A 72089-nucleotide genomic window follows, 5' to 3' on the forward strand; every position below is an offset into this window, starting at 1 on the left:
TCGGATGCAAGCATCTCTGCCAAACGTGCCCGTTGTGCAAGTTTTATCCTGATTAAACTTTTATGATCGATTCACACTAATTTGGCAGAAAATTTGCATCAGAAGAGGAGAAAACGCACAGTAAAGTTGGAAAGTGTAAGATTTGTCGACTTTACTGCCCGTTTTCTCCTCTTGGGATGCAAATCAGGGTTCGGAAAAACCCAGGGTTTTAATCCAAAATTATAAAACCCATGGGTTTTAATGGGTTTTACCATGTTAATTGGGTTTTATTTGGGTTTTAATGGGTTTTATTGGGTTTTATTGGGTTTTATTAGGTGTCAATTTAAGAGGGTGTCAATTAATAAATAAATAATTAATTAATAATAATAATTTGAATAATTAATTAATAATTAATAATTTGAATAATTAATTAATAATTAATAATCAATAAGTGTAATAATAAAGTCTAAAGCATAAAGTCTAATAATTAACTAATTACAAGCGTGCCTTAATTTCTGTCCCGCTATAATAAATAGAGTTTATTTGCATGTTTACATCCTCAACCCGCCTATCAACAACACCAATGTTCGCCAAAAAAATTTGCAATATCCACTACAATATCAGCAAACCGGAAGTCAAAGCCGTCAGAACAAGGCCTCAGCAGCCGCATTTGTATTTTTACATTTTTATCCGTGGGTTGAGCAAAATTATATTTTTGTACTGCAATTTGTACGAGAGAAGATGTCAATTAATTAATAAGTAGATAAGCACGTATCTAAATATATGTGTATGCTGCTAACAATTAATGACAATTAGGATGCCTTAATTAATTATTGTCCCATTAATATAGTTTATTTACAAGTTTACTTACAACCTGCCTTATCTTAATTATTTTATTTACACGATAAGGTTAAGGTACCACAAGAGGTTGAATATTTCAATTTTTTCTGCAACATGATTTTTTAGAGAAAATGAGTCAAGACATGAAGTACGGCTCCGCATAACAACAAGGGCATTGGGGCATTTTTAAGAGCTCCCCGAGATGGAGGGGATGGACTTTAAGGTCATAATGGTTGTTATTTGGAATCATTATATATTTCTGCAGGGTGTATAATCGGTTTGTGGGCTCATTTGTGTCTGGTAAAGAGATGTGAACCATTTTTGACCTCAGAAACATAAAATAATATGGAGGGGCAAGTATAGAAATGCTATTTCGAAAAGTATGGAAGACAATATGGAAATGAGACCCATTATGCTCCCCAAGTAAAACTATTTCGCACGATGTGGGAGTCGTCCCACGTTTGTGCTCCGTATGGTTTTGACGCTAGGACGTTTTAAAAAAAATTCATCATGGTCGACTATTTTGGATATAAATACGTAAGTATAAGTAACAGCAGAAGGGGACATTTACCAAAATTTAGAGTAGTAATTTTTTTACAAAATTTGTATTTGAACCAAATTTCTACCTACTATAATTTCTGAGAAAATTACAATCAAACTGAGTGGTATAATTCCTTGCCAACTCTCTTGTGGTACCTTAACTTTCGTCAGTAAAATAACAATTTCCGCGTCGCAACCGGAAGTCAAAGCCGTCCGAACAACGGCTGAGTGAGACGCCAAATTTATAGGAAATTTTTACCGATGGGCGACTCGGTTAAACAAAATTACGTTCAACGTTCAAGAATATGTCAATTAATTAACTAATTAATATCAGAAGTATGTATGTACGCTGCAAATAATTAATTAATTAATTAGCAAGCCTGCCTTAATTAAGGATTGTCACATTAATTACTCCTACTTAGAGTTCCTACGATACCAAAAGTGCGGAAATCATGCCAATAGCAAAAGCGGCGCCAAATAACTCGCGATTTTTGCACATTTACACGATTTTTTGTCACACCCCCTTTTTCTCCACCCCCGATCAAATTACCGAATTACTAAGCTCTCCAGGATCCTCTTTGGCCTCCAACCGTGCACAACGTGTCTCTCTCTCGCTCTGCAACTGGATTCTCGCTCTTCCATCTGGGTCGCGGGTGTGCCAGGGCAAGTCAAGTGTGTCCCAGCCTTTTCGCCATGTGAGCCTCGTCCACTCACACCCCCCACCTGCGTGCCTGGTGACACCCCCTGCCACACCCGTCCCAGCAACGACAAGCTGAGCCATCAGGCGAAGATGGATTCGCCGGACCCAGTGCACGGGAGGATCTACGCCATGGAGGACTCCCCCAGGTAGGTCATTGTTTGGTATGTCGGGGTGGTGACCGTGGGGGGTGGTTGGTGGAAGAGTGAGGACGGGGTCGTGCATGGCGGTGGGCAGCGTAGTCGGGCCTACGGGGGTCCCATGACCTGGTTGTGCTGTGAGGGGTGAAGGGGCAAGTGGGTAGTGTCGCTCGGCCCTGGTCACACTGTGTGACCGTGAAGGGGACACGTAGCCCGTGCCCGTGAGGGCGCTAAGGTAGTTCGTGGTCCGTGGACGCCCCGCCCAACAACCTTCACTCATCTTACTTCCGCCGTCACGGCGCCGTCCTCGTTTGGATATCACCACTATCTCATGGGATCTACCTATGATCTCTATCATTCATTGGCATATCTGGTGTCCAGGTAGTCAGAGCCGAATGGACCTCTGGGCCACATTCCCAGAGGTGATGGAGGTTTTCCCAACTCTCCACCATAGTTGGGTTTTTCCTCCATTCCTCTGGCTACCTATTTGGTTATCTATACATTTGCACATATGTACAACTCTGTAACCTTATAATGATGAGGGCCTCGGCCATATCTAATGAGAAATAAATCTTCTATCTATCTATCTATCTACTAAGCTCTCCAACGCCACGAGGAATCCGTGGCACCAAAAAATTGCACTCAGGACAAACCCACTTTCTCTCGGGCTTCGCACATCATTTTTCGTCTCACTCACCAACCACACCCACTTTTTGGACCTAAATTCTCACCTTCAAAATGCCTCAATCTTCTCCATGTCTCAAGATCGTCGTCCTCAAACCAAAAATCCTTGCTCGTTATATTGTACCACATTGTCAGAGGGGGTCCGGTGGATGGCCATTCTTTTGATTGTAAATCATTTCTCAAACAGTGTTTCGTTTCTTGCGGTTAAGAAGTAATGCAAGAAATGCGAGGTGCAAGAAACTGGGAGAAAGTGCAAGAAATATGCGCCATCCAGCCACGCGCCGTGTGAAGTATAGCGGCGGGGCGTACATAGTTTCTTGCGCTGTGCATTTCTTGCAGGTCAAAATAGCTGCAAACAACTACTTTCTTGCAGTTATTTCTTCCACGTGGTTACTTTCACTCAAACCACGTGGTCAAGTAGTCACTACTTTCACCCATGTATTGAGCATAGGGTGAAAAATAAAATGAGTGAAAAATATTTTCATTCACAGTCACTCATCCGAAATGACGGAGTCTTTCAGTCATTTTCATTCAAATCACAGGACATTCATTTTTATTCACCATCATTCAGTATTCAAATCAGTCAAATGAATGACAGTGAACAGGTATAGTTGCAAGTGGTTTCTCGCACCCTAACCAACACTATAAATCCCCCAATCCCCGCCCCATTCCCCGAACTAGACAAATTTCATATTTCACTTTTACTCATACCTGTTCACTTTCATTCATGTGACTGATTATGAATGAAAACTATCACTCCTTTAATTTTTCGCCCAATGCGTAATACATGGGGCGAAGTATGAAATGAAGTGAGATGAAGTGAAATGAAATGACTTGAACTTTGAATGAAAAAAGATTTTTTGAACAGGTATGCTTTTACTTGCAGGTGTCTTCTTTCATCGCGGGAATTTTCTACGCTTTGGCCGCCGCAAATCTTTTCCATCCGCCCGGGCCGTGGGACAAGGTGGAACGAGAATCTCTCAAGATATATTGCGCTCTGGAGCTGTGTGCTTGCCTCGTCACGATCGCGACCGCCATTCTCCTCCTCGTCGGAGCGAATAAGGTCAGTTTGCAAATATCGATTATTGGAATGGGGTATCAACGGTTTATGATGGATTGCCGTGAAAAAATAGGGAATTTTATGACCGCTTTTGACCGTTTTGGACGATTTTCTGATCGATTTGACGATTTTGTGACCGGTTTTAGATGGATTTAATGACCGTATTTTATCCGATTTTATAACCGGTTTGGACGATTTTGTGACCGATTGGGGCGATTTTGTGACCGGATTTAGGTGGATTTTATGACTGATTTGGCCCATTTTATGATCGATTTTAATCGATTTTGTCACCGTTTTGATCAATTTTACGACCTTTTTATTTGTTTTTTTTCTATTTCCTCAATATTTTTGCTCGATTTTTAGAAAAATTCATTGATGTTTGATAGGAATGAAAAATCGACCATTATTAATCAATTTTATTACTGCTTTTTGTCCATTGTCGACTTATTTGGTCGAATTTTTGCCCAATTTGACTCTAATTTTGGTGGTTGCTTTAAAATCTTAATGACCATTTATTATTTTAAATTCTAGCGAGTCATTGGACCCTGCCAGGCGTGGATGGTTGTCCACGTGCTCATAAGCGCGGCCCATTACGGCTTCCTCATCCAACAAATTCTGGAATTTGGCAAGTATTTCGCGATAACTTTGGTCCTCAGCGGGGTCCTCTGGGCGTGCTACACGTTCTACGTCGTGCACTGCTTCGCACTGGAAATTTGGGTGTATGAAAACGCACATGGGGGCGAAAATGTGGGGGGGATGATGCCCCCTGCGCCCCCGCAACAATCCGCCTACTATCAACCCGCCCAACCCAACGTGAATTACTCAAACGTCAAGGTGGTCACCCATCCACGACAATCGGCACAACAACAACATTCGCAACAGTTTAAGAAACCGGAAGTCAAAACGGGAACGACGCCTTCAAAAACGGGATGGAAAAAGATTCAATCTAAATCGCAAATTTAATAAATGTAAATAGGACTCGTCACCAAAATCGGAAAAATTAGCACATTTTTAACAATTTCTCCCCTCTGGGAACTTATTTCAAAATTCTGTACGACAAATTTGCCGTCAGTGAGTTGATTGATGGAATGCCGAAGAGTTTTTTGAACCAGTTTCGACGAGTTCCAATTTTTCTGAAGGCTTCTTAAACTTGAGATCTCCTCCGTTAAAAAGTGTCAAAATTTGGCGTGTATATTTTCAAAAGCTTGAGAACTCCCTGCTCTACAAATTTGTGGTTCAGAATTTTAAAATAAATTCCCATAGCGGAGAAATGATTAAAAATGTGCTGATTTTTACGATGAGTCATCCACTTCTACCTTAACAATTCCCAGTCCAAAAGACGCATGCCGCCAAGATGTCAAATTTCTAATAATTTTATTTATTTATCAATTGCATGAAATGTACGAAAGATGATGTCAATTAATTAATAAAGAAGTATCGGACGTATGTACAAATGTTGCTAATAATTATGTAATTGCAAATTTAAATCGGTCTAAAAAAGGAATTTTTATTCCTTTTAATATACCCCCTCCCCCCCAGGGCATTTAGTGCCCTCATCAAGGGCTCTATTCCAATCATAGCGTACCGTTCCTATGATACTAAAAGCCATGCAATTGTATTTATCCCCAAGAAAAAAAAATGCGGCACGGAAGAAATTCCAGCGCCTTAAAAAACAAGCTCACTTCCACTAATTTACACGATTTTTTGTCACACCCCTTGTTTCTCCACTTCCGGTTATGTAAATTACTAAAATCTCTGACGTCGCGCCACGAGGAATCCGTGACACCGAAAAATAGGACTCGCTACAAACCCACCTTTCCAGTTTCCGTACCATTTTTCGCCTCACCCACACCCACTTTTTGGCCAAAATTCCCACCCTTGAAAAATGTACCAACCTTTATCTCCATCTCCCCCGGAAACGAGGAATCCTTGTTTGTGCTGCTGTCGCAAGTTATCCCACGCTGTCAAATGTATCGCCATTCTGGACATGGTAAGCTACACATCATATGTACCTGTTCAAAAAAACTTTTTTCATTCAAAGTTCGGCCATCGCGATTTCTGAGTGAAGATTTTCATTCACATTCATGTGTCATTTACTTTCAAACTCATGTCATTTCACTTCATCTGACTTCATTTCTTCCTTCGCCCCATGTATTAAGGATAGGGTGAAAAATGAAATGAGTGAAAAATCCTTCATTCACAGTCATTCATCTGAAATGATGGAATCTTTCAATCATTTTCACTCAAATCGCAAGAAATTCATTTTAATTGTCTATCAGTCACCATCAAAATCACTTAAATGAATGAAGGTGAACAGGTAGCTTGAAAAAGGTTCCATTTTACTTTTATTTGCAGATATCCTCTTTTATCGCTGGCCTTATATACGCTTTGACAGCCGCAGATCTTCTCTCTCCGCTCCCATCGTGGCGAGAAGGTGTGGATTCCGGTGATCTGAGGTTATATTGTGGGCTGGAGGCGTTTGCTTGCTTCGTCACGCTGATGGTCGCAATCGTCCTCCTCTCCGGAGCGAATAAGGTCAGCTTGAAAATATTATTGGAATGATGTATCTTTAGTTGGTGGTCGATTATCGTGAAAAAATAGTCGATTTTCAATCAATTTGGTCGATCGTATGACCGTTTTTGGTCGATTTTCATCTAATTTAGTCTATATTACGACCGTTTTTGGTCGATTTTCATCGAATTTAGTCGATATTATGACCGTTTTCGAACGATTTTTGGACAAATTGATGGATGGTCGACTGACGTGAAAAAAATCGATTTTCAACCGATTTGGTAGATTTTTTTACAGTTTTTGAGCAATTTTTGAAAAAAATGGTCGACTTCTGGGAAAGGATACTCGATTTTATGACCTTTTTGGTCCACTATCGACCAATTTGCTCGATTTTGTGACCGTTTTCGAGCAATTTTTGGATGAATTAATAGATGATCAATTGCTATGAAAAAAATCGATTTCCAACCGATTTGGTCGATTTTATGACCCTTTTACCTCCATTGTTGACCTATTTGGTCAATTTTTTTATCAATCCGTCTCTTCTTTTAGCAAAAAATGCTTGCAAAAAAACATGTACATATTCAATTCGTTAATTGCAACAAATTATAATTATAAATTCGAAATTCTAGCGAATCCTTGGAGCCTGCCAGCTATGGATGATTGTTCACGTGATCATAAACGCGGTAAATTTTGCTTTCTCCATGCAACAAATGTTGAGCCACGACAACTTTGGTCCGGCAACCTTGGTTCTCAGCGGGGTCCTTTGGGCGTGCTACACGTTCTACGTCGTGCACTGCTTCGCCCTAGAAATTTGGCTGTATGAAAACGCACATGGGGGTGAAAATTTGGGGGGGATGATGCCCCCGCCCCCACAACAATCGGCCTACTATCAACCCGCCCAACCCAACGTGAACTACTCGCAAGCCAATGTGGTCAGCCATGCACAACAATCGGCACAAAAACAATATTCGCAACATTATCAGAAACCGGAAGTCGGAACGGGAACGACACCTTCAAAAACGAAAGGGATTCAATCAAAATCTCGAATTTATTAAGCGTTTTATGCACGTAAAGAAGACTCAAGATCGTCAAAATTGAATAGCACCTTTTTTAATTATTTCTCGTTTCTGGGATCTTATTTTAAAATTCTGGACGACCAATTTGTAGTCGGTGAGTTGATTGATGGAACAGCGTTGAGTTTTTGAGGCCAGTTTCGACGAGTTCCAATTTTTCTGAAGGTTTCTTAAACTTGAGATCTCCTCCGCCAAAAAGGGTCAAAATTTGGGGTGTATATTTTTAAAAAGTTGGGAACGACTTGCCCTACAAATTTGCTCGTGCAGAATTTTAAAATAAATTCCCAGAGCGGAGAAGTGATTTAAAAGTGCTGAGTTTGATCAGTCTTACGCTAACTATTAACAATTTCCGGAACATTTCCAGAATAGACCAAAGAAACTCCAAAACACCTGCAACCGCTTAGATGCCAAATTGACAATATTATTTTCATAAAATTACATTTTTGTATGTATTGTATGAAATATCATGTCAAATAACAAATAAATGAGTATCAGACGTATGTATATGTATGTATATGTTGCTACTAATAAAGGAATTGCAAAGTCCCATCGATTTTAAAAAGCGGAACGAGTGCAAAATTGGCACGGCAAATTTTTTGCTCGGATCATCCACTCCCACATGACTCTCACGCCGAAATGTCTGTACATTTTAAATTTGGTGCTGTTTGATCACATCCTGAACGCCTCACCTAAACAAAATATGGGCAAGTACGAATCCCTGAAATAATTAGCACCCTTAAGGGTCCCATTAAAATCCAAGCGTTCCTACGATACCAAAAGTTAAGCAATCGAACGTCCAGAAAAAATACGGGGTCAAAAACAACTCTCTTAAATTTACACCATTTTTGCCACATCACGACCACACCCGCTTTTTTATCCACACCTGGCTGGCTAAATTACGAAACTAGTAAAAGGTCCGACGCCACCGTGAATCCGTGACACCGAAAAATTGTACTTTAAATTGTACTAGAGTGAATTATAAAGAAAAGAAAGTACTACACAGTTTGGGTAAGATAATTGTACTTAAAACCCACTTTTCTCTCGGGGGCATTTCCAGTTTCCGCACCATTTTTCGTCCAACCACACCCACTTTTTCGCCTAAATTCCCACCTTCAAAATGTACCTAACCAACAAACATAAAGCAAGGTAAAGATCATTCATCATAACAAGGATTAAAATCTCGAGCATCTTTTCTTTTTAATTTCAGAGGGTGACCAATCGCAGTGCAGAAATATTTACTTAATTTTAATTAATTAATTATTATTTAATTTTTTATAATTTAACTGTGACTAAGTAACATTTACTGACAATTAATTCCCATTTTTCACTTGTCAAAGGAATGTATGGTTTAGATTTGTATCCGATATCTTTGTATTCTTGCCTGATGAAAATGACAGTAGTTCATTGAAAGCTAGCAATTTTCAACAATAAAATCAAGAAATAATCCCCGAAAACCGCAGAAATGAGTGATCAGAAATATTTAGCTGAACAAAATTTGGAAACATTAAGTGAGCCGGATTCCTACCCCGTTTTTTGTCTGGGAGCGACCACGCCCCCTTTTTATCCACTTCTGGCTGGTTAAATTACGAGACTACTAAAACATCCGACGCCACTGGGAATCCGGGACACCAAAAAAATTACAAACCCAACTTTTTCTCGGGGGCATTTCCGGTTTTTCGTGTCACCCACCCACTTTTTGTGCTAAATTCCCACCTTTAAAATGTCTTAATCTACCGCACCTCAAGCTTCTCCCTCTCAGGCTCGTCCCCCTGTAGCTCCTCCCCCTCCTGAAACCACGAATCCCTGCTTGTGCTGTTATAACCATTTACAATGTGCGGTCAGATGTATCGCCCTTTCCGAAATTGTGAGTCATTTACTTCCCAATTTTCATTGTTTTATTCAGGTGCAAGAAATAACGGGAAATAAAGAGAAAGCAGTTTTTTAGCTATTTTTTTTAACCTGCAAAAAATCCAAGGCGCAAGAAACTACGCCCCGCCGCTATAATTACTTCATACCGCGCGTGCGCGCGCCCGCGCGCGTGGCTAGATGGCGCATATTTCTTGCACTTCGCATTTCTGGCGTTGCTTCCTTTGCACTGCAAGACCTCGTTTTTTCCCTGAATTTTCACTGTTTTTACCCGGGTTTCGGGTGCAAATGACCATATCCAAGATAAAACGGGAAGAGACCGGTTTCTTTCAGGTATTTTGACCTGCATGAAATGCACGGCACGAGATACTCCTTCCCGCCACGATAGTTCCTACGGCGCGGCGCATATTTCTCGCAATTTTTTGCATTTTGCCGTGCAAAAATTCTAACTGGATCTGGATGAAACGAAACATTGCCAATTTTGCCACGCCCGAATTATTTTCGTTTCTTAATTTCTTGCAGCTGCTCTGTCTCATTACGTGTCTCGTATTAATTTTGGACGCCACACGACCCAATACGCCACCCTTTCTGCGAACGGCGGAGAAAAAGGATATTTATGCGTATCGTGCGGGCATGGGGGCCGCTTCCGCCGTCGTGCTCGTCTTCTCCGTCCTCCTCTTCGTCGGGGCGCATGAGGTGAGTTGACACATATGTTTGGAATGGGACACAAATTATTTAGTGGATGGGAGATTAGGGTAACAAAAATAGTCGAATTTTAGATCAATTTGGGGGGATTTTGTGACCAATTTGGTCAATATTATGACCGTTTTTGGCCGATTTTGTGACTTTATTTGGTCGATTTTATGATCGTTTTGGGGAGAGTTTGTGACCTGGTTTGGTCGATTTTGTGACCGTTTTATAGTCGATTTTATTACCGTGTCGGAGGGATTTTGTGATCCCTTTGATCCATTTTGTGACCGTTTTATGGTCGATTTTATGACGGCTTTGGTCAATTTTGTGACGGCTTTTTGACCGATTTTATGACCGTTTTTGGTCAAGAAATAATCCCCGAAAACCGCAGAAATGAGTGATCATAATATTCTCGGAGGATAGAAAAAGTTCTACGAAATCCTTAGAAAGCTTCGCGGTGAAGCAAGTGAAGAAGTTATCCGCAATATAAAGAAATTGGAGTCATCATATAAACAAGATATTCATTTGACTAATCACATCATATTCCTGAGACGCTGTAAGAAACACGATGTAATGCCAAGAGGACTACAACTCAAGGAATTTCCCAGAAGATTTGGATCGCATGACAAAATGAATAAGATGCAACAACACACTGAATCAAGATTACTAAATTGCATGATAAATATCAACTATACGAAATCAAATCATGTTCAAACTGATATTGCAAAACTAAGATCAACTATTCGTTCATCAATCCCGTCTCTGTGGAATTGGCTCTGTAATTTAATGAACACAATGAGGAATATCGTCCACTTAAAAATAAGCCAAACTCAGAAGGAGAAATTCAAGAACTTAATGGAGAAAAATGTGGATCAATATTTGAACAAAGTTTATCAGACCAATAAAGACTTACTATGCAAACCTACCATCAACAACATGTCATCTCGTCCTCTCACAAAATTTGAAGAACAACTGCTCAACTTGGGACTAAACTTTTCACTGCCAGTAAAAAATGTTGGTTACACAATGTGCGACACTGCTGCCACGATAGAACTTCGCATGATGGATATAGAACTGACAGATCATCAGAAAATAAAATCAGGACTGGGGTAGCAAAAATAATGTCTCAAAACATTCAAAAAGAAAAAACAAAACAACGCTGGGAAGCCTGGATAAGAAATTCAATCAAATCACTATTAGAGGATGATACAATTTGCATTACAAAAGCTGACAAAGGAAATTCTGTTGTCATAATGGACAGAAACAAATACATGGAAAAAATGTCATCCATGATTGTAACAGGTCCATATACAATTTTAAATCATGATCCAACTCCACTATATGCCAAATTAGTAGCTGAAAAGTGCCACAAACTGACGGAACTCAAACTTCTCCCAGAACATCTATTGGAAAAAACCCCAAGGTCACCAATCATCTATGGAGCCCCAAAGGTTCACAAGAAAGACATCCCTTTACGTCCAGTTGTTGATTACCGAAACTCTCCAACCTACAAATTGTCTAAATACCTAGCAAACATTCTAACAAAAGTCGCTTCCAAACATGAGTTCTCCATAAAAAACTCGACAGAATTTGTTGAAGAACTAAAGAAAACGAGATCTCGACCTGGAGATAAGAAAGTATCTTTCGATGTCACTTCACTGTTTACAATGGTTCCAATTCCAGAGACTCTTGAATACATCAAACAGAGATTAGAAGAATATCCAGATCTAAAAAAATTGACCTCATTACCCATCAATGATATCATGTCTCTCCTAGAATTATGCACAACCTCTTCATATTTCCAGTTCCAAAACCAATACTACAAGCAGAACTATGGTACTGCGATGGGATCACCACTATCTCCAATAATAGCAGAATTTTTTCTACAAAAACTGGAGTTAACCAAAATTAAGAATAACCGGTTTATCTACTTTTGGAGACGCTACGTGGATGACGTACTGTGCATAGCCAGAGGAAGAAATCAAGATAAAATACTAAGAGATATTAATAGTTTTCATCCTTCTATTCAATTCACAGTAGAAGAAGAAATTGACGGAAAAATACCCCAACAACAAAAAAGATGAAGAAATCAAAAAAAGAATTATTCTTCCCTGGGCTGGAGACGTAACATCTAAAATCGCTTCATATTTAGGAAACAAAATGGATGTAGATATTGGCTACTTTCCTGGTCCGAAAATTGGATCAATTGTTTGTAACGCCAAACAGAAATTGCAAAAGCCAAGAGCAGGAGTTTACAGTATACAATGCAATTCGTGTCCTGCTGTTTATATCGGTGAAACAGAACGAGATTTCATGGTCAGAATTGCCGAACATCAGAATGACATCAGAAGAGAAAGTACAACCTCGCCTGTAGCAGCTCATATGATAGAAAACGACCACCAACTGGACCCAAATTCCTTTAAACTCGTTGTCCCAGAAAACAGAAAATTCTTCAGAAAGTTTAAAGAAGCCCTGCACATTAAAAAGTTAACGAGCAAAATTAACATATCCAGCGGAGTCAACATCAACCCAATCTGGTCCTCAACACTACTGAATTTTTTATAATTTAACTGTGACTAAGTAACATTTACTGACAATTAATTCCCATTTTTCACTTGTCAAAGGAATGTATGGTTTAGATTTGTATCCGATATCTTTGTATTCTTGCCTGATGAAAATGACAGTAGTTCATTGAAAGCTAGCAATTTTCAACAATAAAATCAAGAAATAATCCCCGAAAACCGCAGAAATGAGTGATCAGAAATATTTAGCTGAACAAAATTTGGAAACATTAAGTGAGCCGGATTCCTACCCCGTTTTTTGTCTGGGAGCGACCACGCCCCCTTTTTATCCACTTCTGGCTGGTTAAATTACGAGACTACTAAAACATCCGACGCCACTGGGAATCCGGGACACCAAAAAAATTACAAACCCAACTTTTTCTCGGGGGCATTTCCGGTTTTTCGTGTCACCCACCCACTTTTTGTGCTAAATTCCCACCTTTAAAATGTCTTAATCTACCGCACCTCAAGCTTCTCCCTCTCAGGCTCGTCCCCCTGTAGCTCCTCCCCCTCCTGAAACCACGAATCCCTGCTTGTGCTGTTATAACCATTTACAATGTGCGGTCAGATGTATCGCCCTTTCCGAAATTGTGAGTCATTTACTTCCCAATTTTCATTGTTTTATTCAGGTGCAAGAAATAACGGGAAATAAAGAGAAAGCAGTTTTTTAGCTATTTTTTTAACCTGCAAAAAATCCAAGGCGCAAGAAACTACGCCCCGCCGCTATAATTACTTCATACCGCGCGTGCGCGCGCCCGCGCGCGTGGCTAGATGGCGCATATTTCTTGCACTTCGCATTTCTGGCGTTGCTTCCTTTGCACTGCAAGACCTCGTTTTTTCCCTGAATTTTCACTGTTTTTACCCGGGTTTCGGGTGCAAATGACCATATCCAAGATAAAACGGGAAGAGACCGGTTTCTTTCAGGTATTTTGACCTGCATGAAATGCACGGCACGAGATACTCCTTCCCGCCACGATAGTTCCTACGGCGCGGCGCATATTTCTCGCAATTTTTTGCATTTTGCCGTGCAAAAATTCTAACTGGATCTGGATGAAACGAAACATTGCCAATTTTGCCACGCCCGAATTATTTTCGTTTCTTAATTTCTTGCAGCTGCTCTGTCTCATTACGTGTCTCGTATTAATTTTGGACGCCACACGACCCAATACGCCACCCTTTCTGCGAACGGCGGAGAAAAAGGATATTTATGCGTATCGTGCGGGCATGGGGGCCGCTTCCGCCGTCGTGCTCGTCTTCTCCGTCCTCCTCTTCGTCGGGGCGCATGAGGTGAGTTGACACATATGTTTGGAATGGGACACAAATTATTTAGTGGATGGGAGATTAGGGTAACAAAAATAGTCGAATTTTAGATCAATTTGGGGGGATTTTGTGACCAATTTGGTCAATATTATGACCGTTTTTGGCCGATTTTGTGACTTTATTTGGTCGATTTTATGATCGTTTTGGGGAGAGTTTGTGACCTGGTTTGGTCGATTTTGTGACCGTTTTATAGTCGATTTTATTACCGTGTCGGAGGGATTTTGTGATCCCTTTGATCCATTTTGTGACCGTTTTATGGTCGATTTTATGACGGCTTTGGTCAATTTTGTGACGGCTTTTTGACCGATTTTATGACCGTTTTTGGTCGACTGTCCACCTATGTAGTTTATTTTATGAAGCTTTTTGGTCCATTCCATTTTAAGACCGTTTTTGTCTCTGATTTGACCAATTTTATTCCCTTTTTTTGGTCCAAGTTTTCCCCAAAATGATCATCGATCTTTTAACCTCTAATTATTCGTAATTAAAATTGAAATTGAATTGAAAATTCCTAATTAAAAATTCTAGCGGAACCTTGGCTGCTGCCGGCTATGGTTCGCGTCATCTTGAACCTGGGATACGCTGCCTTCGCTGTTCAACAATTAGTCTCTTTTAACAGCTATTCTCAATCTATTTTCATGCTGGTGATCGGGATCCCGATTTCCTTCTACTATTTGTACGTCGTCCACTGATTCATGCTCGAAATCTGGCTGTACGAGAAGACCGCGGAGAGCAGAGGGATGACCCCACAACCCGCTTATTATCAAGCCGACCCACAAGCCAACCATCCACAACAGCAACATTCGCAACAGTTTCAGAAACCGGAAGTCAAACCGCAAGGGATTCAATCTAAATCGAGAGATTATTCATAAAAATAACGTAAATTTTATGGCCACCTGAAAGTGCGGAGGAAATTGAAATTACGAAAATTGTATGGGTAAAATTAATTAAAACATTGATAAAAAGTATGTGAAATATTGAGCTTTTTCATAAGTAAGTACCATGCATGAGTCAATTTTGAAAAATAAACTATTTATGTATACTTTATTAAAAAATATTGAAATTCGAGGATTCATCGGCACCAAAATCGGCACATTTTTAAATATTCTGGGATCTGCAACAGTAGCCGAGATGCCAAGTTTTATCCACAACAATCGGCACAACAGCAACATTCGCAACAGTTTCAGAAATCGGAAGTCAAACCGCAAGGGATTCAATCTAAATCCAGAGATTATTCATAAAAAATATATGTAACGTTTGTAAATAGGACTCATCGGAAAAATTAGGACTTCTTTAAGAATTTCTGGCCTCTGGGAATTTATTTTGAAATTCTGAACGACAAATTTGCTGTCGGTGAGTGGATTGATGGAATGGCGTCGAGTTTTTTGACCCAGTTTCGACGAGATCCAATTTTTCTGAAGGCTTCTTAAACTTTAGATCTCCTCCGGCAAAAAGGGTCAAAAACTGGAGTGTGTATTTCTGTAAAAAAAATAGCAACGACCAGAGTTCTGACGTCCAGAATTTTAAAATAAATTTCCAGAGCTGAAAACTGATTAAAAACAGAGAGACTTTGAATCTTTTGGGGTCATAATTTATTAAATATTATTTTTTGCAGTTGCTCTCTCTCATTGGAATGGTAGCATTAATTTTGCAAGGCTTTCAAGTTATCTGGATCCCACCAAAACCGAATCCAGCGGAACTCACGGCGTACTTCGTGATCATGGCGCTCACTTGCTTCATCGTGCTCGCCGTCTCGATCATCCTCCTCAAGGGGGCGAATAAAGTGAGTTTGCAAATATTTTACAGTGATCCATCATTCATAGTCGTTTCATTCATAGAGAATGATGGTAAATTAAAACGAATTTCCTGTCATTTGAATGAAAATGACAGGCAAAAATTCCGTCATTTCAGATGAATGACTGTGAATGAAAGGATTTCTCACTCATTTCATTTTTCACCCTATGCTTAATACATGGGGCGCAGTAAGAAATGAAGTCAGATGAAGTGAAATGAAATGAATTTGAAAGAAAATGACTGAATGTGAATGAGAAAATCTTCAGTCAGAAATCGGGATGACTGAAGCTTGAATGAAAAAAGTTTTTTGAACAGTTATGTTTAAAGACCGTTTTTGGTCGATTTTTTGGCTGTTTTTTGGTCCATTTTACGACTTTTGGTAAATTTTAAGACCGCTTTTGGTCCATTTTACGGCCTTTCTTGTCACTTGTCCGATTTTATGACCGTTAAGAGTCATTTTTTTGACCACTTCGTCTCTCTATTTAAGGGAATAATGGAAAAAAATCCGATCCTCACTAACAGTCACATGACCACTAATTATTACTATTAACACTTGCTTATTCTGCATTCCAGCGGGACATGGCATCCTGCCGGTTGTGGTTTGTAGTTCGCATATTCTTAGACGTCGTATTCGTTGTCTTTGCTGTCCAACAAATCGTGGAAAGCCGCAATTATCCTCAAGCCGTTTACATCCTGGTGCTCCGGATCCCGCTGTCGCTCTACTATTTGTACGTCGTCCAGTGCTTCATGCTCGAAATCTGGCTGTACGAGAACGCCCGCAAGATGAGTGGGGAGATGACGCCGGCTTATCAATCTCCAAATGTTAACTACTCATCCGCCAAGGTTATCAACAAGGAACAATCTGCGCGAAAAAAGAGTCAGCAACCGGAAGTGGTAAAAGCAACTGCACCAAGCGCCGCGGTGATGCCAAGTTCGCAGTAAATTGTCAACAAATTTCTGTGGTTGAAGAAAAATTACATTTTTATATGCAATTTATGTACCAAAGAAGATGCCAATTAATTAATAAATAGTCATAGCAGATGTAAATATGCTTATGTTGTTAACAATTAATTAATAATTAGTTAATTAATTAATTAATCCTTAATTGCTACTGTAATGGATTTAAACAATTTGCATCCGGATCCCGCTGTCGCTCTACTATTTGTACGTCGTCCAGTGCTTCATGCTCGAAATCTGGTTGTACGAAAATGCTCGCAAGATAAGTGGGGGGATAACGCCGGCTTGTCAACCTCCAAATGCTAATTACTCATCCGCCAAGGTTATCAACCAGCAAGAACAATCTGCGCGAAGAAAGAGTCAGAAACCGGAAGTCGAAAAAGCAACGGGAACACCAGCAAGCGCCGCGGTGATGCCAAGTTCACAGTAAATTTACAACCTATTTTTATATAAGAGTAGAATATAAAAAACTGTATTTTTGCATTACAATTTATGTACGAAAGAAGGTGTCAATTAATAAATTAAAGCTGCTGATAATTAATTAATTAAAAGAGTGCCTTAATTGCTGTTCATGAGGATCGCTCTACTATTTGTACGTGGCCAGTGCTTCATGCTCGAAATCTGGTTGTACGAAAACGCTCGCAAGATGAGTGGGGAGAGGACGCCGGCGTATCAATCTCCAAATGCTAATTATTCATCCTCCAAGGTTATCAATCATCAACAACAATCAGCAAGAAGAAAGAGTCAGAAACTAGAAGTCGAAAAGGGAACTGGAACACCACCAAGCGCCGCGGTGATGCCAAGTTCACAGTAAATTGTCAATAAGTTTCTATGTGGTTGAAGAAAAGTTACATTTTTATATGCAATGTACATATGTACGAAAGAGGATGTCAATTAATAAATTAAAAGATTATAACAGATGTACGTACGCTGTTAGTTAATTTAGTTAATTAATTACAAGAATGCCTTAAGCAATCAAGTTTGTAGCAAGCAAGTTTAAAGAAATATACACCCCAGATTTTGACACCTTTTGAAGGAGGAGATCTCAAGTTTAGGAAACCTTCAGAAAAATTGGAACTCGTCGAAACTGGCTCAAAAAACTCAACGCCATTCCATCAATCAACTCACCGACTACAAATTTGTCGTCCAGAGGTTTAAAATAAATTCCCAGAGCGGAGAAACGATTAAAAATGTGCTGATTTTGACAATTTTGGTGAAGGCGTATCGAGACCCACGTTCAACGTTAGGGTTTCTATTAAGCATGTTTATATGTGTGCATGTACATATGTATAAACGTGTACGTTATTACATTTGTAATTAATTACAAAGCTGCCTTAATTGCCATACTAATGGAGTTTAGGTATATAATTGGTTCGTAGTTTAAGCCTGGCCTGAGCTATTGTACCATGCTTAATTATAATTAGTTAGAAATAACGATGCATGTATGTATGCATATGCTACCATACGTATGGTAGCATATGGGTTAAAAGGTATGCATACCTTTTAACTAATTGGTTTCAATTATGTTGGCGGAAATTAATTGTACAATTCTAATTAAGAAAATTAAATTGGAAAGTAGGAGAATCCAATTATCTTTGTAAAACTAATTACCCCACCACCACCACCACTTGGCTAATTGCTAATTGCATTTTTAATTAGATTTCTCAACCAAGGAGAAGCGGAATGCATTCTTCAGCGTAAGTAGTTGTTCACTCCTCGTGATTCAGTAGGGTAGACAAAGGCGAGTGCTTCGTCTGTACATACGTGCAAATTCTCAATTTTTTTATCTTATCGCTACTAATTTGAAATTTTTTTATCTTATCGCTACTAATTTGAAATTTTTTTATCTTATCGCTACTAATTTGAAATTTTTTTATCTTATCGCTACTAATTTGAAATTTTTTTATCTGTTTTTGGCTAAAATTACGAATTTTTCGTTCTTTTGTTGGTTAAAAAAGTTTCGAAATAAGTGAAGAAATTAAGAGAAACTGGAATTGTTAAAATTATGAAGTGCATAGCACCACTAAAAATTTAAAATTTTCACAAAATTTGCCTCCGTTTTAGTTAAAATCGCTTCGAAATAAGTGAAATTCAGGGAAACTGGAACTATTTAAATTCTGAAGTGCATTACACGACGAGAAATTTGCAATTTTTATGAAATTTGTGTTTTTTTTGTTAAAATTGTTTCGAGTTAAGTGAAGAAATTATTTAAATTCTTAAGTGCATCCATCACTGAAAAAATCTGCAATTTTACGAAATTATGCTCTACATATTTTTGCTAAAACGGTTTCACATAATTCTGTGTTTCAAAGAACAAATAAAATCCTGAAAAAACGAATCGTTAAAAATCTAAATTTCATCTCACTACTACAAACTTACGAAAATTCGTCTCCCTTTTTCCAAAATTCTGCAAATTTCAAAGAGTTCATTGAAACCCTGCAAAAAATGGAATTCCTTAAACTACCGATGCTACAATTACCCCCAAATTTGAGGAAACTTCTCGACAAAAACGGTGGCCTTTACAGTTTCCATAAATTCCAAGAGGACAAAATCGTCGCCAAGTGTAACCTCTGTCCAAACAAAGTCATCAAATGTTCCATCACCGTGAGCTCCAATCTTCTCAGCCATTACAAGGTAGCAAAAAATTTGCATAATACGTAAACAGAGGGCGGATATGTATTTAGTTTGCGAAAAATCAATGAAATATGTATTTAATATTTAGAAGATAAAAAAATGCCGAAATATTTCCTCTATTTTATGAAAAAAATACGTAAATATTTTGCATATTTTTTCGAAAAATGCATATATTTTGTAAATATTTCAACGATACGAGACGATTTTTCTGCTCACAGAAATTCTACTACAAAAAATCTAGAGCATTATATTCAGAAATTTTTATAAATTTTATGAAAATTTAACATTTTTTTCATTTTTCCGTACATATTTCGTAAATATTTTAGGTATATATTTCAGCAATTTTTCGTAAATACATATCCGCCTTTTGTTCATAAAAAATCTTTAAAATATCCAAATAGCAGATCCTTAACCCACAATCTGTAATATTCTATTAGAGTTACACTAAAATCCATATTTTTCTAATCCTTTTAAATTAAAGTTTATCATTTTTCGTAAAAAAAACAAATTAATTTACATATTTTCAAACCTGATTTACATTTCATGTAATAACTTTTTATCAAATTTTATCCCCCAGACGGTTCATCCCCACCAGTACAAAGCCTGGATGGATAAAAAACAGCAAACAATAATGACCAGAAATCAATTACTTGTTACAACAAAGCGGAAATATTTTACGGATCCGAAACCCAATAAAATTGAAGAGGAAACCATTTCACACAAAAATCTGGTTATTCCCATCACCAAATTTTTAATCTCGACCTCCTCCCCGATGTCCATTCTTCAAGATGCGACCTTCCTTGATCTCGTCAAGTGTATGCAAATTTATTAGCTAATTTTCGTACTTATGACCCCCAATTAATTAACAAATTACTCATCACTAATTTTTAATCATTTCTCCGCTCAGGGAATTTATTTTAAAATTCTGGAGAATAAATTTGTAGAGCAGGGAGTTACCGATTTTTTTAAAATATAGATACACCCCAGATTTTGACCCTTAATGAAGATCTTCGGTTGAAGAAGCCTTCTGAAAAATTGGAACTGGCTGAAAAAACCAAAAAACTTAACGTCATTCTATTTATGATGCAATTTTGTCATTCAGAATTTTAAAATAAGTTCCCAGAGACAAGAAATGATACAAAAGTGTGCTGATTTTGACCAACCTACATCAGAGATTTTTAATTAATTAGTGAAATCAGTTAATTTGCTAATTAATTACCAATTTTCAACTAATTAACAATTATAAATTAGTTTTAATTACCTTACCAGAGTAATTAAACTGAGTCAATTATAATTAATTAGTTTCGTGATATTTTAACCAATTAATTAATTAACTAATTAATTACTTAATTTTTGAGATTTATGTGGTTTGCGCTGTTTCGTTTTCCCAGGTAATGTGGGATGTTTTTTTAATCTGGCAACTCTCCTATTCTACATGACTTATTTTCAAGCCCTCATAATTAAATTTCATGCCATAATTTCATCTTTGTTACAATAAATAACTACATACATACTGTAAAGTATCTTTCAAGTGCCAATAATGGAAGACGATATTTTCAAAAATGAATATGAAAATCTTAACAAACTAACCAGGTCAATACTCACATACCACCATCAGCTACAGTTGAACTTTTATTTAATTGATTGATTATGGAATGACTAATGGAATGATTATGTATCCAAAAAATATAGGCGATGTTAAAATGTAACCATTATAAATTTGAGTTGCCGGTAATTATTTCTGCAGTCCATAATTTTATAATGTAGTTGTAAATTTTGCGTTGAAAATAGAATTTTAAAATTTTATAAATTAAAATTTTTTAACTAATTAATTATTTTTCCAGAAGTAATTAATTACTTTTCTTAGAAGTAATTAATTAGTAATTATAATTAATTAGTTGAAGCTCTCTAATTAAAAATTGATAATTAATTAGATTAAAGATGTCGGCGCTAATTATTAATTGCTAATTAATTATTCTTTGCACTAATTAAAAAGCTCTGACCTACATAATAATCGAACCCCAACTTCTATCTTCTAAAGGTCTCAATCCTACCGCAATCCTACCCAAGGAAAGCCTTATCAAGACAAAAATCGAAACCCTTCGTCACTCTTTGGTCTCCGAATTAAAGGATACATTCGCCCAACTTGATTTCCTCTGTGTCACGGCGGATTCTTCGGAAACGTCGACGTCGACCCAACTAGTCAAAATCACGGCACACTGGTTGTCGTCGTCCGATTTGACGAAACGCGACTCCGCTGTGCTGGCAGTACGCAGATTTAATAAACATCAAGGACGCCACGAAATTCTGGGGCTTATCTCATCCACCCTATTTCACGAGTATGGTCTCGATAAGGACAAAATTGTGTGTATTATGACAGGAAGTAACTGGCTGAAATGTGGCGAAAATTTGTCTTACGGTTATCAAGGTCAAGATCAAGGTCACGGCGACATTGATACTGATATTCAGCACAAAATCCATCCACCCCATTTACAATTCGTGTCCGATACTCTAACTCGTATCGCGGAGGAAGAACCCACCAAGGTAAACTCGTTATTTAAAATTCGAAGACGCTCTGATTTTGACGAAATTACGATAATTATGTAGCCTTAGATAAATAATTAAACACGTGTTTCAGGATTTTTCATAATGCTCACTTTAAACTAAATTATAAATAAATCATGCGTATACGAGAATCTGTGTTTTTATCCCTCGCAAGAAAATTTTTAGGATAAAAATGCAAATTCTCGCTCACATTTTCCATCATAATTTCGTTTAAACTGAGCATTTTGAAAAATTCTGAAACCATATACCTGTTCTGTTTCATTCATGTGACTGATTATTATAGTGAATGAAAATAAATGAAAATTAATTTTTCTTGTCATTTGAATGAAAATGACTCAAAGTTTCCGTCATTTCAGATGAATGACTGTGAACGAAAGATTTTTCACTGTTTTCATTTTTCACACTATGCTTAATACATGGGGAAGCAAGAAATGAGGTCAGATGAAGTGAAATGAAATTAATTTGAACGAAAATGACTCATACCTGTTCACTTTCATTCATTTGAGTGATTATGATAGTGAGTGATAATGAATGAAAATGAATTTCCTATGATTTGAGTGAAAAAGATTGAAAGATTTCATCATTTCAGATGACTGACTGTGAATGAAAGATTTCTCACTCATTTCATTTTTCACCTCATGCTTAATACATGGGACGATGTAAAAATGAAGTCAGATGAAGTGAAATGAAATGAATTTGAAAGAAAATGATTGAAGGTTAATGAAAATCTTCAGTCAGAAATAGGGATGACTGAACTTTGAATGAAAACTAAATTATTGAACAGGTATGAAATGACTGAATGTGAATGAAAATCTTCAGTCAGAAATCATAATGAAATGATAACTGAATTTTGAATGAAAACTAAATTTTTGAATAGGTACCATGTAATTTTTTTTTTAATGTTTAAAAACTTGTTTCAAAAACTTTATTGCTCCATTTGCTCTATATTCTACCCTATCTAAATTACTATTTAAGAATACTTTATTCTCAATATTTCACAATTTGACTTCAAACCTTGACAAATAGTAAAATCTCTGCCAAATTTTCCTCCCCCCAATATTCTCCAGATTTTGATAAGCACAAAAAATCTCAGACAAACACGGAAAAGTATAAACGGAAATTTACATACTTCTAATATTTTTATATTTCCAAAAACTTTGGTAAAAAATTTTAACCCTCTCTACAACTATACCTGAGTTACTTTTTATAGGTAATACTTTTATTTTCAAAATTTTACAAATCCTCGTCAAAACCCTGAAAAAATAATTGTAACACAAATTATTTTCCCCCTGATGAATAAAAACTATATCCATTTTCCTCCCCCAAATCTTATCCAGATTTTGATAAGCACAAAAAAATCCCAGTCAAAGACAGCACAGAAAAAAATGACAAATTTTAAAAAATGATAAAAAATGAAAATATAATAAAAAAAATAGAAATTGGCATTCTTTTAGAATTTGCATATTTCGAAAAATTTTTGTAAAAAACTTATTAGTTCGGAATGATCCACCCAACCTGATCAATACTTTATTCTCAATATTTCACATTTCTGACGGAAGATTTTCAATTACACTCGGTCATTTTCATTCAAATTCATTTCACTTCACTTCATCCGACTTCATTTCTTCTTTCGCTCAATGTATTAAGCATAGGGTGAAAAATGAAATGAGTGAAAAATCATTTCATTCACAGTCATTCATCTGAAATGACGGAATCTCTCAGTCTTTTCACATCACAGGAAATTCATTTTCATTCACTTTCATTCACAGAATATAGATTCTACCAGAAGAATCGATCTTATGTATTCGAGTGGCGCTTATGGAAGAACGGGGAGAGCCAACCAAATAACTCGGTGTACATTTGGCCCACCTCGGGGATGGCACCTCCGCATCATCATCACATCTCCTGGCATCAAAAAATGATGACGAAAGCACATAGGTGGCGGTGGCACCCCCATTTGTGCACACCCTCGTAGAGCATCAAATTTGTACAGACGCAGCTCAGAATGGTGTGTTCTGGTGCACAAATCGGGATGCCACCGCCACCTATGTGCTTTCATCATCATTTTTTGATGCCAGGAGATGTGGTGGTGATGCGGAGGTGCCATCCCCCAAGTGGGCCAAATGTACACCGAGTTATTTGGTTGGCTCTCCCCGTTCTTCCATAAGCGTCACTCGAATACATAAGATCGATTCTTCTGGTAGAATCTATATTCTGTGACTTTCATTCACCATCATAACCACATAAAAGAATGACAGTGAACAGGAGTGTTTACAATATTAGATGATTGCAAACTTATACATAAACCGTCGTGTCTATCTAAATTTATTGTTGTGAGATTATCAACAAGTGACAAATTTATTGATCGACGTCTACATTGCGCATTTAAAATGCGAAATAAATTCATACCTGTTCAAAAATTTCACATTTACTTCTTACCTGATTTGCTATTCGTCAATACTTTATTCTGAATATTTCACTAATCGACTTCAAACCTTGACACAGGATAAAAATTTTAGCAACAGTTTTCCATCAACCAAAAAACCTCTACCCATTTTTATCCTCCAACCTTATCCAGATTTTTAGAACACAAAAATTTTTTTAGAGCAAACACAGAGCATTTCTTGCAGTTCTTGCTTTGCAATAAAAGAAATGTAGCAAACCCGCAAGAAACAAAACACTCTAACCATCATTAAAGTTTAATTAATTAATTACCCCTCATTAAATTGATATAATTGTAATCTAATCTCTCAATTAATTATTTATCCGGCAGATTTCTGATCCAGTTTTCCACTCCGCATTTACAAAATTCAGTACCCTCTGCACTCTCGCGTCTTCCAAACCTTTTCTCGACAACCCAAAAATCTTCTTCCCACCCCACCAAATATCCGATTGGACCTCAAAATTCGACGCTATCGCGGCCCTCCTTTCCACAAAAGCTGATTCCCTCCCCGAAATTTGCCACGCTTTCAACCTGCCAAATTTTACCCCTGAAGAAATCGCATCCTTATCCCGATATTCCTCAATCTTATCTCATCTCCACTCCACCATCACAAATTTCCACTCTTCGGAAACTTATTTTGGTGACGTTTTCCCCGAAATTCTTCGCCTTCACGTCAAACTAACCGATATTCCGAACGATCCGCTCGCTACCCGGATAATTTCCGCCCTACAAACTAAATTCGGACCCTTGTTCGAATTTTCCCCGAAATCCGAATTCTTCATCGTCGCTTCCATAGCACACCCATTTTTCAAAACGAGATGGATCCCATCTCATCGCATGGACCAGTGCAAACAGATCTTTTACAAGGTCGCGCTTGAAATGGGGGACAAAAATCTTGAATATTCCCAACCTCGCATCCACGACGAAATTGTTTCAAAAAAGGCCAAACGGTTTGGATTTGATGAAGATGCACATAACCTCAAAAATCCAGTGGAACTCGAATGTCTCAAATATTACGAGGAAAAGCGGACAGATTTCCACATTTTAGACGAGTATCCATTAATTCGACGTATTTTCCGGAAGTACAACACCCCATTGACCTCAAATCCTGAAGAATCGAGGTCATTTAACCGCTTTAATGACGACGATGACGCTCTATTCGAAGCCATCGCCATGCTTAAAATCAATTTTAGTGACACGATTAATGATCTCGACTATAGTGCACAGTGTAACATTAAATTGGAACCAATTTCATAATTTTAACTTTAATTAATTATTTTGCAAATTAAGATGGATTATTCACAATTTAAATTAGAGATTTTGCATCTTCCGTAAATAAATAAATAAATAATAAATTACTAAATGGATTTATGTATTATTTATGTACTATTTATTTATTAACTTGGTAGATTATTAGTTTGCACGGAGGACATTGTTTATAATTAAACAAAATAATTAATTAGCATTTCCTACGTATGCACATAATTTTAGGCGTAACTTTTGATTCCAGTAAGTAAATGAGGCAGGAGAATGTCTATTTTTGAGGAAAACTGCACAGATTTCCGTATTTTGGACGAGTATCCATTAATTCGACGCATTTTCCGGAAGTACAACACCCCACTGACCTCAAATCATGGTCATTTAACGGCTTTAAACACGATGACGACTCAATATGCGAAGCTGTCGCCATGCTTAAAAGAAATTTTATAGTGACACGACGATTAATGATCTCGATTCCAATTCTAAGTTTTTAACGTTAAATTTGAACAGTTATTTAACAGATTTTAATTACCATTAATTATAATATTACGTTTCAAATTGAAAAAAAGAGTAACTCAACATCTTAATTTAGTCTTAATAATTAGCTACCAGTGAACAATTCATTGATCGACGTCTTAATTGCATCTCCTGTAAAATAAAAAAAATACTGAATAACGCATTTGCAAATTTCCTAAACTATTAGTTTGCACATTATTTCTACATTAAATTGGAGCCGGCAATTAACTAATTATAATTTGGATTTAATTATAATATTAGATTACTAACTATCCGTATGGACACTGGACACTTTCGCATCTAATTTTCCTGTTGGAACGTTACTGACAAGTGACAAATTTATTGATCGACGTCTTAATTGCGCATATTCTGTAAAATAATTAAATAATTACGAAACGCATTTGCATAATATCTGTATTTATTTATGCACATACTTTAGATATTTTTTTCATAATAAATTGGACCCATTATAATTAAATTCAATTAAAAATTAATTGAATTAACTAATTTTAATTTTAATTAACTAAAAATGTTACATTTCATTACTCAGTCGCATTTTTTCATCTAAATTGATTATTCAGTGATTATCGACGACAAGTGACAAATTCATTGATCGACGTATTAATTGCGCATATTCTGTAAAATAAAAGAATTAAATGCATTTACAAAACTTATTAGTTTGCACGGCGGAATTTTATCCTACATTAAATTGGATCCGGCATTTTACTAATGTTAACTTTAATTAATTCCAGTATTAGATTAATTAATTAGACTAATTATTCCGGATCTTCCGTAAAATGAGTAATAATGAAATTCATTTGTATATTTGCGTCGTACATACAGTATTTTTGCAAGGAGGACATTTTTAATTAGCAATACTTAATTATGAAATTAATTAATTAATTAATTACTTAATTGGCAAATATTAGTTAAATAACTTTAATACATAATGCATACGTTTCAAACTCAATTTCCAGGTACATACACATTGGACACAAATAAACAATAAGTGCATGAAAATACCCGGTTTCATATATGTGTTACCCGTTTTTTTTATATCGGTCACTCTCGCCAGTTGCCAGGCTCGCAAAATGCACAACAAAAACCCGACTTGTCATTTACTTACAAGGAAACATACCGAGGTGTCCAACGAGTTAAGGGTCGACACCTATACCAAAATGACCACAATACATGACTTGTTAAACAAACTGAAGGAATTTCCGTGTAAAATTCACTTTTCGTCAAGTTTTGACGATATTTCTGACGAGCGCATGACCATCGGGTTGCCAGAGAGAGAGAGAGAGGTCGGTCGCTGAACGATCAGATCGAACACAGAGAAGCTTCGTCGTCTTCAGAGATTTCAAATTCTTTCAAATTTTGAAAACCACTTGAAATTTTGAAAAAAAATGAAATTTCTTCAAAATTTCAAAAATTTCTTCAAAGTTTCAAAAATTTCTTCAAAATTTCAAAAATTTCTTCAAAATTTCAAAAATTTCTTCAAAATTTCAAAAATTTCTTCAAAGTTTCAAAAATTTCTTCAAAATTGTAAAAATTTCTAAAATTTTCAAAATTTTCTCAAAATTTTTTCAAAATTTTCTCAAAATTTTTTCAAAATTTCGAGATCTGTTCAAAATTTGAAAGAATTTGAAATCTCTGAAGACGACGACGGTTCTCTGTGTTCGACCTGATCGTTCAGCGACCGACCTCTCCCGCTTGGTCATGCGCTCGTCACAAATATCGTCACAACTTGACGAAAAGTGAATTTTACACGGAAATTCCTTCAGTTTGTTTAATAAGTCATGTATTCTGGTCATTTTGGTATAGGTGTCGACCCTTAACTCGTTGGACACCTCGGTATGTTCCCTTGTTAGTTGTAAACACGATTTCAACTTATATACAAATACAAATTTTTGAAAATTGTTGATTCACCCATACTTTTTTTCGAAATTGAAATCATGCCTTTGGAGAACCATATTCCGACCTGGTACGACACCGAAATTCGGTTCGACCTCATGACCAGGTAAATAAATAAATACATATTTTTTTTCTTACTAGTATCTCTCACAATTGAAGTCTCCCAGCGTATGCTCCCCGATTTTAAGCAAATTAGTATCAATCGATGACAAATTTAATTAGGATGAAATTTGTGAAAGACACAATCTCCCAATGGGCACGTTTGGCCAAGATATTTGCATCTGAAGAGGAAAATACGGGCAGTAAATTTGGGAAGTGTAAAATTTGTCGTCTTTCAGACGCGTTTTCTCCTGTTGGGATGCAAATATCTCGGCTAAACGTGCCCACTGGGAGACCGCGTCTTTCGCAAATTTCATCCTAATTAAAGTTGTTATATGATTGCGAAATAGTGTCACAAATTTAATTAGTGTGAAGTTTGCAAACGACGCGATCTCCCAATGGGCACGTTTTATTTTTATTGGCACCCGAGGAGGAGAAAAAATGCACAGTAACTTTAGAAAGTGTAAAATTTGTCGTCTTTCAGACGCGTTTCTCCTCTTGGGATGCAAATATCTCGACCAAACGTGCCCATTGGGAGATCGCGTCTTTCGCAAATTTCATCCTAATTAAATTTGTGATTGATTGACACTGCATAATTTGCTCAGAATCGGAGAGCATACGCTGGGAGACCTCAATTTTTAGTATGATTTGACCTTTGACCTTTCATTCAAGATATTTGAAGCTGTGCACGGGTGAGAAAACGTTTGAAGTTTTGGACCCCGTCGAGGACACCAAAGGCAACAATGGCGAACCTGGAAAACTCGTCGTCACTAATTTACGACTCATTTGGCAGTCCAAAAAATTCCCGAAAATAAATCTATGTAAAATTACCAAAAATTAAGTACAATTAGATAAATTCACAATTACAATAATTTTTCTGCTTATTTTTTCAGCAATCGGTTACAATCCGATAACTTCGATAAACATCAAATCCGTCACATCCGTACGTACGAGTTTGTTTATAATTCAATTCTTTTAAAATTTTGAAATCCTTATCAGCGAACTCTTCGCTAACATCAACACATTTTTAATATTTTCTCGCTTCTGGGAATTTATTTTAGAATTCTGGACGACTAATTCGTAAAGCAGGTCGTTGCCAATTTTTAAAAACGTACACCCCAAATTTTGACACATTTTGAATGAGGAGATCTCATGTTTAGGAAGCTTTCAGAAACATTGGAACTCATCGAAACTGGTTAAAAAACTCAAGCCCATTCCATTAATCAACTAACTGACTACAAATTTGTCGTTCAGAATTATAAAATAAGTTCCCAGATGTTAAAAATGTGCTGATTTTGACAATTTTGGTAATGAGTCATCAATTCCTACAGTAACTTTTGTTCTTTTCAGAAACTTCGCGGATTAACTGAATCACTGCACATTCTCGCAAAAACTAAAGCGTCCCGGTACGAATTCATCTTTACGAATTTGGTCATTGACAACAACCGACTGTTCTCTGTGGTCCTCGCCGTCCAAAAGTATGTACATACATACATAACAATAAATATTGCAAATTTTTTACGCACTACTTTTTTCCAGAGCGTACACACAATCCCGGCTTTATCGCGAAATCAAGATGCGAAGTGGCATCGTAGTTGCCAACAAAAAGTTGCAAATGTTGCAAAAAGAACAGATTTGTGAACAAGTAAATGGCGTCTGGAATTTGAGCAGTGATCAGGTAAATATTTTGCACACCAAATTTTCAACAAGTGACGGTTACTTATTATCAGAGGGCGGATACGAATTTACGAAAAAACGTCACAATAATTACGAAATATAACGAAACTATAAAACTAAGAATTTTAGAAAAACTTGAACCTTTTAAATTAATTTTCCGGATTTTTCGTGGTCCACTTTCTTCAAGCAAAAAATTCATCTCATATCATTCAATAATTTCCAAAATATACATATTTTTGAAAATATAGTTCGAAAAGATTTACGTATGTACGTATTTTTCTAATCATAGGGGCCATATTTTTTTCGAAAAAACTGACTACTAGTAAATCATTAGATTCAATTGCTGCACTTCTTGGAATTTAACTCTTTTGAGTTCACAAGTTTATGTAAAAGTTGGATTTTTCTAAACTAAATGTAAAGTTTTCAAGTCGAAATAAAGTTTTTGAAGAAGTAAATTAATTCATTTATAGTAAATTAGATTGCACTCTCATGTGTTGGAGTGTTTTAGATGAATTTGGGCTGAATCTGATATTTTCGAAAAATCTGTATTTTTGAATACCTATAATCCTCTGGATTTTCTTGGTGCAATTTTTTAAGAAAGCTCGTTTCTTAAAAGATGTTTTTTTTCGGTCAAAATTCTCTAAGCAAAACAATTCCGTCTCAAACAGTTGAAATATTTTCAAAATACAAGCATTTTTGATAAACATTTCCCTATTTTTCAAATAATATTAGGTACGTCATGCTCGTATATTTCGAATAATCTGTAGAAATATTTATATTTCTGAAAACCTAGAAATATATTCCAATATGAAAAATATTTTGAAATTTTTGTGCTCTACGCGAGTTAGCGAACACATACCGACAAAGTTTGATTGTGGGTCGTCATCAAATGAAAAAGTTGAAAATAAATACATAGCCGCTCTCTGATTGTTATAAAAATGCTAATTTTTCAGGGAAATTTGGGCTCCTTTTTTATCACGAATGTCCGCGTCGTCTGGTACGCGGCGTCCAACGAATTGTTCAACGCTTCAATTCCATTCCTACAAATTGCCGAAGTATGTAAATACAAAAAATCAAAATAAGTTTCCAAAATTTTTACAAAAAATTTGTTTTAAAATTTCCAGATAAAAATTAGAGACTCCAAATTCGGAAAGGCGTTAGTCATCGACACGACGGAATCCGGGGGCAGCTACGTCCTCGGTTTTCGGATCGACCCGAAAGAAAAGCTGCTCAGCGTCTACAAATCGCTAATGTCCATTCACGAAACGTACATGACTTATCCCGAGTATGGCGTCGAGTTCAATCCAGACGTAAGCAATTCTGATATGTTCAAAAATTTTGAAAATTTTTCGAAAACGAATCTTTCAGTACTAGTGCTTGAAACACTCGCAAATTATGGAATTGTTTTTAATTTTTTGAATGCCAAATTTAAATGAAGTTATATCACGTCGAAAGTTTAATTTTGTGGCATTTTAAAATATAAAGTTTCACAGAAGATAAAATAACCTCTAAATAAGGTGCAAAATAAGCTTGGCAAAATTTTCGAAAAAATATGGTAATTTATCAGTGTTTCGTTTCTTGCTGGTGGTTTGTTACATTCCATGCACTGCAAAGCAAACCACGCAAGAAATGCGAGGTGCACGTAACTGGGAGAAAGTGGGAGAAATATGCGCCATCTAATCAATCGCCCTATGCAGGAATAGCGAATGAGTTTCTTGTGCCTTGCATCGCTTGTTGGTCAAAATATGTTGCTGCAAAAAAAAGAACACTTTCTTGGCGTTATTTCTTGCAAGTGATTATTTGGCAGTGTTTAGTTTCTTAAGGGTTTGCTACATTTCTTGCAGTGCAACGTAAGAAACTGCCATCTATCCACGCGATGTATGAACTATTTACAGCGGGGAAGCGTAGTTTCTTGCATTTCTTGCAGGTCAAAATACCTACAAAAAAACTTGCTTTCTTGTCATCATTTCTTGCACCCCAAATAACTCACATATAAATAAATATATAAATAACTCACTAATTTTTCACATATTTCCTTATTAATTAGTCCATCGAGGCAGAATCCGAAGAGCGTAAAACGCGCCTGGCCAAGGGCGTCGTCACTTTTGCGGACGAAGTCGAGGAGATCGAGGACAACCCGGAATTGGTCAGTGACGCCTTCGGCGCCTACTTCGCGGACGGATATCGACACGAAAATGCGGCCGATCGCGAAAAAAAAGTGGAAATCATTTTCTGCGAAGAGCTCGGACTTGCCGTCGAGAAACCGAAGGATGGTTTCACAATGCAGCAATTGTGGGAGGTTATCCCGTCAAATTGATAAGCTAGGATTGATAAGCTTAAATAAATATTGAATCATTTTCGACTTTTGATAAGCTATTATTAGTTTCAAACGTTGTAAATGTTTCATAAACAGAAACTGTATAAGAATCTATTCTGTTGTTCTGTAAATATTTCCAAGTTTTCATAAATGTCCACCATCAAATTGATAAGCTAGAAATGATAAGCATAAATAAATATTTTGTTGTTTTCGAACTTTGATAGGCCACAAGTTTCAGAGTTTGTTGATATGTTTCAAAACAGAGGGTCAAAATTTCTAAAAATTTGTCAATGTTTTTCTGTATTTCCTAATTTTCCTAAAAATATTAATACTTCTTGCATACATTTTTATATATTTCAGCTACGTATGTATTATTTCATAAATATGTAAATCTTGGTCCATTTTTCTAAATTAGTTTTTTGTTAATTTCTATCGAAAATTTTATACATTTTTAAAATTTAAAAAATTATGTGAACATACATAATTACACAGACGGATTACACAGACGGATGTGTTTTCTAAATTAGCTGAATCATTTATGTTTGATAATTTGTATAAGCAGGTAGAAGGGAAGATAAATTTGAACCAATTTGGGAGTCTTAAAAATTCATCTACTTCTCATTATTTAGTGCAGATTAATCATTTTATATTAAAATGTGCTGAAATTCCAGGAACGACGGTAATAGTAGCAGGTATTGATAGTTTTAAAGCGTTTGATTTAGTCGATCATAAAATATTAGTTGATCTGTTAATTAATTATTTCGGTGTAAATGAAATTGATGTTCTGTGGATAGTTTCTTTTTTGAGAATGAGAACCCAGATTGTAAAAAATGGAAAGGTTTTATCCGATGAGGAGTTCCTCTCTTATGGAACAACAGCAGGCACAAAATTAGCTGCCTTAGTATTTATTTTAGTGATTGATTTTGTATTACAGAAATTACAGGACTTTTTTATCAACAATCCAAATTTTTGCTGTGCTGGATTTGTCGATGATATTATACTAGTTGAGCGAGTTATTAACAATCGCCCAAAAATGCAGGAAGCATTGGATTGTTTAGCTAGTAGTTGTACGGAAGTCAAGATTAGGCCCAATCCTCAAAAATGTGAAATATTGTTGGTTAACTTTGGAGGACGCAGGATTAAATACGAATCCAAATTTTTCATTCATAATGTAATGGTCCCTGTTGTCCAAAAAATTAAAATATTAGGAGTAACAATTACTGGTAGTTTTAAATGGGACGCCCATATTCAAAATATTGTTGGTAAAGCCAACTCAAAATTATTTCAATTGCGTAAACTTTTTACAGCAGGCTTTAGTATTAACGAGCTGGTAAGAGCTTATTATGTTTATTTGCGGTCTAATCTCGAATATTGCTCAGTAGTTTGGGGTCCCGGATTAAGTATTAAATTAATTAATAAGTTGGAAAGGGTGCAAAAAAGAGCACTGTCAATTATTAACCGTAAAAGGGTCGATAGGTTCAATTATGAGGAAGTTTTAGAATTACATAAAATAGAATCATTGGAAAGTAGGAGGAATACTGCACTTGAAAAATTCGGTTTCAAGTTATTAATTGGAAGGTACAATTATTTTCTACCATTATTTACTGACAACCAAAATTTGAGGCCATTGAGGTCACAAAAGGATATTATTGTTCAACCTTATATTAAAAATTCGGTGTATCAAAACTCAACTATTAATGCAATTATCAATAAAATTAATGAGGAGTATAAAAAATCTCAAACAATTTATGGTTATAAACTAGAAACAATTGTAAACCTTAGAAATCCCCCACTTGTTGAATAATTAATTAGGCTATATTAAACTGTAGATAAGATTAATTATATAATTTTGTTATTGTAAGCTCATGAAAATAGTTCTAGTTTGTTTTGCAAAATCAATTGGATAATATGTTTTTTACTATTAACCCTGAATTTTGTAATCACTAGTATTAGTAAATGAGGATAATAAATGCTTATTATTATTATTATTATACAAGTTCATCTATAGTGGAATTTTATTACTGAATAATCTAAAAATAAAAGTTTTGACGTTAAAATTGTCAAACTTTTTGCTCTTAGTGAATTTTGTGTTTTTTTATTAATTGAACGAAAAATTACGGAGAATTTATATTTTTATGTGGTTTTTTTATAATTTTTGTCTTAATTTAAATATTCTTATCAGTGGTACGCAAAATTTTGAGTTATTCCAGTTTTAGATTTCAACGTCAAAAATTGAATTTTTTGATTTTTCAAATAAATCTTTATATTCTAAAGATGACATGATTCTCCTTGAATAATTTATTACAAAAATTTTATTACAGAGGAAAATTTGTGAAATGTGGCTAAATAAGTTTAAAAATTTCATATTAGCGTGCAAAATGACTCGTGGATAAGCTTCGTTAAAAAATGTTTTCCTTCCTTCATCTTAAAAAAATAAAAAATATTTCGAAAATATGAGAATACTTGGATTATATTTTGTAATCAATAAATTTAGTGAATCTGTCGACAGTTTTATTGCATACAAAATTTCATTGAATTTTGATTATCTTTTTCTTAGGTGAGGCAAAAGTAAGCATGAGTGCCTGAAAAAAAAGTGTCACCATGGTTACGGCGAAGCCTAAGTATGCTTTCGTATACACCCTTTGAAAATGTCAAGAGGGGTAGAGCCTAAACGGTTAAAGATAGCCAAAAAGTGTAAAAGGCAATCGTGCAGAGGAGAATGAGGAGATGATGTTTTACAGCTTTCTCGGTAGAAAAGTTGTGTTGTGGGCTCTCTAATCTCGATTTGAAACTTTAGATTCGAAATTTGAGACACTTGCACCAAACGACTATATGCATAAAACATGATTTTATCATGCAGAAATCGGTTGTGCATCATTTAAAGCAAATCCGATGGAGATCGGTTTAAATCTGAAAAAGTTTTGATGGAGGCATCTGACACTACTCATGTTGCTAAGCATTCTTCATCAGAATTACGATATTCTTAGCTGGTTGTTCTTAACAACCAGTATAAAAATTTTCTATAAATGCAGTCCGTTTACGATACGACCCTCCATGTCACCACTGCAATGCTATTAGTAATGAGAGTGATGACGTCGAGGATCGTATCATAAAAAACAGGAGTAGTTGTGTTATGAAATTGCAACACTGGTACATATGTACCTTATATAAAGTGCTTCAATATAACCAACCGAATGACCGCTTAGAAAACAATTTAAGGCATACTTGCTGGTTGAAGTTGTGGTAAATCCTGATTATTAATCTGGATTGGGGATTGACGATTATCATTAATCCGTAAGCCAAGAAGAAAAGCAATTCCACTCTCAGCCAACTCTGTCAGCGAAAGCAATCACCAAATTATTTAACCGAATTCCGACCAGTGATGTGAAATATTAAATTAGAGTTTCTGAAACGCGTGGTAGATTGGTTTTTCAACGCCCTATGGGTATTTTCAACTAATTTTGAATTTTGTCTTAAGTTTAAAAAAGCTGACAATATTTGAAACATAGTTTAACAATTTCGACCAGTGTAATGAATTGTCTGAAAATGCATAACCCTTCAAATCAATAAAATAAAATAATTTTAAAAAAGCTTGCTTAGGTGAGGCGCTGCTAAAAGTGAAAAACAAGACCTCTGGGGATCTCTTTTAAATATCTCGTCCCCTCATCATTGTAACAGGAATTGGTGGCTTTGCATCACCGCGAGGCCAAACATTTTACGCTAAGCTTCTAATAATAAAAATAATTCGTTAGAGCAAAATCTGGGTTTACGAATTTTTCAAAATTATCATTTATCACATTCTCATTCGTATTGAAAACTAGTTGTGCTATTAAACACAATTTGAAAATATATCCTCGCGTGGTGCCCTCCAAATGTATTCGTCTGCATTTTCATTTCTTAAAATACAAACCCGCTTAAATAATGACGCACAGCGCATGCCACATAGGTATATACATTATTGAACCTTACATCTTCCCATAAAATTAAGAAATATCTAACACCAGTCTTGATACAAACGGTTATTGTATTGAATTATTTTGAATAGCTAATATTTCAATACATATCTACTACCGTTTATAACACTGTTGATAAAACTGTAATTGTTAATGCAGCCATGGGTCGAGATGGAAATACTATTCTTAAATTAACCAACCGAGACAACATTTCTGAAATTCGTCCAACCTGGCTGAAGTGATGTGCATAAGACGTGCGGAAAATTGTACACGTCCTTCAAATTTTATTAACTGGTTGAAGTACTGGTTAACCATTGAATCTTGTGTGTAATAAACTGGGTGGCATGTTAATGTTATATGGTAGAAATGTTTGGCCTCGCGGTGATGCAAAGCCACCAATTCCTGTTACAATGATGAGGGGACGAGATATTTAAAAGAGATCCCCAGAGGTCTTGTTTTTCACTTTTAGCAGCGCCTCACCTAAGCAAGCTTTTTTAAAATTATTTTATTTGAAGTGTTTATCACTCTTATGAAAATTAGGATTACACTTTCCTTAATTTATTTCAATTTCAAAAATTTTATGCAAAATTCAGTATTTCGTTTTTTTGCGGGTTTGCAACATTTCTTGCTCTGCAAGGGAAAACGCGCAAGAAATGCGGGGTGCAAGAAACATGCGCCATTTAACCACGCGCCGTACGAATTATCGCGGCGGGGGGCAGTTTCTTCATTTCTTGCAGGACAAAACAACTGCAAGAAACCATTTTGGGGTCATCCATATATTACGTTATCAAAATTTTTCGATTTTAGCACCCACCCTCCCATCGTATACAATGGGCGTACTCACGACAACTTCTTATTTCGCATCGCAACTCATTTAGTAAACTTGCGAAGATCAAAATATTTCTGTCGTGAGGGGATTCGCAAAATATGAGTTCGCAAATCTCTCTAATCTCGCAAATCTATTGAAAACCACTAATTTTGGAGGAGACCGTCGTTTAAATTTATTGATCAGAGTATAAGCTGTGTTCGCAGAGTTTATACGAAAAAAAAAATCACAAAAAGTATCGAAAAAAGCTGACTACGCAAAAGTCGCACAAGAAAGGTCCCTAAACTTAAAAAAAAGAAATCGCAGAAAATCGCAGAACATCGCAGAAAATGTCCGTAAAAAGGGGGTGAGAGAGAGCGGACTACAAATAGTACACTTCCTCCAGTTCCTTTCCTGGAGGAAGTGTACCTAAAATCGAAGCAACGTTCCCACGTTGAGCAGCGAGGGAAACCCGCTGGCGCAGAAAGTTTACGGCGTTTGGCTGCCCAGTAGTGGCGGCGATCCTCTGGCCAAATTGGAGGATGAAGGCCAGTCCCTCTTGGCCCCATACTCCCGTGGTCTCCATGGCAACGGGGACAAAAATGTATCGGTCCATAAGGAACGCGTACCTCTTCTTCTTGCGGTCCTCTGCCTTGCTGGCGGCAGCGCCCTGATGGCGCACGGTGTCTGGGAGGTAGCTGGGGGCGAATGTGTCCGCGCAGGTGAAGTCCCAGACAAGGGACCTCCCCCGCGACCAAGGGACAAGGGTCAACCCGTCGGGACGCTTGCCGTCCGTGGTGGAGCACCCCGCGGGCTCCCTGATGCAGGGTACTTCGGCAGACCGAAGGGCTCTCGCGATGACGTCGTTGGCGGCCTCGTGGCGGGACCAACGACCCTTACTTCGGCGGCAGGAGAGGCCGTGGTAGCCTCGGGAAGTGACACGCGCACCGCACGGGCACTTGTGGGGCTCGCAGATATCGCAGCCTAGGCGGAGGGCAATGGCGACCCGAAAGGTCTCGTTGGGGAGAAGGGTGCCCAGTTGTGGAGAGGGGAGGGCGTTGAGCCATACCCCGGCGTATTTGTCGCGGAGGGAGCGAAGGCGGGCAGTATCCTCCGGGATCACTGCCAAGTCGGAGAGTTTGGATAACGTGGCGTCCAATATGGGGCGCTCCCACGCCGACTGAATCCCTCTGACGGTTTCAGGTGGGAGGTCAGTGAGGCCAAGGTCGGTCCACCGCTGCACTCCCTCTGCCATGGCGATGTCGGTGCCATGGAGGTGGTCCGGAAGGAGACGTTCTACATGGGGCAGGACGCTGTGAACCGACGCTAAAAAGCACGGTATCGCCACATCCACAGCGTGCCTGACCCCCAGGCCGCCTTCCTTCACGGGGAGGGAGGACTGCATCCAAGCAGCCTCCGAGAGAGTACAGTTGAGGATCCCTTCCAGGGCGTCCTTCAAAGTAGCGTCGTAATGGGCGAGGGCGTCCAACTTTCTCCAAGATGGGGCGCAACGGAGAAAGTAAATCAGCCGGGGTATGGAGATGGATGCCCTCAGGAGGAAAAAGGCCGAATGCGCCGAAAGGTTGAGGAGTCTTTGGGAGAAGGTGGCTAATTGTTGGGTCTTCGTGGCCAAGACCACTCCCAAAGCTTCGTTGGTTAGGGGGGCGCCCAGCAGCATCGCAGAATCGGGGGACATGAGCTGAATTCCGGGGGCAACTTGCTGAAATTGGAGCAGGATGTCGAGGATCACGAGGGAGAAGAGGGCGGGGCCTAAGGGGTCGCCCTGATGGCACCCAAGGAGGGAGGGGATGGGGATGGTCCCATAAAAAAGCGACGAGGGACTTTCGTAGCATTGCGCCACAAATGGGAAGATTGAGGGGAAGTGGTCGCGGACGGCGTGGAGTAACGTGTCCCGCCGTATTTCGTTGAAGGCGTTCCTGAAGTCGATTTTCAGGAACGCTTTGGGGGAAGTGTGGGTGTGGCCGTAGTAGATTCGGGCGGCGTGGGCGCCGATCTCCGCTCCTCCCTTGATTACCACCCCCAATTGGTGGGGGGAAAAATGCTTGATTAATTGAGGGGTAATCCTTCCCACGACGATCTTCGCGGCCAAGCGCCGCCAAGTATTCCCCACAGCGATGGGCCGAATCCCGCCCGACTTCTTCTTTAACGCCGTGAGGGAGGCTCCGTAAAAAAGGGGGCAAAAAGTTGGCGGGACTCCCCCGGAAAGGACCTTGTTGAGGAAGGTCCGCATTGCTTCGGCGAGTTGGTCGCCCCCCTCTCCTTGACTGCACCCCAGGAGATCCTTCAAGATCTGGGGCCTCATCCCGTCCAGTCCGCCCGCGGACCCTGGCGGAAAAGAGGAAATAGCACGGAGCAATTCCTCATCCAAAACTGGGGCAATGACGGGATCGTCCAATGGGGGTGGAAAATTGACTGGTAGTGGGTGGGCTGGGTGTTTCGTGACTAATTTTGGTATTGTTTCCATGGATTTCTTTAATTTCTCCTGCTGGAGATGATGAGATGAGTTTGCGAAATAATTTTGCGAAATAAGGACATGCTCAATTGCTGGGTAAATTTGCGAAAAAAAATCACATGGTTTTCCAGCAAATTTTTTGCGAAATCTCGCATATCTCGCAAAACTTCGCAAGTTATGTTGTTATGCTCAATTTGCGAGATATGCGAAGGTTGACGTGAGTACGCTCAATGTATACTATACATTAAGGGATAGTGAATTTTCACATGGGAAAGATAGGAAGACCTAAACCATTTTCATTCACTTCCACTCCCCATCATAATCACATAAACGAATTAAAGTGAACAGGTACATAGATATGTGCTTATCACTTTTATGCAAAAGTATTATTTTTGAAATTTATGATTTCAACGTCAAAAGTTTTATTTCTAGATTCTTCTAATGCAATATTCTAACGAAGATGAACTCTCCATGAATTGTCATAATTTTATTACAATGCGTGTTAAGAATATCTTTTTTGTAATTAATTATTTATGAAAATTATAGCTAAATAAACTTAGAAAATTTCAATCATGCAAATTGAGTCTTAAATAAGCTTCATTCAAAAAATGTTTTCCTTTCTTTTTATATTATTTCAAAAATATGCAAATATTTCGTCTATATTTTCTAATTCGTAAATTTTATGAATTTCTCGACAATTCAATACGAACTTTTGTTGACAAAATTGCAATTACAAACACAAAGTTGGGAGAAAAAATAAAGATAATTTAATTTTTCATGTCGTTGTTTGGTAAATATTTCTGTAAATATAAGTGCAATATACTTATCATTGTTACGTATGCAAAATTGTAATTTTTAAAATTTTGGATTTCAGCGTCAAAAGTTGAATTGTTAGCTTTTAAAAATATTAAATTCTACTAAAGGTGCAGTCGATGTATTTCATTTGATCTAATTATCTAAATTTTATTACAATGCGTATTTAGAATATTTTTTGTAATTATTTATCAAAATTATGGCTAAATAAAGTTAAAAAATTCAATTAGCATGCAAATTGAGTTGTAAATAAGCTTCGTTAAAAAATGGCTTCCCTTCTTTTTATATTATTTCAAAAATATTCAAATATATTTAGTTTATATTTTGAAATTCATAAATTTTTTACTAAATTTGTCGACAATTTCATTATATACGAAATTTTGTTGACCAAAATTGAGGGAGAGGATGAACAGGAGTCGGCGGGCGGGAGATTTCCACGTGCGGGAGAACGCGGGATGGAGATGATGGGCGGGTTGCTTCCGTATTTCCATTCAATCTCAACATGAACTCCGTCAATCTACATCTAAAACTTATAAAATAGAAAATAAATTTAACCCCAAAGTTCAAAATGGCGTATAACTTATTCAAATTTGCAAAACAGAGAAAATATGTACTTGACTCAAATTCTCAAATATTTTCAACCAAACTAAACTGCAAATTTTATAAAACAAAAGATAACCTACACATTAAAAAAAATTCATCAAAATTTACTCAAGGTTGAGCAAAATTGCCACCAACGCAATAAGTTGGATTAACGTTACTCAAAATTGAGTAAAATTTGTCAAATGTTGCCTATTAATCGTACAATCCCGGGCGAATTTTATCCAACAGTTGTTTTGGTGGCAATTTTACTCAACTTTTTTTACAGTGTACCTACAAACTTTCACAAGATTAATATTAATCTTACAGTAAAAAGTAATTAATTTTCTGATTTTCTCTCGTAATTGTTCCACCACTTCACACCATCAATCATCGCATAATTTTTTACAAAATTTGTTGCGTAAATTTTACTCAATATTCAATTACTCATATTTACTCAATATGTTAACATGTGACATGAAATCCCATACCAATCTAAAACTTATAAAAGAGGAGGTAAATTTTACGCGAAAGTGCAAATTGGCGTATAACTTATTCAAATTTACAAAACAGAGACAATATTTGACTCAAATATTTGCAGCCAAGCTAAACTGTGCTAATTTTATACAGCATAAGATAAGCTACAGTTTATAACAAATAGCTACAGATAAAGTCTCACAAAATTAATATATTAATCTCGGTAAAGTAATTAATTTTCGGATTTTCTCTCGTAATTGTCTCACCTTTGTGTACATTGTTTTACAAACTTTCAGAAAATTAACACTAATCTTTACAAAAATTATCAATTCGTAGTTTCATTTGCCCTTGTAAATGTCTGAAAACATGTAATAATATCTTAAAATATTTGGGAATCTTTGTGATCTATGCGAGTTAGAGAACACACGGTTTAACCAAAGTTTGACCGTGGGTCGTCGTTAAATGAAAAAGTTGAAAATAAATACATATCCGCCCTTTGGTAATTATCAATATGCTAATTATTTTAGGGAAATTTGGGCTCCTTTTTCATCACGAATGTCCCCGTCGTCTGGTGCGCGGCGTCCAATGAACTATTTTACGCTTCAATTCCTTTGTCCAATATGCATATGGTACAAATTTCAAGTCAATCGGTCAACTCGTTGGAGAGCTATCGAAAGACAGACGGACATGACAATTACATAAGCCCTGGTTCGGGCTAAAAATTGGCAGATTTTTTTTATAAATTTTTCTATGATGTCATACATATAATCTGCGATATGCTTATCACTAGTGTGCAAAATTATAAGTTTTTGAAAATTTAAATTAAAAAGTACTAAAATTTAATTTCAACGTCAAAAGTTATATTTTTAGAATTCTCAAATATGAAAGTTCATTAAAGATGAGCCATAAATGTTTCGTTATTTATAACTATTTGTTAAAACGCGTGTTATGCATATCACTTAAAATATATATTTTCACAAATATTTTTAAAATTGTATTTAAATAAATTCAAAAATTTCCAATTAGCATGCAAAATGATTCGTAAATAAACTTGGGTCAAAATTGTTTCTTTTCTTTAATTACAAATATTTCCGAATATTTTTAACGATTTAAAAAACCTGTATTTAAAATACATAATTGCAAACTGATATGTAAATATTCTCTAAACGTCTTTTATTAAATTATTATGAAATTTATAAAATTATTATTTTTAGTAACTATAGCCTCACCTAAGAAAAAGATCCAACGTTAAAAAAAACTGTTTAAAAAATTGCTCATTTTTAGCCCGAGTCAGGGCTTATGGAACCATCATGTTCCGCCGTCCGTCCGTCCGTCCGTCCGTCCGTCCGTCCGTCCGTCCGTCCGTCCGTCCGTCCGTCCGTCTTACGATAACTCTCGTTAAAGTCATCCTACCGACTTGAAATTTGGTACACATGTAGTATGGGGTAAATGAGGAGTTAAATTCGAAGATGAGCCAAATCAGTCAAGCGGTTGACCGGTGGGGGTCATCTAGGCGGGTGGGGTATTATGCACCAAAATTTCAAAATTGTTATAGGAAGCTGAAATTTGGCATTGAGGTTGCTAATGGTGTCTAATTGAAATTAGAAAAATTTGCGTCTGGAGGGACCCGAGGGGGTGACCCATACCGATTTTTGAAAATCATCCAATCCAGCTGAAATTTGGCATTGAAGTTGGTAATGGCTCTTGGTGGAAGAGTATACACCGGAATTAGAAAAAAAATCATCTAGAAGGACCCTAGGGGGTGACCCATACCGATTTTTGAAATTCCTCAAATCAAGCTGAAATTTGGTAGAAAAGGTGCTAATAGCCCCCAATGGAAGAATATGAAGTGAAATTGGCAAAATTTTAAGTGGAGGGACCCCAGGGGGTGGTCCATACTGATTTTAGAAATTGTCTTCAAAAGATGAAATTCGGTACGATGATACTTAATAGCTTCTTATGAAAGTATATGGAGTTAAAACCGAGCAAAGTGAAACAAAAGTAACCCCAAAGGGTTACCCACACCGCTTTCTAAAAGTTTCTATTTTAAAAGTTGGTGGCTGGTATTCGGGATATATTTGAGTGCAATGTCATAACGAACAAAATGACCCAGTAGGGTCACCCCCACTGGTTTGGAAAACAATCGTAGAAGGCTAAAAGTTGGCATGATCCTGCAGGGTTAGAGCAGCTTAATAAATTTTAAGATTCGTTTTACAAGGAGGACCCAGTACATAGGGTGACCCATACTGATTTTTGAAATTGGCCAAGTAAGCTGAAACTTTGCATGCTGGATCATGGGAACATTTTTGACGTTTAAACATCAAAAATATCAAACTGCAGTTCGCAATTGCTAATTGTAGTTGGTACGGGTCATTTGACAAAAATTTAGAAGAAATTTAGTCCCGGACTCTGCCCGAGTCAGGGACAGACTGTCCCTGACTCGGGCTATATAAACACTGCACACTGTAGATTTTACGTTTCCATTTGTAGCTATCACTTCAAATTGAAAAAAAAATCCACTTCAAATTTTAATTTTAATTCTAATTTGTAAAAATCCCAAAATTTTGAAATCATGCATTGATATATTGTCCATTTTCAAAAAATAAATTCCGTCTTTAATTACATATTTCGACAATTTTTGGTTTGCAAATTGGACAAAAAATTCATCACCTTTACAAGACACTAAGACATACAAAACTAAAATCATACCAAAATTTATTTACGGAATTTTATTGAATTCTACCTGTCCAATTTCCACCAAAAATAAGAACAGTTCAAAATCGCTAACTAAATATGCACATTTTTACTATTTTAAATTCAATTTGCCTACAAAAAAAGAAGACCTAAACCATTTTCATTCATTTTCAGTCCCCATTATAATTACACAAATGAATGAAAGTGAACAGGTAGATATGTGCTTTTATGCAAAATTATTGTTTTTGAAATTTATGATTTCAACGTCAAAAGTTTTATTTCTAGATTCCTCAAACATGAAATTCTAACGAACGTCAAAAGTTTTATTTCTAGATTCCTCAAACATGAAATTCTAACGAAGATGAACTCCAGGTTTTCCACGAATTGTCATAATTTTATTACAATGCGTGTTTGTTTAGAATATCGTTATTGTATCAGTAATTATTTATTTATGAAAATTATGGCTAAATAAATTTAAACAATTTCAATTAGCATGTAAATTAATGTAAAATGAGTCGTAAATAAGCTCCGTTAATGAATGTTTCCCTTATATTTTTCCCTATTTTTTCCCGTATGAGTTTTAAATAAATATAAACAATTTCAATTAGGATGCAAATTAAGGTGTAAATAAGCATCGTTAAAAAATGGTTTCCTTTCTTTTTATATTGTTTCAAAAATATGTAAATATTTGGTCTATATGTTTTAATTCATATTTTTTTAAAATTTGTCTATAATTTTATTAAATACAAAATTTTGTTGACAAAATTGCAATTGCAAACACAAACTTCGGAGATGAAGCAGTGGAGAAGTTAAATTTTTAATAAGGTTTTTCGTAAATTCTTCTGTAAATATAAGTACAATATGCTGATCATTGTTACGTCTTACGTACGTAAAATTGCAATTTTTGAAATTTCAGATTTCAACATCAAAATTTGCATTTTAGGATTTTTGAAATATAAAATTCTGCTGAAGGTAAAGTCTCATTTTCAATCTCAAATATTCAAGTGTCAAAATCAGTCGATTAGACTGGTTTACACGTTATTTCCTTTGAAGGGGAAAATCACCTTTGATCGTTTAAATAAATATTTTGACAAATTCCCACCATCGCACAAACTGCCTCAAGAAACCTTCGTTTTATTCATACCTGTTCTTTTTCACTCATTTGACCAATTATGATAGTGAATAAGAATGAATTTCCTGTCATTTGAATGAAAAAGACTGAAGGATTCAGTCATTTCAGATGAATGAAAGGATTTTTACTCCTTGCATTTTTCACCCTATGCTTAATACATGGGGCGAAGTAAGAAATGAAGTCGGATGAAGTGAAGTGAAATGAATAAAAATGACTGCATGTGAATGATAATATTCAGTCAGAAAATCGGGATAACTGACTTTTGAATGAAAACTAAAGTTTTGAACAGGTATCCAACGTATTGACTTTGACCAAATTATTTCAAAATTTCAACCAAATCGGAGGGTTACACTTCACCCCATCGCATTATTAGTTTACAAGATTTGTTGCGTAGATTTCACTTAATATTCAACCTCTACATGAACTCACACGATTCACAGTCCATCTAAAGTTTATAAAATAGACGATAAATTTCCCGCCAAATTGCAAAATGGCGTCTAACTTATTCAAATTTACAAAACAGAGAAATACTTGACTCAAATATTTGCAACCGAGCTAAACTGTGCAACTTTTTTTAGAAACTTTCATAAAGTTGATATTATTAAAAATAATACTCTCGGGAAAGTAATCAATTTTCTGATTTTCTCTCGTAATTGTCCCACTTTTGTGTACATTTTTATTTTACAAATTTTCAGAAAATTAACACTAATCTCTTAAAAAATAGTCAATTCGTAGCCTCATTTTCCCTCGTAAATGTCTAAAAACCTAGAAACATGTAACAATATGTGAAAATATTTGGGAATCTATTGTGCTCAAATTTGTTAAAATTTCTCAACGTTTTTCTACAGTTTTCCTAAAAATACCAATACTTCGCAAATCTATTATTTCAAAATATGCAAATATGTGTTCTGTTTTTTTGGTTTGTTGACGATTTTACATAAAAAAAATCGTTCAGAAATATTCAAATGATTAATATTTGGTCTATTTTTTTAAATTCACAATTTATCTCAATTTGTCTACAATTTTATACGCAAACTTTTGTTTCTTCAAAATTATAGTATGAACAAAAACTTCGACAAAAAAAATGTTGGTAGAGAATTTATAGTTTTATGACAATTTTTGAAAATTTACATTGAAAAATTTATAAAATTTATAAAAAATCCTTTTGTCGGTTTCAACATCAAAAGGTGTATTTTCGGGAATTTAAAAAAATAAAAGCCCACGACAGGTTAGCCTATCATTCATTGTGAAGGAATTACAACTTTACTAATAGCAAGACACGTGTTTTACTTACTTATCATTTAAAAATTTCCAATTAGTATGCAAAATGAGTCGTAAATAAACTTCAAAAAAATATTTTCGTTTATTTCTTTACAAATATTTTCCAATATTTTTAACAATTTACAAGCAACCTATATTTAAGTACCTACTTAACAAATTGATACGTAAATATTATCTAAATCTCTTCAATTAAATTTTTATAAAATTAAAACTTTCGACGTTTAGAAAACTTTAATCATTGCTCATTTTTATTACGCTTCCATTTTGAAACGTTTTCAAAACTATTATTTAGTAAATTGGTATTGGTAAATTTTTCAGTTAAGTTAAATTAAATAATTGCTTACAAAAAATTAATTCAAATGAATAATTCAAACAAATAGAAAAATCTATTTCAAATTTTATTAAAGAAATTTGTAAAATTCCAAAAATTTCTAAAGCATGGTTTGCTATTTTGCCAATTAAAAAAAATATTTTAATAATTTCTAAAAATCAGTAAATTTGTGGCCATAAGTTGCCCATTTTTTTCAAAACTACATAAAGTCTGTCTTTATGAAACTTGTGTTTTACAAATTAGACAATTAAACCACACCCACTGGCCCAGTGAGGTATGGTCCGATTGACCCCATTTTCGAATTCGACCTAGAACTTAAAATTAGAAGCATAATTAGAAACATGTCGATAAAATATAGCTTGAAAAAGTAAAAAGTTCTAAGGTGAGGAAGTGCACTAAAAAGTATTAAACAAGCTTCCTCCGCCACCCAGATAATTTTACTTCGCCTGGGCTGTCTATCGCATGCAAAATATCTATTGCAAATAAAAATATGCAGGTCATAAAAAAGTCGCTCATAGGGTTACCTAACAAATCTAAAAACAATGGTGGTCTTGCATTGTATAGTATATAATATCGTTTAATATAATATAATATAACTTAATATAATATAGTTTAAAATATAGTTTAAAATATCGGTTTATCAGTACAACGAGCACGATGTCGAGCTCATACAAATAATTAATAAATATTTAGGGACGGGTGAACCATATGTAATAATAATAGGCTCCAAATTATCATAATTGCTAATAATAATAATGATACCCTTACCACCCAGTAATGTTGATCTGGATATTAACCAATTCAAAAGTTAACTTTGGATCAAGAAATTAATTCTAATTCTTATTTTCTTACGTGACGCCGAAACATTATTGTCGATATTTTGCATGCGATAGACAGCCCAGGCGAAGTAAAATTATCTGGGTGGCGGAGGGAGCTTGTTTAATACTTTTTAGTGCACTTCCTCACCTTAGAACTTTTTACTTTTTCAAGCTATATTTTATTTAACTCTTTTTTAGGTTTGAATTTTAAAAGCAAGTATAGAACATAACCATTATTACACGCTATTTGCAACGAAACATTTACACTGTTAGTCTTGCGCATATCGTGGCCAATTTTTTAAAAGTGCCAGTTGATAGGTGTCAGTTCCGATATTCCTAACCGACTCAAATTAGCTCTTCGACTTATCCTTAGAAAACCATTTGTGACAATTTCTAAAAGGTATGGGTGACTTCAAAGGGTCCCTCCACATAAAAATGTTCCCAATTTCAGTTCATATTCTTCCATTAGGTGCGACTAGAAAACGCTGTACCAAATTACAACTCGATTGGATGAGTTTCAAAAATCGGTATGGGTCATCCCAGATGGTCCGTCCAGATGAAAATTTTACAATTTTACTTCATATTACTTCATTAAAACCATTATCAACCTCTGTACCAAATTTCAGCTTTGTATGATAATTTTGAAATCTAGTGCATAGCACCCCACTCACTTAGATGACCCCTACGGGTCAACCATTTGACCGATTTCTCCCATCATCGAACTCGTTTCCTAGCTTTGTCCGATATGCATATGGTAAAATTGTCGTGTTCACGGACGGACATGACGGTCCCATAAGTCCGGGCACAGGCTAAGACTATAAACTACTCCATAGCGAGGGTGTAACTATATAGTTACTATATAGCAACCACCCGGAAATTTTCGTTATAGGGAAAAGTCGCTGGTTTCTCAACCAATCGACCCAATTCTTGTTTCCGCTTATAGTAAAGTGGGGGCGATCTTTCATAAATTTAGATACCCAGCTATGTAAGTAGTCTCCTTGGTACTTAAATTGAGAAACGCAACCATTCACCACCATCAAAACTTTTTCCTGGGAGGTCATATCGAAAAATCCCTTTCAATAGCACTAGATTATGTCCGTAATTGATTTTTCGGTCTCTTTATTTTTTTTCTCTAAAACGCACCCCCTTGGCTGTAGGAGGCGGTCAAGGTTTTCGGAGGGGGGGGGGGGTGAATGCATACTAAGGTGTAACTGTAACTATAGTTTTTCTTACCTCACCTTAGAAAAACGGGGTTTGGTTATGTTTCGTTATGGAGATATCCTGCTTACGGTCAGGCAGACGGACAGACGGACGGACAAAAGGATAACAGTAAGTATCTGGCGCTACTTAATACTGATTGATACATTTAGAATGGCGCACTTGTCATCTAAATTAATTGTTTAGCAATTAGTGCCAAATAACAATTTCATTAATCGGCGTCTTAATTGCGCATCTTCTTTAAAATAAATAATGATGAAATGCATATTTAATTCGTTTGAATTGTAGTTGCAGGTCCAAGTACAATCATACCTGTTCACTTTCATTCATTTTATGGATTAGGATAGTACATGATATTGAATGAATTTCTTGCCATTTGAATCATTTCAGACCATCCGTCATTTCAGATGAATGACTGTGAATGTAGGATTTTTCATTCCATTTATTTTTCATCCTATGCTTAATACATGAGGCGAAGTAATAAATGAAGTCGGATGAAGTGAAATGAAATGAATTTGAACGTAAATTACATATGAATGTGAATGAGAACCTTGAGTTAGAAATCGGGATGATCAACTTTTGAATGAATGAAAACTATATTTTTGAAAAGGTATGATTGCAATAGGAACAAAAACTTTGAAGAGAAAATGGCAGGATTTATACTTCTATGTCGGTTCTTGTTAGATTTTTTTCTGCAAATACAAATACCCGAGAGACGTATGCTCTGATGCAAAATAATTTGCAGTTTAATTGATTTTTATCAGTGTAATTGGTATTCAAAATATTTATTCTTAATAAAATTGTATAAGGTTAACGCCGCAAGTTAAAATTTGCATAATTTTGGATTCAATTGTACTTGCAGGTGCGATAAATATCATACCTGTTCACTTTCATTCATTTTATTGATTACGATAGTGATTGAATTTCCTGTCATTTGGATTTATTCTTAATAAAATTGTATAAGGTTAACGCCGCAAGTTAAAATTTGCATAATTTTGGATTCAATTGTACTTGCAGGTGCGATAAATATCATACCTGTTCACTTTCATTCCTTTTATTGATTACGATAGTGATTGAATTTCCTGTCATTTGGATGAAAATAACTGAAAGATTCCGTCATTTCAGATGAATGGCTGTGAATTTAGGATTTTTAATTCCTTTCATTTTTCACCCTGTGCTTAATACATGGGTGAAGTAAGAAATGAAGTCGGATGAAGTAAAATGAAATGAATTTGAACGAAAATTACATATGAATGTGAATAAAAGTCTTCCGTAAAAAATTGGGATGACTGACTTTTGAATGAAAACTAAATTTTTCAACAGGTATGAGCACGACTCGAATGGGGTACGCCCGCGCAGAAAATTAAGGCCACCATCCCCACAAATAAAATAATAAAGGTAACAAATTAAATAATAGAAGATATTTAGTTTTCCAAATTTGTTGCGTAAATTTTACTCAATATTCAACCTCAACATGCTGCTCTTCAATTATGATCTAAAGCTTATTCCTTAGAAGATAAACTTCACGCCAAAGTGCAAAATGGCGTATAACTTATTCAAATTTGCATAACAGTAGTTTTTTGCGCCTCGAATTTCTTGCAGGTCAAAATATGTAGTTGCAAGAAACCACTTTCTTGTCGTTACTACCACCCGAAACAATTTCACATATTTCCTTATTAATTAGTCAATTGAGGCTGAATCCGAAGAACGGAAGACACGCCTGGCCAAGGGCGTCGTCACTTTTTGCGGACGAAGTGGAGGAGATCGAGGACAACCCGGAATTGGTCAGTGACGCCTTCGCCGCCTACTTAGCGGACGGATATCGACACGAAAATGCGGCCGATCGCGAAAAAAAGGTGGAAATCATTTTCTGCGAAGAGCTCGGACTTGCCGTCGAGAAGCCGAAGGATGGCTTCACAATGCAACAATTGTGGGAGGTTATCCCGTCAAATTGATGATAAGCTAAGAATGATAAGTAAAAATAATAAATATTGAATTATTTTCGAATTTTGATAAGCTATTATGAGTTTCAAACTTTGTAAATGTTCGTATACAGATGATCAAGTTGTATAAGAGTCTATCAACCTTTTTCTGTAAATGTTTCCAAGTTTTCATAAATATCTACCATCAAATTGATAAGCTAGGAATGATAACCATAAATAAAGTTTTATTTATTTTCGAATTTTGATAAGCTATTATGAGTCTCAACCTTTGTAGATGCATTTTCAAACAGGTGATATATTATTTTTTTTAATTTGGGTGTTTTCCCAAATTTTCCTTAAAATCAACCATCAAAGTGATAAGCTAGGAATGATAAGAATAAGTAAATATCTAACTATTCTCGAATCTTGATAAGCCACAAGTTTCAAACTTTGTTGGACATATTCCTAAACAAATCATTAAAATTTTGAAAAATGTATCAATGGTATTATGTATTTCCTAATTTTCCTAAAAATATTAATACTTCTTGCATACATACATATTTCCATAAGTACGTATTATTTGAAAAATATGCAAATCTTGGTCCATTTTTTTAAATTCATTTTTTGTGAATTTGTTTCAAAAATTTTACATATTTTAAAACTTTGTGCGAACCTATATGAGTATATCTATAGTGGAATTTTATTCCTGAAAAATCTAATAATAAAGCTTTTGACGTTGAAATCGTTAAACTTTTTTTTTGTTTTAGTCAATTTTGTGTTTTTTAAGTGAACGAAAAATTACGGAAATTTATGTCGTTTTTTTGATAATTTTGTTCTTAATATAAATATTCTCCCCAGTGGTATGCAAAATTTTGATTTTTTTTAAATTTTAGATTTCAACGCCAAAAGTTGAATTTTTAGATTTTTGAAATAAATCTTTATATACTTAAGATGACATGCTTCTCCTTGAATAATTTATTACAAAAAATTTATTAGAGGAAAAATTGTGAAATGTAGCTAAATAAATTCACAAATTTCAAATTAGCGTGCAAAATTTAATGCTTATCAGTGATATGCCAATTTTTAGTTATTTTTTAAATTATTTTTTTTGTGAATTTATGATTTTATGAAATTTGTGAAAAATTGTTTCAAAAATTTAAAATTTAAGAAATTATGTGAGCCATGCATCTTTAGTCAAATTTAATCCTGAAAAATCTAAAAATAAAACTTTTGAGGTTAAAATCGTCAACCTTTTTATGTTTTAGCGAAATTTTCTTAGTGAGGCAAATACCTAACAACGAAAAAATTTACTAAGTATGCATTTACCCCACCCAAAAAAGTGAAATAATTCTGTATCTCGGCCATTTCTGAATCGATTTTGATGAAATTTTGCACAGATCATTGTTACGGAATTTAGAACCGATGTGCTAGTCGACTTAGTGAATTTTTGATTTTTACCCGAGTTATGTCCCAAAATATGCAAAAATTTTCCCTTGAAAACACATTTCTTTGTATGCTTTATTAGTGGTGTATCTCAGCATGCTGACTTATTGAAAACATTTTAGTCAAAATCATTCCGGACATTTTAAGCACAAAATGACCTAAATCGGTTGAGAAATCACGGAGATATTCAAGTTTGAAAATAAAAAAATTATATAAATATTCAGTGTGCAGATAATAACGGTGCAGTAAAAATCATGTCATTGACAACCAATTACAAGTTTTAAATAAACAAGGCCCCAAAAAATGGGAAATCTTAGTGAGTCAGCGCAATCACAGCTAATAAATAAACCGTAGTAACGTTAGAAGTAGCTCGTCCTGTAATACTTCGGTGACAACATTAGTTGGTACATACTGTCTCATTTGGCCGGACTCTGAAATCGAGGATAGAGTTTTACAAGGGAACTGGCCAAGGTGTACAGTTGCTCTTCCCATAATGGATGGATCCGGGATTACATTACCCGAACAGCCGAATTATTTTATTATTTCACATCACTCATTTTTATTTTGGCGTTCAAATTATTAGCATCAATTGAGATCAAGATCCAAAATCAATATTGAAGCATAGAACTACTTTAAAAAGAGAATTTCTTCCTAAACTAGTTGATGCGAAGCGAAATGATATTTCAATGCTAGTTGGTGCGGCGCCGCAATTTCCATTCTTTGCTTTTACATCAGATATGTGGAGCGACAAATATCGACAGCGAAGCTTTCTATCACTGTCAATTCATTACATCAACAATAATTGGAAGCTGACATCGCATATGTTGGGGGTTGACGAATTTACTGAAGATCATAAAACAACGATTAACATCCGACAACAATGTCGCCAAATTTTATCTAAGTTTTTTGGCAACAACGTCGACGACGTTATGACAAACTCTTGGATTGTCACAGATTCCGGTTCCCACGCCAACAGCTACACAAGTAGCTAATGCCGAAAAGAATGGCCGAGAAATTCATCCCAAAAATTTTTTTTCGTTCAAGGAAAGTTGTCCGCGATTCCACGTACGCATTTTTATCAAAAGCTTGTCATTTGGAGTGTTAGAATAATCTACAATTTCAGTTTTATTTTAGGGCGCCCTAGTGTCAATTAAAGATGTGGTAACCTTCTTCAAGCAGTCTTCGCTGAACTCCAAACTAACATCCACACTTAAGCAAGAAGTTGCCACTAGATGGAATAGCGAGTTAATTATGTTGGAGTCATATCTAAAGGCAGCTAGCGAAGTACAAAATTTACTTCTACAGAACGGGAAAATAAACAAGTTAAGCAACATCGACAACGAAAGTGTTAAAGAATTAGTGGATTTCTTAAGGCCGTTTGAAGAGTGCACAAAGGTTTTCAGCCAGGATAGTCAGCCAACTCTACATCAAATTGCACCCTGGTTCCATAAGCTACATCAACACTTGGAGATAAACGAGGATGATTCGGATGAATTGAAACTGCTCAAAGGACAGGCTATGATTTGTTTTGCTGAATATTGTAAAACCTCTACTATGCACTATGTTGCAGCTTTATTGAACCCAAAGTAAGCCATCAAATGTAGCATAACATACAGTGGGGCGCCCCAATAATATGTCCGATTTTGTAAAGGTTTTGCAAATTTAAATTCGCGTCTGAAGAAAAAAAAGAGGAAGCCCGGAAGGAAATGAAGCAACTCATAATGGGAGAAATCGAGAAAGAAAGAGATCAGGCTGGCAAAGACGCAGGTCATTCTGAGAAACCAAGACCTACTGACCCCGGACCAGAAGCAAAAAAGTCTCGGTTCGCGGATATAGAAGACTCTGATACGGAAGAAAACAGTACTGAAATTGGGTTAGCTAGTAGCAGTGACCTAGCTATAGCTGAGATGAACAAGTATCTTGACGCTAAGCTTACGGAGTTAAATATTGATTCCTTTCTTATCAGTGGTAAGATATTTGGCAAAATCCATTTGAACTTATTCTTAACAAATATTCTTATATTCTTATATTCTTTTTCGTTTTTAAGAAATTAGCGACAAGGAAAAAGAATCTCAAGTCCACTTTGACATTCTCGGATTTTGGGTGGCGCCACAAAGTTTCCTCATTTGCAGAAAAATGCCCAAAGACTGCTTGCAATTCCTGCGTCACAATCTACAGATGAACGAGTATTTTCAAGCACAGGGGCAACAAGTACGCCAAGAAGGACGTTGTTGTCGGCTGGAACCTTATCAGAATTAACTTTCATTCACAAAAATTATTGAACCATTCTTGTCAAATGCTTTAATGTCGCTTTCAAATTTTATTGATATTAAATATTTCAGTTGTTATATAATATATATCATTGCCTTAAACGATTTATATTAATAATCATTAAATAGGGCCTGGGCCCGAAGCCCTATAGGGTAGGGTAGGGCTTTTATTGGTTAAAAAAATCTAGGGTAGGGCTTGGGCGGGCTTTATTTTTTCCGGGTAGGGCAGGCCCGGTTTTCGATTATACCCTACCCTATAGGGCAGGGTAGGGTAGGGCTTTTTCAAGTAGGGTATTGGGTAGGGCGGGCTTTGAAAAATGTCGGCCCTGCACATCTCTAGTTTGGAGTGATAAGTATAAATAAATGTCTAACTATTTTCGAGTTTTGATAAGCCACAAGTTTCAAACTTTGTGGATATGTTTTTCTGTATTTCCTAATTTTCCTAAAAATATTAATTCATCTTACATACATATTTATTATATATTTCAGCCACGTACGTTTTATTTCAGAAATATGTAAATCTTGGTCCATTTTTTGTAAATTCATTTTTTTGTGAATTTGTTTCGAGAATTTTATATATTTTTAAAAATAAAACATTTGTTCAAGTAATCTTTAGTTGAATTTAATGCATGAAAAATTTAAAAATAAAACTTTTGACGTTTCAATCGTCAATCGTTTTTGTAGTTTTATGAATTTTGTGTTATATTTTTATTTAACGAAAAAATTAACAGAATTTATTTTTTTCATCGTTTTTTGATATTTTTTCTCTCAAAATAAATATGCTAATAAGTGGTATGCGAAATTGTTAAATTTTAAATTTCAACGTCAAAAGTTTGATTTTTCGATTTATCAAATATGAAATTCTATAGAAGATTAGGATTTCTGTGTGCTTGAATCAGATTGCAAAAATTTTATTACAATTCACGTTTAGAATATTTTTTTTACGAATATTTGTGAAAACTATGGCTAATAAATTGAAAAAGTTCCAACTAGCATGCAAAACGAGGCGTAAATAAGATTCGTTAAAAAATGTTTTCCATCCGTTTTATATTATTTCAAGGATATGCAAATAATTGTTTTTTTTAATTCATTACTTTTTTAAATTTGTCGGTAATTTTATTAAATACGAAATTTTGATAACTAGATTTGGTAGATACGTTGAATTGTTCACGTCGTTGTTTGGAAAATTTTTCTGTAAATATAAGTACAATATGCTTATCACAGTTATGCAAAGTGGGTATTTTCTTAAGTTGTCGATTTCAACCTCAGAAGTTGCATTTTTAGGTTTTTGAAATATAAAATTCCACTAAAGGTCAAGTGTAAGTTTGGTGTTAGCTCGAATTACCAAAATTGTATTACAATGAGTGTTTATAATATCTTTCGTCCTAAATATTTGTGAAAATTATGGCTAAAGAAATTTAAAAATTTCAATAAGCATGCAAATTGAGTTGTAAATAAGCTTCGTTAAAAAATCTTTTACTTTCTTTTCGCAAGTACGTATTTTTAAATTCATAAATTATTGACTAAAATTGTCAACAAAATTGTTTCATTTAAAATTGTTTCATCTAAAACTTATAAAATGTAAGATGTACAAAATTTCTTGCGTAAATTTTACTCAATATTCAACCTCAACAGGAACACAGGAGGATTGATATTCCATCTAAAACTTATAAAACTATGGATTAATTTAACGCCAAATTGCAAACTGGCGTAGAACTTATTCAAATTTACAAAACAGTGATAATACTTTACTCAAATATTTACAATCGATCAAAACTGTGCAAATTTATAAAGCATAAGCTACAAATTTTCCCAAGATTAATATTAATCTTGTGAATTCCAAAAATTTTATAACAATGCGTGTTTAGAATCTCTTTATAATATTTGTGAAAATTATTGCTAAATAAATACAAAAACTTCCAACTAGCATGCAAATTGAGTCGTAAATAAAAAGGTGGAAATCATTTTCTGCGAAGAGCTCGGACTTGCCGTCGAGAAACCGAAGGATGGCTTCACAATGCAGCAATTGTGGGAGGTTATCCCGTCAAATTGATAAGCTAGGAATGATAAGCAAAGATAAGAAATATTTAATTATTTTATAATTTTGATTAGCTATTATGACCTTCAAACTTTGTAAATGTTCGTAAACAGAAACTTTATAAGAATCTATCAACATTGTTCTTTAAATGTTTCCAAGTTTTCATAAATATCAACGATCAAATTGATAAGCTAGGAATGATAAGTATCAAGGAATATTTAAATATTTTCTAATTTTGACAAGCCACAAGTCTTAAAATTTGTGGATATGTTCCTAAACAGATGATGAAAATTTTGAAAAATGTATCAATGTTTTTCTGTATTTCCTAATGTTCCTAAAAAAATGTTAATACTAGTTACACACATATTTATGAATCTCAGCTACGTACTATTTCACAAATATGTAAATCTTGGTCCATTTTTTCAATTAATTTTTGTGAATTTCTTTCGAAAATTTTATATATTTTTAAAATTTAAAAATTTATGTGAACATACAAATTCATCTATAGTGGAATTTTATTACTGAAAAATCTAAAAATAAAAGTTTTGACGTTGAAATCGTCAACCTTTTTGTGTTTTAGTGAATTTCGTGTTTTTTTTAATTGAACGAAAAATTACAGAGAATTCATATTTTTACGTCGTTTTTTGATACTTTTTTTTCTTAATATGCATAAATATTCTTATCAGTGGTATGCAAATTTTTACTTATTTCTTAAATTGTAGATTTCAACGTCAAAATTTTGATTTTTCGATTTATCAATTAAAAAATTCTATTAAAGATTAAGATTTCATTTTCCTCAAATCAAGTTTTTGAAAATTTAAAATAAAAAAATATGAAAATTGGATTTAGGTTTCAACGTCAAAAGTTATAATTTTAGAATTTTCAAATATGAAATTGCTCTAAAGATGCTTTGGGCACAATATTTCGGAATTCAATATTTCGTTATATATCGTTGCTAAAATGCGTGTTTAGCATATCATTAAAAAAATAAATTTTCGACAACATTTGTAAAAAAATGTAGCTGAATAAATTCAAAAGTTTCCAAATAGCATGCAAAACGAGTTTATAGATAAATATTATTTCAAACAAATGCAAATAATTGGTCTATCTTTAAGTCATGAACTTATTCCGGTGATTTTAAATACACAATTTTGTTCAAAAATTTGCAAATGTTTTATAAATTGATTATATTCATATTTTTTTTCAATGTGTCGACAATTTTAGGTATAAAATTTATTTCATCAAAATTACTGTATGAACACAACCCTCGACAAAAAATTGGCAGATTTGTTTGCTAAATTTTTATGTTATGTCATAAATATAATCTGCGATATGCTTATCACAAGTTTGCAAAATTATAAATTTTTGAGAATTTATAAGGTTAGAAAAATTAGCAAAATTGACGTTGGTTACAACGTCAAAAGTTGTATTTTTCGAATTTTCAAATTAAAAAAATCCTTTAAAGATAATGGCCCCGTGGTCCGCAATTTAAATGAATTGAAACGAGTTTTAGCATATTATAAAAAAATAAATTTTGTGAAACATTTATAAAAATTGTAGCTAAATAAGTTCAAAAATTTCGAGTTATGAATCGTAAATTAACTTGGGTCAAAATTTTTTCGTTTCTTTAATTACAAATATTTCAGAATATTTTTAACGATTAAAAAACCTGTATTTACTTAATTGCAATCTGATATATAAATATTCTCAAAACGTCTTTTATTAAATTATTATGAAATTTATAAAATTAAAAGATCCAACGTTTAAAAGGACTTTAATCATTGGTCATTTTTACGTTTCCACTTTTAGATATCACTTCAAATTGAAAAAAATGCACTTCAAATTTTTATTTTTATTTTAATTTGTAAAAATCCCAAAATTTCGAAATCATGGATTGATATTTTGTCCATTAAAAAAATAAATTATGTCTTTTATTACGTATTTCGTCAATTTTTGGTTTACAAATTAGAACAAAATTAATCACTTTATTAAAACACATACCAGTGTAAAATCATGCCGAAATTTATTTACGGAATTCTACCTGTCCAATTTCCACAAAAAAAGAATAATTTTTTCAAAAATCGCTAACGAAATATGTATATTTTTTTACTATTTAAAATTCAATTTGGCTACTAAGAAAGAAGACATAAACCATTTTCATTCACTATCAGTCCCCATCATAATTACATAAATGAATAAAAGTTAACAGGTATTAGTATCTACATATATCTAAATATGTGCTTATCACTTATATGTAAAATTATAATTTTTGGAATTTATAAGTTCAACGTCTAAAGTTTTATTTCTAGATTCTTCAAATATTAATTTTTAACGAAGGTTAGGTCGGAGTTTTCAATAAATTATCATAATTTTCTTGCAATGCGTAGTTAGAATTCTTTTCTACAATTATTTATGAAAATTGTGGCTTAATAAATTTAAAAAATTTCAATAAGCATGCAAATTGAGTTGTAAATAAGCTTGTGTAAATTAAAAAATGTTTTACTTTCTTTTTATATTATTTCAAAAATACGTAAATACCAATGTATTTAGTTTATATTTTTTTAATTCATAAATATTTAACTAAATTTATCGACAATTTCATTAGATACGAAATTTTTTGGCCAAAATTGCAGTATGCAAACAAAAACTTTGGTGGAAAAATGGCAGAGAATTTGAATTTTTTATGTCGTTTTTTGACATTTATTCTATAAATATACATACGCTGTATGCAAAATTATTCGTTTAAACGTCAAAATTTGGATTGTTAGATTTTTCAAATATAAATTTCCACTCAAGATGATAATCGCCATTCTGACCAATTTACAAAAATTTTATGAGGGGTGGTAAGAGTATATTTTTTCAAAGTATTAGGAAAATTTGTCAAATGAAGCTAAATTAATTCAAAAATTTCAAAAGTATGTCGTAAATAAGCTTGGTTTATAATTTCGTAACTAATAAAAGTGAATTTCTCAATGCAAAATTTTTGTTTTTGAATTTTATGATTTTAACGTCAAAAGTTTTATTTCTAGATTCTTTATGTATTAAATTCCACTGAAGATTAAGTCGAGCTTCTCATCTGATTCTAAATGTCACAATTTTTTATTACAATACGTTTTTTGGAATATTAAAAAAAATATATTTGTGAAAATTATGACTAAATCAATTCAAAAATTTTCAACTAGCGTGAAAAATGTATATCTTATTTCAAAAATATACAAATATTTGGTCTATATGTTTTTAATTCAATTTTTCTAATTTGTCTCCAATTTTATTAAATAGGAAATTTTGTTGACAAAATTGCAATTGCAAGCACAACCTTTGTAGAAAAAACAGTGGAAAATTTGAAATTTTGATGTAATTTTTTGGTAAATTATTCTGTAAATATATTTTTTACCAGTATATGCAAAATTATAATTTTACTAATGTTTGATTTTAACGTCAAAACTTAGATTTTTAGATTTTTTAAATAAAAATTTCCACTAAAAGATCAGTTAAATGTCGCTGGACAATTTACAAAAATTTTATGAATAGTGATTAGAAATTAGGAAATATTTGGCTAAATTAATTTAAAAATTTCCCATTAGCATGCAAAATAAGTCGTAAATAAATTTCCATAAAAAATTTTATCCCATTTTATCCCATTACTAAAAAATCAAAGAATTTTACCAGATTAATAAATCCTTACAAAAATTATCCAATTCTATTTTATCAATTATACAAAAATCAAAGAATTTTCCCACATTTTTAAAAATTTACACAAAAATATTCCCATTTTAAGAACACGTTACCAAATAAATAAATACATGCATAAACAAATACCAGGAAGCGCGAGAGTGGCCACATTTTGGCTCATTTTTACCTAAAAACTTGTACTCTAAATCTGCACATAAATACCCAATCAGTGACGTTGAGGAGAAGATTCTTTGCTGATTAACTAACTAACCAACAACATTAAATATTATTATTATTATTAACTAACTGACTTGACGAGACTACTCCACCACTAAATAAATCCTGTCCATAAAACAGCATCACGTTAAGAAGGGGACCATTGATAAAGTATGTAGTGCAAAATTTTGCGATTTTTTGCCACTTGCTGCCCACTCGCAACGTGTAACTTTTTACGCACCAACTTAGAAAACTGGTATTAAATCATTACCGACCGGAGTACATATGTGACTCTACCCGCACTCGTATTAAGGGGAATTACCCTTCAGTAATGTGGTGGTGATGAAAAATTTACCACTCAGGAACAATTTACTACCAATCCGGTAGAAAATTATTACCAAATCAATACCAGCACGGAGTATCTACCGGATTTTTAACAGCGTTGAACAGCGCGACGCCTCGGTTGCGTGACGTACTTTATGAACGTCCCCCTAAGACAACAACATTCTCTCGTCTACACAAACAACGGTACCTTTAAATGGCAAATTTTTGCCAATTCTTCTTTGTTCTTCGCCAATTCCAGTTTCTTACGTCACTTCGCCAATTTCATCATGAACGAAAATGTCCACCCGTACTCTGCACAATGGGCAAAGTATGCAAGGCGTGGTTGTCTGTAGAATGAGAATCTCCATGATTTTTTTAGGACGTCTTTGTTCTTCCAGAGCGTTCCATTTTTTGGTATAAATAGCCCTGCAAATGCATCATTCAAGTATCACCAGCCTTTTAATCAACTCTTATTACACAATCCAATCCAAGCTTCCAAAACCAACTCCGTCAAAATGAACAAGCTCGTAAGTTTCTGAAAATTTTGGGAATTTTAGTTTCTTTATAATTTTCCTTTCAAAATTTAGTTTCTAAAGATAAAAGGATTGTGGGAATTTTCTCACCTAATATTTCAATTTTGTAATCTGCGAATTTAAATTTCAGTTCAATTTTGCAGATATTACAGTTTTTACATATTTTTTTACGAAACTTATAGAATTTTCAAATTTCAATTTTATTTCAATTTTTGCTAATTTCAAAATTTTGCACTATTTTTCCAGTTTGTCGTCCTCCTCTTGGCCGCTGTTGTCGCCGCTGCCAGCGCGCAATACTACGGCGGATACGGATACTCCAACTTGGGTTATGGCTACTCGAACCTCGGATACTCCAACTTGGGCTACTCCTCCCTCGGATATGGTGCTTATCCAGCCTACGCCGGGTACGGTTATGGAGGACTCGCCTACTACAAAAAGTAGATCTTTTTACAGATCAACCTACCCTTAAAATTTGCGACCCAATAATCCGGCCAAAATTCGATCGGAACGTTTTATACCGAAAAAATTAAAGAAATAAAATCACTTCAGTTTCAAATCCTTATATAAAACTGACTAGTGAGACATCATTTGCATAATCTTAGCATCAAAAATTGCACACTCTGCATACATGAACCGCATTCATTTTTAACGGTAAAATTGCACGCTCAAAATTGAATGGCATATATTTTTTCAGCAAAATTGCAAGTTCAAAATTTCTTGACGAAAATATGTACGTTACAGCGAAGAAATTAAGGAACTAAAATCAGTTAATTTTTTTGAACTCCTCGCCTCAAACTAAACACGTCTGCAACGGTCCAAATAAAAAATAAACATTTTTGACCTTTGACCTGGTCTACGTGGTCACGGGGTCTTCATACGTTAAAACTGTGTCGATTTCTGAAATTCTCGCCCAAACCCAAGTCTAAAACAGTCGACACTTAAATTTTGACCTTTGACCTCGTCCTCTCGGTTATGGGTTGGTCGGAGGTCAAAAGTATTGACGAAGATGAATTTTTCGTTAAATTTCCTTTAAAATGATACCGCATATGAAAATTAAGGTAGAATTTTGCGTTTACTTCACGCCAGGGTGACCTTGACCTTGACCACAGGGCGCCCATCTTCGAACTCGACCTAGGGTCAAAAATTAGAAGCAAAATGGCGAAAACGGCGTCTGATTATATTGAGGCGTTCTAGAGATATCCTACTTGCCAACCCTTGACTTTTCCACATTAGTACAAACTATATAAAAAATCTTTTTTTATATACTAAATATTTTTAACAACTGCGTAAAATTCAAAAATCTATATATCACGTGAAACTTTGCAGTAATTCAACTAATTTTTAAATACAAAATTCTACCCTCTGTACACTTATTTTTTTTGACAAAATTACACGATCATTTTTATAGCGTGTCAAAAATTATATGAAAATATTTTACCACTAAGAAATTGAAGAAATAAAATCAATTTCAATCTTTAAACACATAAAGAAACAATACTATTAACCAACTGGTATTGAATCATGACTGGCCGGAGTACAAATATGACTCACCTACCGGCATCAGTTATCTCGATCACTACGGCGTAGTAATATTGAAGTAATGACCACTCAGAATCAAACTGTTACCAATTCGGTAGGGAATTACTACCAAATAAATTCCAGTATGGATGGAGTATATGTGTGACTCCACCGGGGGCTTTACAGTGTACTAGTGTACGCAATTCATAACTTTATAAATGTACCTATAACGTTAAATTTCGGCATTTTTGCAGTAAATATTGCATGCACACTTTGCAATTTTATTGAGATGTAGTTCCATACATGCAAAAATAAATTCTGCCAATTTACTGGTTATGATGAACATGATGAAGGTACGTGAGGCGTGGTCCAAAGTACAACAAGAATCTCCATGAATTTTTTAGGACGCCTTTGTTCTTCCAGAGTCCAATTTTCTGGTATAAATAGCCTCGCAAAGGCATCAGTCAAGTATCACCAGCCTTTTAATCAACTCTTATTACACAATCCACTCCAAGCTTCCAAAACCAACTCCTTCAAAATGAATAAGCTCGTAAGTTTCTGAAAATTTTGGGCATTTTCTAATTTAAAAGTTCAATTTCAATTCAATTTTGCCAATATTCAAGTTTCTATATTTTTTTAATAATGGGAATTTTCTAATTTAAAAGTTGAATTTTGCAGATACTACAGTTTCTCAATATTTTCAAGAAATGATGGGAATTTTCTAATTTACAAGTTCAATTTTTTAATTTTGAAGATATTTCAGTTTCTAAATAATTATGGGGGCAACTTTACAAAATTTTGGGAATTTTCTAATTTTGAATTTAAATTCCAATTCAACGTTACAGATATTAAAATTTCTACATATATTTTTACGCAAATCATAAGAATTTTCTCATCTACAGTTTCAATTTTATTAAAATTTTATTAAAATATCTATTTTATTAAAATTTTATTACAACTTTTTTGTAACAATTTCAAAATTATTTTATATTTCCAGTTTGTTGTCCTCCTCTTGGCCGCTGTTGTCGCCGCTGCCAGCGCGCAATACTACGGCGGATACGGATACTCCAACTTGGGTTACGGATACTCGAACCTCGGATACTCCAACTTGGGCTACTCCTCCCTCGGATACGGTGCTTATCCAGCCTACGCCGGGTACGGTTATGGAGGACTCGCCTACTACAAAAAGTAGATTTTTTTACAGATCAACCCTCCCTTAAAATTTGCGACCCGATAATCAAGAAAAAATTCGATCGAAACGTATTACACAGAGAAAATTAAATAAAAAAATCACATCATTTTAAAATCTCTATCTTAAACTGAGACATCATTTGCATGTGCTTGCATCAAAAATTGGACAGTCAATATACACGATTGGCAATCATTTTTTGCAGCAAAATTGTACTATCAAACTTGCATGGCATCTACATATTTTATTACAGCAAAATTGCAAGCTCAAAATTACATGGCAAAAATTCTCAAAAATGTTACACCGAAGAAATTAAAGAAATGAAATCAATAAAATCAATAAAATCTTTATGTATTTAAAGCATAACCGCATAAAATTCATCAATATATACATATGCCTAGCGTTAAATTTCGTCATTTTTGCAGTAAATATTGCACTCTCTTAATTCATGCATACCACAATATATTATGCATTTGCAATTTATCTATTCAATTTTATTAAGATGCAGTTACATACATATGTACATATATAAGCATCTCCATGAATTCTTTTAGAACGTCTCTGTTCTTCCAGAGTCCTATTTTTTGGTATAAATAGCCCCGCAAATGGATCAGTCAAGTATCTATCACCAGCCTTTTCATCAACTCTTATCACACAATCCAGTCCAAGCTTCCAGCTTACAAAACCAACTCCTTCGAAATGAATAAGCTCGTAAGTTTCTGAAAATTTTGGGAATTTTAAATCTTTTATAATTTTCAATTCAAAATTAAATTTAAAAAATAAACTATGGGAATTTTCTCATTTACGAGATCAATTTCAGCTCAATTTTGCAGATATTTCAGTTTCATGGGAATTTTCTCGTACAAAATTTCAATTTTCTAATTTGTAAATTGCAATTTCAGTTCTGTTTGTACATATCGTTTTTTTTAATTATGAAAATTTTCTGGTTAAAAATTTGAATTTTATTTGAATTTTATTACAGTTTCGAGTATAATACATTTTTAATACAATTAAATTTCTGAAAATTTTGGGAATTTTATATCATTTATAATTTCTAGTTCAAAATTGTTATTTCCAGTTTAAAAAATAAATTATGGGAATTTTCTCATTTAAAGTTTCAATTCTATTTCAATTTAACTAAAGTTACAAAATTTATTTTGTCAATTAAAAAAAATTGTGGGAATTTTCTACTTTTAATTCAATTTCAGTTAGAAATATTTAAAAATTTTATATTGCTCTATGTTTAAGAAATTATGGGAATTTTTTCTAATTTAATATCTCAATTATATTTCAATTTGTTCAAATATCAAAATTATTATTTGCAGTTGAACACAAAAAATATGAACATTTTCCAATTAAAAAGTTCAATTTCTGCCAATTTCTGGTCAATTTTATGAATTCAAAATACTTCAAAATATTTTATTTATTTATACTTTTGTAAAATTCTAGGAATTTTTCCATTTTAAATTTCAGTTATATTTCTATTTTGTTAAAATTTCAAAATTATTAAATATCTGCAGTTTAAACAAAAGTTCAATTTCTGTCAATTTCAATTCTACAATTTCTACTTACAATATTTTTATTTATTTACGATTTTAAAAATTTATGTAAATTTTCTCATTTAAAATTTCAGTTATATTTCAATTCTATTAAAATTTCAAAATTATTATTTTTTCAGTTTGTCGTCCTCCTCTTGGCCGCTATTGTCGCCGCTGCCAGCGCGCAAGGCGGATACTCCAACGTGGGTTATCTCGGATATGGTGCTTATCCAGCCTACGCCGGGTACGGTTATGGAGGACTCGCCTACTACAAAAAGTAGATTTTTTACACACATCAATGACAACCTACCCTTTCCAATTATTAAATTGCCATATTTTGTGTATTCAGCGGGAAATAAGAATTTTGAAATTTTAACAAAATTGAAATATATCTAAGTGAAATTTGTAATCAGAAAATTCCCATAATTGTTTAAAACTAGAGCCATATAAAATTTTAAAATATTTCGAAACCGTAAAATTGAAACTTGTAAAGTAGAAAATTTCCACAGTTTTTTCTAATTGGAAAAAGAAATTTTGAAGTTTATGATCTGACAAAAATTGTATCGGAACGTTTTATCCCGAAAAAATTAAAGAATTAAAATCGCTTCATTTTTAATTCTATATATAAAACTGAGACATCATTTACATACTTTTACATCAAAAATTCCACGGTCTATACACATGCATAAGATTATTTGCATAGTTTTTGCATAAAAAATTGAACGCTCTTCTTGAATGCATGGCTTCAAAGTATTTTTTTGCAGCAAAATTGCATAAATATTCGGGCAAAATGTTTCACACCGAAAAAAAAATCACGTCAATTTCAAATCTGTAAATAAATCTGAGGCGTCATTTGAAATGAAATTTTTACTTCGTTACACCCCCAAAGTTCCCAAAATGGAATTTTGACGTGGTTACATCCCAAACTTGGAATTGTTTTCTAACTTCAATAGCTGGATTTGCCGTTGACATGCATTAGAATTTGCTTGTTTAAATATAGATAAGTTACTGACTTGTATGTGAAATTTCATCAAAAAAACGTCAATTAGAATTGTTTGTTGTTTATTGCATGTTTATTGCACATTGATAACACTACCGGTTTGATCCGAACCGCCGGTTCGATCACGGTTCTGGCCGGTTCCGGTTCGGTTCCAGTTAAAAAAAGTTCGGTTCTGTTTCGGTTCTTCAATTCCGGTTCTCGGTTCTAAACCGGTTCTTCCAAGAACCGAACCGAACCGAACCGTTGAGACCACTATAGGTAATTAAATAAATTACTGGAGTTTCTGGGCTGAAAGAATGAACTGTAGGAAAAGTGTTCAAGCTAAACGACTATATTGTAATGTTTGATAAATAAAAATTAATTCTTATTCCATTTTTCAGGTAATTATGTATCAATTTTTTTGACAGATAGTAAGTTGGTAATACCAACTTGGTATCGCTGAAATGTTTATGAAAAAAATAAGAATAGTAATTTTACAAACTTTTAATTCCTGCATTTTTACCTGCTGTGGATTTTTTACCGTCCAACTTCTTTGAGCATAAAAATTTCGTCTCATATCGTTGAAATATTGACAAAACATGTATAGGGTTTTTTTTAAAAAAGTATGAAAAGAATTTATGTATTTTTCAAATAATGGAAATATTTACAAATATTTACAATTTCCTCGAAATATGTGCCAATATGTAAAAATATTTTGAAAATTTTATGATCTATGTGAGTGGCACAAAAATACACCTACAAACACACGTTAAGTAGTGGTCTCAACGGTGCGGTTCGGTTCGGTTCTTGGAAGAACCGGTTTGGAACCGAGAACCAGAATTGAAGAACCGAAACAGAACCGAACTTTTTTTAGCTGGAACCGAACCGGAACCGGACCAAACCGTGACCGAACCGGCGGTTCGGGTCAAACCGGTAGTGTTATTAATATGCAATAAACAACAAACAATGCTAATTCACGTGTTTCTGATGAAATTTCACATGCAAGCCAATAACTTATCTGTATTTAAACAAGCAAATTCTAACACATGTCAACAGCAAAACCACTTATGTATGTATTATTGAAGTTAGAAAACAATTCCAAGTTTGGGGTGCAACCAAGTCAAAATTCCATTTTGGAAACTTTGGGGTGTGACCAAGTAAAAATTTCATTTTGGAAACATTGGGGGTGTAACCAAGTCAAAATTCCATTTTTGAAACATTTGGGGTGTGACCAAGTAAAGATTTCATTTTGGAAACATGGGGGGTGTAACCAAGTCAAAATTTCATTTTGGAAAGTTTGGGGTGCAGTCACGTCAAAATTTCATTTCGGAAACTTTTGGGGGTAAAAATTTCGTTTAGGAAACTTTGGGGGTGAAAATTTCATTTTGGAAACTTTGGAGGTGTCATCAAGTCCAAATTTGGTTTTGCAAACATTGTGGATGTAACTGTAACCAGGTCAAAATTTCGTTTTGGGTAACTTGGGGGGTGTGGCCATGTCAAAATTTCATTTTGGGAACTTTGGAGGTACGGCCACGTCAAAATTTCATTTTGGAAACTAGGTGTATTTCGGGAAATTCGTAAAACTTTTTCGGAAATATGATCAACTTAGCTAATGTATTTATGTATGTAGTTCGGTTCAACCCGAACCGGCCGGTTCGGTTCGGTTCTCTAAGACTTGGAACCGGAACCGAACCGGTAATAAAAGTTTCGGTTCGGTTCTATGAGAACCGAGAACCGTTGAGATCACTAACGTTAAGTTTGACCGTCAGTCGGCATCAAATGAAAAAGTTGAAAATATTTAAATACATATCTGCCCTATGGCCAATATTGGCGAAAAATAAATATATTTGTACACACTGATTGTCGTTACGTTAAACTAAAAAATAGTCCAACATCGCTGAAATATTTATAAAATATAAATACGTACCTATTTCTGAAAAAATATGTGAAAGATTTGCGGATTTTTGAAATTATGGGAGGAAATATTTCTGAACTCTCGAAATATATGCGCATATGCAAAAAAATATTTTGATTTTCTTGTGATCTATGCGACTATGCGAGTTAGGGGACACACACACCCACAAAGGTTCACCGTCGGTCGTCATCAAATGAAAAACTTGAAAATAAATACATATCCGCCCTTTAATAATTAATTCCACACAAACAACGGCCCCACTTTCTACCTACCTTTCCCTGCAGTAAACCGCATCCCCGGAAAATATCGCGCCTCGTGCCGTCACCATTTTGGTCAACTGTGGTCTCACCCAGGGTCCGACGCTTTGCAGGAGACGCCGGTACAGGAGGACCAGCACGAGGGGTCCAACTGCCACCGGAAATAGAACCACCACTCCAACCACGGATAACATTATGGTGACCAATTTGCTAAAAGTGGCGAAAACGAGAGATGTCGAATTTGCTGGAATTGTCGAATTGTCGAATTTGCTGGAAATTGCGACCATCTTGACAAAAGTAATGCAAGGAACGAAATGAAATGAAAATTATTAAGTAGCTTCAGCTACTTTATGTGAAGACTTTGTCTGTCTGTCTGTCTGTCTGTCTGTCTGTCTGTCCGTCTGTCTGTCAGCAGGATATCAGGAGAACGGATCGAGATAATCGAAATCGGTTTTCGCCATCATACATAGGACCCCAGGGGGAGGATCCTATCAACTTTTGGGGGCAACCGGACCACACCCCCTTTGGCGACAGGGGGTGTGGTCGGGGCAAAATGAGATTTTTAGTGCAATTTAATCTATAGGTGAAATAGAGTAAAATTATGTGTTCCGGAGTTGTGCCACACCCCCTCGGCGCCAGGGGGTGTGGTTGGGGCAAAATGAGATTCTTAGTGCAATTTAATCTATGGGTAAAATTAGGTGAAATTGAGTGAAATTAAATGAAATTAAGTGAAATTAAGTGAAATTAAGTGCTTCCCCGATTGTGCCACACCCCCTCGGCCCCAGGGGGTGTGGTTGGGGCAAAATGAGATTTTTAGTGCAATTTATTCTATGGGTAAAATTAAGTGAAATTGAGTGAAATTAAGTGAAATTAAGTGCTTCCCCGATTGTACCACACCCCCTCGGCCCCAGGGGGTGTGGTTGGGGCAAAATGAGATTTTTAGTGCAATTTATTCTATGGGTAAAATTAAGTGAAATTGAGTGAAATTAAATGAAATTAAGTGAAATTAAGTGAAATTGAGTGTTTCCCCGATTTTGCCGCACCCCTTCGGCGCCAGCGGGTGTGGTTGGGGCAAAATGAGATTTTTAGTGCAATTTAATCTATAGGTGAAATAGAGTAAAATTATGTGTTCCGGAGTTGTGCCACACCCCCTAGGCGCCAGGGGTGTGGTTGGGGCAAAATGAGATTTTTATAAAAAATTAATCTATAGATGAAATAGAGTGAAATTAAGTGTTCCCGAGTTGTTCCACACCCCCTCGTCGCCAGGGGGTGTGGTCGGGGCAAAATGAGATTTTTACAAAAAATTAATCTATAGGTGAAATAGAGTGAAATTAAGTGTTCCCGAGTTGTTCCACACCCCCTCGTCGCCAGGGGGTGTGGTCGGGGCAAAATGAGATTTTTACAAAAAATTAATCTATAGGTGAAATAGAGTGAAATTAAGTGTTCCCGAGTTGTGGTGGGACCGTTTGGGGTGAAGTACGTCTGAAGCTACTTCCGTATGCGCGTTTGCGACGGTTTATTTAATAAGATTTCGCGAATGTGCAAAGCTCAATAGTGCAAATTTAAATATGTAGATATGCATTTCTTTTACGAGTCTAGAAATTCCCAACATTAACATCTTTACTTGATGAACTTTGCTCGCAAAATCATATAAAATTATGTATTGAGAAGTTGTATACCTACATACATATCTTAAAAATTATGCATTTTCCACCTTTTTTGGGCAACAAAGATGTACATGTTAAAGGAGCAAAAGTAAAGTGGTCCCATTGTGCAAATCTGTGCAAAAATAGACAAAAGTTGCAAGCTCTTCTGCTTCTTTGCGGTGTAGTGGTCAGTTTGGTTGATTGCAACTATTGCACGGAATTACCCATCATTAATATTACCATTCAAGCAATAATATTGAAGATCTTGTAATTTTTTATTAAGTCCAAGAATGAATTTCGACGCTTAGAAAGATGCTTTACAAGTTCTGGAGAGAGCAATTAGTTCGGTTTCATTGGTTAACAGGTTTCTGGACTGGAAAATACTGTCCTGTTTTTTGTACATGAATCGGTTTTTCTAATAAAAAAGAGGAATGTGACCCCGATAAACTTTGTACCACGCTCGAATGCTCGAATGACGATATCATTTTTCATGTTTTTTTTATACTGGAACAATTTTCGAGTACAGAATATTAATCTGATCTTCTAAATGGTGGACCATTTCAGCCATATCGCTTCCACTGAATAGTGTCCCATCCCCGGTGACCGAGACGTTCAACTCGTCCCGATACGTGATCACGCTGAAGCCAAGGCCTGGAAAATTCGTACAGGTCAAGATTAACCAATGCCATTTTTTCTGCCTCCATCTCAGGGGTGGGAAAAATAAGTACTTTGTCAAAATGCAATATTTTTGAGCCCTGTTCTTCCCAGGGTTTGGATTTCCGGGGGTGTTACACCCACAAAATCTACGTGGAGAAGGCAACGGTCGTACGAAAATACAGGTTTTGTGAAGAAATCCACTTTTCACACCTGTTAAAATACTTTTTAAAAATCGTTAATTTCCGATGCATATTTTCCTGCAACAAAGTATTTTCTTTCTAGAAAATCGGGAAAACAAGGTGTTTTGTCAACAGTAAATTTCTTGAAAAAAATGCAAATTTTTGTACAACCGTTGCATAAAAATGCATCGAGAATACAACAGTCGTACGAAAATACAGGTTTTGTGAAGAAATTAACTTTTTATCGCTGCGCTGTCACAATTATAACAATTAATAGATCACGTACAAATTGTCTCTGGCGTCCAAACTGTGCGTTTGCAAATTATTATTTTTATATTTTTCAGTTTTACAAGAATTAACTATTATTAAATACCTATTTGCACTAGTAATTCTGAACTATTATTAGAATTTCTGGTCGTGGTGTGCATGTTAATTATAATTTTACCCAATGCGAAATAAAGGGTTTCGATTTCCATAATCTTAAGCAACAAAAAAATATTGCTCGCAATTATCACTGTCCAAATACATTGTTTTCATGATTTTTAAAAAATACAGTATTTTGATCCCGATAAAAGGTTAATTTCTTCACAAAACCTGCATTTTCGTACGACTTTTGCCTTCTCCACGTAGATTTTCGTCTTTTTGTGGGTGTAACACCCCCGGAAATCCAAACCCTGGGAAGAATTGACCTCAAAATACTATTGTATTTTGAAAAATCTATAGGTCTCACCAGTAGGTCCGACATACAACCCAACGCCAAATTGAATCCTCCACATCGGAATAGAATCCACATTCAGCTCAACCTTTCCAGCCGGGAAACTCGTCAACCACGCGGAAGTGATCCAATTCCTGGAAACGAACCTCATCAACGCCACCGGCAGCGATCCGATGAGCTTGAGTCCCATTTTATTTAAAAGCGGAAAGGTCGACCGCTTCATAACGGTGACGTCTTTGTCACATGACCTCAACCGTTTGACGGGGTCCCCTTCTTGAATGGGGAGCTAGGCCATCGCGCCGGCCATATAGTTGCGCAGGGCGTGTTCGGGATGACCCGGAAGTGGAAAGGGGGTCATAATAGGAAACTG

General features: G+C 34.9%; 3 protein-coding genes and 3 long non-coding RNA genes across 6 annotated transcripts; all 6 read left to right on the plus strand.

The window, feature by feature from the left end:
• Positions 1-11201: 11201 nt before the first annotated feature.
• On the plus strand, positions 11202-12164 carry LOC110862189. Its single transcript, XM_022111369.1, has one exon. The coding sequence runs from the start codon at positions 11202-11204 to the stop codon at positions 12162-12164; it is 963 nt and encodes a 320-aa protein (XP_021967061.1).
• A 6762-nt stretch (positions 12165-18926) lies between these two features.
• On the plus strand, positions 18927-25677 carry LOC118433400. The gene is made up of 4 exons (XM_035845315.1): positions 18927-19343; positions 19921-20158; positions 21385-21887; positions 24682-25677. Exons 1-4 carry the CDS (start codon positions 19155-19157, stop codon positions 25606-25608), a joined length of 1857 nt encoding a protein of 618 aa, XP_035701208.1. The 5' UTR covers positions 18927-19154; the 3' UTR covers positions 25609-25677.
• Positions 25678-27982: 2305 nt separating this feature from the next.
• LOC110862190 (Bardet-Biedl syndrome 5 protein homolog) lies at positions 27983-32494 on the plus strand. The gene is made up of 8 exons (XM_022111370.2): positions 27983-28147; positions 28813-28961; positions 29034-29083; positions 29491-29618; positions 29680-29818; positions 30771-30872; positions 30942-31127; positions 31865-32494. Exons 1-8 carry the CDS (start codon positions 28083-28085, stop codon positions 32132-32134), a joined length of 1089 nt encoding a protein of 362 aa, XP_021967062.1. The 5' UTR covers positions 27983-28082; the 3' UTR covers positions 32135-32494.
• A 28471-nt stretch (positions 32495-60965) lies between these two features.
• Positions 60966-61690, plus strand: LOC110862196. Its single transcript, XR_002549139.2, has 2 exons — positions 60966-61120; positions 61373-61690. It is a non-coding gene; the product is annotated as an uncharacterized LOC110862196 (long non-coding RNA).
• A 1364-nt stretch (positions 61691-63054) lies between these two features.
• LOC110862197 lies at positions 63055-63956 on the plus strand. The gene is made up of 2 exons (XR_002549140.2): positions 63055-63194; positions 63642-63956. It is a non-coding gene; the product is annotated as an uncharacterized LOC110862197 (long non-coding RNA).
• Positions 63957-64393: 437 nt separating this feature from the next.
• LOC118433388 lies at positions 64394-65992 on the plus strand. The gene is made up of 2 exons (XR_004833359.1): positions 64394-64544; positions 65512-65992. It is a non-coding gene; the product is annotated as an uncharacterized LOC118433388 (long non-coding RNA).
• The last annotated feature ends 6097 nt before the right edge of the window (positions 65993-72089 follow it).

Source organism: Folsomia candida, unplaced genomic scaffold (genome assembly GCF_002217175.1).
Source record: "Folsomia candida strain VU population unplaced genomic scaffold, ASM221717v1 Fcan01_Sc050, whole genome shotgun sequence".
Classification (NCBI taxonomy): Eukaryota; Metazoa; Arthropoda; class Collembola; order Entomobryomorpha; family Isotomidae; genus Folsomia; species Folsomia candida.

What these genes read in the sequence shown, in the direction of transcription:
- LOC110862189 (XM_022111369.1), top strand. Translation starts at nt 11,202, where the DNA reads ATGTCTCAAAACATTCAAAAAGAAAAAACAAAACAACGCTGGGAAGCC.
- LOC118433400 (XM_035845315.1), top strand. Translation starts at nt 19,155, where the DNA reads ATGGAATTCCTTAAACTACCGATGCTACAATTACCCCCAAATTTGAGG. An exon ending in ATCTTCTCAGCCATTACAAG is followed by an intron (nt 19,344 to 19,920) that starts GTAGCAAAAAAT and finishes TTTATCCCCCAG; the next exon opens with ACGGTTCATCCCCACCAGTA. An exon ending in CTTCCTTGATCTCGTCAAGT is followed by an intron (nt 20,159 to 21,384) that starts GTATGCAAATTT and finishes TATCTTCTAAAG; the next exon opens with GTCTCAATCCTACCGCAATC.
- LOC110862190 (XM_022111370.2), top strand. Translation starts at nt 28,083, where the DNA reads ATGCCTTTGGAGAACCATATTCCGACCTGGTACGACACCGAAATTCGG. An exon ending in GGAATTTGAGCAGTGATCAG is followed by an intron (nt 29,819 to 30,770) that starts GTAAATATTTTG and finishes CTAATTTTTCAG; the next exon opens with GGAAATTTGGGCTCCTTTTT. An exon ending in CATTCCTACAAATTGCCGAA is followed by an intron (nt 30,873 to 30,941) that starts GTATGTAAATAC and finishes TAAAATTTCCAG; the next exon opens with ATAAAAATTAGAGACTCCAA.